The following is a 72,089-nucleotide window of genomic DNA, read 5'->3' on the forward strand; positions in this document are numbered from 1 at the left end:
CTAGGAGGGGAAACCTATCATCACATTGAATGAGTCAATGCTGTTGAGAAGGATAAATGGTGGAGTAGTAAAATATAAAAGATATTGGCCTGGTCTGGATATGAACCCGGCAAAGGGTTGGGAAGAATCTCTAAGGTATCACTAAACCGATACGACCGAAAGGTCATGGTACCACCTTTAGGCTCGAATATCAGTACACATGGCAAGAAAACAATGATTGGTCTCCTCCATGGTGTGGACCGTATTACCCTCTCGAGAAGCCAGTGCCATGCTTAGAACAAGCTTTCTGATATGATGTGTGGGACTGAAGAAGAGGAAGCATTAGCTGGGTTGAAGAATTTGTTCTTGGAGGATAAAGACATGGACTGCAATGCCATAATTGAGGAAGAGGAGGAGGAAGAAGGCCTGACTATTCAGACCGTAAAAAAGGGAGCTATTCTCAGGAACTGGACCGCCACATCATCCCGAGCCCGCCGAGTCCCTGGGTAGCTTGGCAGATTTTTACTTTTATAGCCATCCTAGGCATTTAAGATTTCCAGTAATTTTATTTTAAGATTTACTTGTTTCAAAATAAATGTTCGATTCATCGAGCCGTACTTGTCTGGATGATTTTTCGGTTTTAATAACATGCATTTGCTCTTTATTATTCATTACTATTTCTTACACTTTTTCTTTCTACAACATTATTATTACTTTTCCTGATGAACTGGTGATTGGGACATGTAATGAGGCAACACAACATAAAAATAGCGATTCAGATGAAGAGGATGAAATACCCGAGGAAATTGTCAGGGAGGTTGAAAACTTTGAGAATAAGCCTAAGTCCAATTTGGACAAAACCGAAGCAATAAATTTGGGGGACGCCGAGACTGTCAAGAAGACTCACATCACCATTCACTTGTCACCAACAGAGAAGGAAGAGTACATCTGTTTTCTAAAGGACTATGTGGACATTTTTGCATGGTCATGTGATGACATGACCGGCTTAAGCACGTCTATAGTGGCTCACAAATTGCCTACTAATCCCTTGTGTCTGCTAGTAAAGCAGAAAAACTGAAAGTTCAAACCAGATATGAGCATGAAAATCAAGGAGGAAGTTACCAAGTAGATCAAAGCCAAAGTTCTTAGGGTGGTTGAGTACCCAACTTGGTTATCTAACATCATGCCGGTTCCGAAGAAGGATGGGAAAGTCAGAGTATGTATTGGCTATCGGGATTTAAACAAAGCAAGTCCCAAGGACGACTTCCCACTACCAAATATACATATCCTGATCGATAATTGCGCCAAGCATGAACTCTAATCCTTTGTAGATTGCTTCGCGTATTATCACCAGATCTAGATGGATGAAGAAGATACAGAGAAAACAGCTTTCATTACACCTTGGGGGGTATATTGCTACAAGACGATGCCATTTGGTCTAAAGAATGCTGGGGCTACTTACATAAGAGCCATGACAACCATCTTCAATGATATGATACACAAGGAGATAGAGGTGTATGTAGACGACGTCATTATTAAATACAAGAGGGCCGCAGATTACATAACGGACTTAAGAAAGTTCTTTGACAGGCTAAGGAGGTCCAACTTGAAGCTGAACCCCACAAAATGTGCATTCAGGATTCCCGCAGGAAAGTTAATGGGATTCATTGTCATTTGTCGAGAGATCGAACTGGATCCATCCAAAGTCAAGGCTATTCAGGAGTTACCGCCACCTAGGAGCAAAAAGGATGTGATGAGCTTTCTAAGGCGTCTCAACTATATTAGTTGCTTCATAGCATAGTCCACAGTCATATGTGAACCCATCTTCAAGATGCTAAGGAAAAATGCCGAAACAAGCTGGACAGAGGATTGTTAGAGGGTATTCAACAAAATCAAAGAGTACTTGTCCACACCACCAGTTCTGGTCCCGCCAGAACCAGGATAGCCTTTGTTACTCTATCTATCTATTTTGGACGAAGCCTTCAGATGTGTTTTGGGGCAATATGACGAGACAGGGAAGAAGGAGCAAGCCATATATTACTTGAGTAAGAAGTTCACACCTTATGAAACATGGTACTCTCTGCTAGAATGCACTTGTTGTGCTTTGACCTGGACAACTCAGAAATTTAGGCATTACTTCTGTGCCTACACTACATACCTCATATCCAGGATGGATCCTCTAAAGTACATATTTCAGAAACCCATGCCGACTGGAAAATTAGCCAAGTGGAAGATATTGTTGAGTGAGTTTGACATCGTCTATATAACACAAAAGGCGGTCAAAGGATAAGCATTGTCAGATCATCTTGCTGAAAATCCGGTGGGAGGAGAATACGAACCCTTGAAAACGTATTTTCCTGACGAAGAAGTATCATTTGTAGGAGAAGACACTACCGAAGCATACGATGGTTGGAGAATGTTCTTTGACGGAGCTGCAAATTTCAAAGGAGTGGGCATTGGAGCATTTTTGGTGTTAGAAACGGGTCAACACTATCTGATATCTGCTAAACTCAGATTTTCCTGCACCAACAACATGGCAGAGTATGAAGCCTGCGTGCTAGGGCTCAATATGGCAATCGACATGAATATTCAGGAGCTGCTGGTGATCAGTGATTCAGATTTGCTTGTGCACCAGGTGCAAGGAGAGTGGGCCACCAAGAATTCCAAGATATTGCCATATCTGCACCATGTGCAGGAATTGAGAAAGAGGTTCACGAAGATAAAATTCCGACATGTGCGCAGAATTCAGAATGAGTTTGCCGATGCCTTGGCTACCTTGTCATCTATGATACAACATCCAAATAAGAATTATATTGATCCCATTCCGGTGAAGATCCATAATCAGCCGGCATATTGTGCTCATGTTGAATATAAAACAGATGGAAAGCCTTGGTTCCATGACATCAAGGAGTATTTGTCGATGAGAGAATATCCGGAGCATTCAAATCACACTCAGAAACGCACACTCTGGAGATTGTCTAATCACTTTTTCTATAGTGGAGGAAATGTTTATAGAAAAACTCCCGATTTGGGATTGCTAAGATGTGTTGACGCAAAAGAAGCTTCTAAACTGCTTGAGGATGTGCATGCCGGAACTTGTGGCCCATACATGAATAGTTTTGTCTTGGCTAAGAAGATACTCATGGCCGGCTATTTTTGGATGACCATGGAGACAGACTGCATCCAGTATGTCCGCAAATGCTTTCAATTCCAGGTGCATGCCGATATGATAAAAGTGCCTCCAAACGAGCTCAATGCAACAAGCTAACCTTGGCCATTCACCGCTTAGGTAATGGATGTTATTGGTCCAATTGAGCCCACTACTTGAAATGGACATAGGTTTATTCTAGTAGCCATTGATTACTTCACAAAATGGGTAGAGGCTGCATCTTACAAAGCTGTAACCAAGAAAGTCATCGCAGATTTTTTCAAAGATCGTATTGTTTGCCGGTTCGGAGTTCCCGAGTCCATTGTTACTGATAATGCTGCCAATCTCAATAGTGATTTGATGAAAGCCATGTGTGAAACTTTCAAAATCAAGCACAAAAATTCCACAACCTATATAACTCAGATGAATGGAGCCGTAGAAGCCGCCAACAAAAACATCAAGAAAATACTAAGGAAGATGGTAGATAACCACTAACAATGGCACGAGAAGCTACATTTTGCTTTATTAGGATGCTGCACTACGGTTTGCACATCAATTGGGGCAACTCCCTACATGTTGGTTTATGGTACCGAGGCTGTCATCTCAGCCGAGGTAGAGATTCCTTCTCTAAGAATCATACAGGAACCTAAACTCAGCGATGCAGAATGGATAAGGAGTCGCTATGAACAATTGGCCCTTATCGATGGAAAGAGGATGAACGCAGTGTGTCACGGTCAACTTTATCAGAACAGAATGTCCAGAGCTTTCAATAAAAGGGTCAAACCAAGGCAATTTGCACCAGGATAGTTAGTGCTGAAGAAGATCTTCCCATACCAAGATGAAGCCAAAGGGAAATTCTCTCCCAACTAGCAAGGTCCTTACATGGTTCACAGGGTGTTAACAGGAGGAGAACTCATACTTGCAGAAATGGACGGAGAAATTTGGCCAAAACGAATCAATTCAGACGCAGTCAAGAGATACTATGCTTAGACAATTTACATTTCCTCATCTGATGTAATTGAACTACGCTTGACCTGATTCCCATTTAAGAAGGGATACATAGGCAACCTAATGGGTTCGGTCATATCATAATAAAATTCCATTTCCCCCCAAGATCAGAAACTGTGGTAGAATTTTGAGGAGGACCCTCAAAATTTCGGAGCAAGTCTAGCCAAGCCAACATGTGTCAGACAATCATAAATTAGTTAAGAAGCTGGGGCAGAATTTTGAGAAGGATTCTCAAAATTCCGAAGAAGGTGCAACAAGGCCTATTATCCGCAAGCGGTCAAAAGATCATCTACCAAACCGGGGCAGAATTTTGAGGAGGACCCTCAAAATTCTTACACAAGAAAGCTGCAGTGTCTCTAAAATATGTTGCAGCCACTAGTTCATCTAAAAATCACTTGATATATCAAAATATTTCTAAAATGACTCTATTTTTATCAATAATTGCATATTTTTGAAAACTCTATTTCTGTGACAGTCAGGTGTTACCCAGGGAAACTCGAAAAGACCTCCAGAATGGAGCAAAGTAAGGCCAGCAGACGAAGGCATGAACTAACCTCCCCTCACAAAACTTACACTTTTTCTTTGAACGCAGGCACATCTGACATAGAGATAACATCCACAAATATATACATGTAACAAATTCGCTATCAATCAGGACATCAGACACCGAATATATCTCCAGCTAAGATATATAATACTCTTATTTGCTACTTGTTCTCTGCATGAGGCTAATTCTTGCCTCCACATTTGCATGAGGCTAATCCTTGCCTCCATATTTACATAAGGCTAATCCTTGCCTCCATATTTGCATGAGGCTAATTCTTGACTCCGTATTTGCATGAGGCTAATCCTTGCCTCCATATTTGCATGAGGCTAATCCTTGCCTCCCTATTTGCATGCGGCTAATCCCTGCCTCCATATCTGCATGAGGCTAATCCTTGCCTCCATATCTGCATGAGGCTAATCCCTACCTCCATATTTGCATGAGGCTAATCCCTGCCTCCATATTTGCATGAGGCTAATCCCTACCTCCATATCTACATGAGGCTAATCTCTGCCTCCATATCTGCATGAGGTTAATCCTTGCCTCCCTATTTGCATGAGGCTAATCCTTGCCTCAATATTTGCATGAGGCTAATCCCTGCCTCCATACCTGCATGAGGCTAATCCTTGCCTCCCTATTTGCATGAGGTTAATACTTGCCTCCCCATCTGCATGAGGCTAATCCTTGCCTCCATATTTGCGTGAAGCTAATCCCTGCCACCATACCTACATGAGGCTAATCCTTGCCTCCATACCTACATGAGGCTAATCCTTGCCTCCCTATTTGTATGAGGCTAATCCTTGCCTCCCCATCTGCATGGGACTAAGTACTGTCCCTTTTTGCACAAATATTTCTCTATTTCTAGTACTATCTATTTGCTTTTTAATCGGGCTAAGCTCTGCCCTCCATTTCACAAGACTAAGCCTTGTCTTGTTAATATCATATTATTGCATATCATGGACTGAAATATCACCAACCTATCCAAAGACATCATAGTCTAAAGGGCATCACCCTCATAGCCGGAAGACACCATGCCATGGCCTGAGGATCCCTCAAATTTGTATATCATTATTCAAAGGCATCATGGTTCGGAGGCACCATCTGCATGGCCCGAGAACAACATTTCATGGCCTGCAAATCCCTCACTAAACAATTCATGGCCCAGGACATCATGGTCCAAGGACGTCATCCTTAATCGTCCGAAGACAACCTTCATGGTCCAAAGGAAATCCGCATCATGTTTAAATTTTTGCGCAAATACATGTCAGCAACATCTTTTCATCTGCAGGTGACCAGAAAGCAACCGCTATCATAATAGGAGTGACCTCACTCCAGTTCCTTCAACTGTCTCAAACCTTAACCGCTCACCATAGCCGCTTTTGCATCCCGTGTCCGTTGACTTCATCGGTATATTTTGTCAATGAATCCAGGACTACACATGGCCTGATTCCTGTAAGACCAGGGATATGTAGGCAACTCAAGGCCAGAGTCTGGACTCTGTCTTTCAAAACATCCCGTCCGGTCAAAATTGGCTATCATTTCTTTACCCGAAAACTCTTTCATCCTTCCCGGGTAAAGAGGGGCAGCTGTTGATACCCAATTATTTCTCATATGTTTTAACATATATATATATATACTTTCAAAATAGCACATATGCAGTTATAAGCATGCATAAGCATTTTTATAATTTTTCTATAATTTTTAAATGCTCCAAATTGATTTATTTCTTCCCTTTTTAATTATAAAATTTTCAATAATTATCTTTCAAATTATTTTTGTGGTGATTTAGTCATCTAAATTCTTTATTTATTCCAAATTATTGTTTAAATATTTTAGTGCATTTTTTTAATTGCATTTACATTTTTAGGCTAAATTGCATATATTTGCAATAATAGCCCTACTAATGCATAATTATATTATTGATGCATAAAATGATCTTTTATATTTTTATAATTTTAAACAACTATTTTAAATCATTTTAGTACATGAAAATATTTTTGGAAATCATTTATTATTTTTTATAAATTATATCTATTAAAATTGGCTATTTAAAATCTAGCCCATTTTTATTTTCAATTTCAGCCCCAACCTAACCCAATTATCAACCCAATTTTAATTAAATTACCCAGCCCAAACCCCAGCTATCCTATCCGGGCCCCAAAACCTTTCAATCTCAGCCGTTGATCATAAAGATTAACTGCCACAAACGACCACTCCTAAAATAAACCCAAGAGACCCCCCAAACCCTATCATTTCATACTACCCGCTGCCCTGAAACCCCTCTCTGCTCTCAAACGCTCTCAAAATCTAACCTTAATAATCTCACTGAGCCTCATCCATGGCCTTCTCTGATGATTTCTCACCACATCTCAGGCCTCCAATGGCCTCCCTCACATTAATCTTGCCATCTCCAAGGCCCTCAAAGGACTAGGGCTAGTTGGCTTGCATCTATGGTTTCTCTCTCGCCTGTTTCAAGCCATTCTAGTGCAATTCTGAGTAAGATCATCCTATATTGACTATGATCTATGATTTTCTAAGCATGCTTCTTCACCTCTGTATGGTTCTCTTCGAAACCCTAATTTCTTTTCTAAACATCTAAGATCTGTACAGATCTAAGATGATTTGGGTTTATTTCATGTGAGATTTACAAAAACCTTAAGATTCTTTACAAGAATCGTATGACTTTCAAGAGATCTTCATTTTTTCCTAAACTAGGGTTTCCGAAATTTCTTTTTACAAATTGTTTGATGATGTTTTGTGTTTAATCTTTTGCTTCTCATATATTTTGACTGATTTTGTAAGTCTGCTACAACCTTATCCCGTTTGTACTGATAGCCCTAATTCTTTTTGATGTTCTTCGTCTGGTTTCTGAGTACTGGTATATCGACTGGTTCTTACTTTGGGTTCTTATGAATTCTTGTGACTTTCTTGCCCTAATATGCTTCTACTGAATTTCTTTGTTTGACCTTTCACTGATTCTATGTGCTTGTGTTCGTCCTGACTATTCATGTTACACCCGTAACATTCTCCTTGAATCAGTGTTGTTCTAACTATTTGTTTTGTTAAAGTTATCTGGAATCCTGACTCTTCATGTTCTACCTTATTTTATATGTTAAACATGCTGACTCTTTCATGACTTTCTCCTTGATTATTCTGAATTCCTTATTTCTTGGTTTGATTTGAATACTTTTCCTTAAACTTTCGATTCTTACCTCTCTACTCGATTTGATTGAATTGCTTGCCTTAATTAATTTTCCTTTGCCTTGTTTGTATTTTGTTGATTCTTACTAATTTGTTTCCTTAATTAAAACTTCTGTTCATTTACCCCTAATTATATACTCTATACTAAACCTTACTTGATTCTTTTCCTTAAATACTTAACATGCTTTTACCATTGATTTAAATTGTCCATGGGAAAGGCTTGCTGATTTACATGTGACTTCCCTGATTTGCTACTTAATTGATCTCTTAACTTATTTTTTAAGCTTTTGATTACTATATAAACTCCCTCTTATTTTAATTTTTGAACAACAAACACTAGTTCATCTACACTCTTATACTCTCAAAAGCTCTATACTCTCTCCTGTTCCTTGCAGTTCTTATTAGTCCAGGCGGCTGTAAGCCAAGGCTGGCTACTGGCATCATCTCTACTCTGTATTTTGTATACGCTCCTTAAGTGGTATGTTCTGATTCAATTCATATTCCAAACTATGTGTTTCCTTTGTTGCTGCAGTTCATCAATTTGTGATTTCCAGTTCTATGTGCTATTCTACTTAATATGCAATCAACATGCCTAGATTATTGTATCACAAAACATGTTTAAGCTCATAGCTATTATACTGTTTGGCATGCCAATCCTGCTTTAAATAATTGGTTCACTAGCATGTCCCAAGCTGCATTGTGTGCTTACGATTTCACCCAGTATGACCAAATCCTGCCTGTTCTGTATATGATTAGTATTTCTAAAACATTGAATATTTCATGAAGTGTTTGTCTAGTCTAGGTTGTTCTATTTCACTAATGGGATCCTACTTGTGTCTTAAACCTATGTGTTCTCAACTTAACTTTGCAACTACAATCTGTGTATTTGATTGCCATCACTAAGGTGCATTGTAGGTGTTCCCCTACCTCTTTCCCTTGTGTGAGGTCTGTTCTGAAACTGTGTGTTCTCTGACTTGCTGTCTGATTGTTGTAAAAATGCTCTTCATGTTTTCTCAAACTATTCCTACCCTAACTATTTTTGATTTTCATAAAATTCTTTCTATTACTAAGACCTTCTTTCTCTATTTACCAAACTCTTTCAAAGTCATTATGCACTCTCACATTACTCTTAGAATACTAGGTTCTTCCCCTCTGATATGTGTACTGCCTTGAGACCCTTTTGAGGTCTCTCTGAACTTTGGCATGTCAGAGATGGCTTTTCCACATAGCACCTAAACCAGTTATTGTTTGAGAAAAGGTCTAGGTGTAAGCACTGCCCGGGATACTTGAGGTCCTTAGGGAACTCTCACACACCTAGACATGATATTGTCTATGGAACTTTGGCATTTGAGGCTATTGGAGGCTTGGAAGTCATTTGGGCCTACTGCAGGCTCCCTATAGATTAACTACTGTTTATTTATGTATTTTTATTCATTGGTCTGTAATAATTATTGTAAACAACATTAGGGTGATTAGTGAAAAAAGGGTGGGTAGTTATATATATGTTGGGTAGCTTGGGTAGATACCATGCCTATAGGGTTGTGTTAATTCAAATGTGTTTACTATGTTTGCTTTACTCCCACAATATTAGAAACCATGCCTATAGGATCTAAATGGCTTTAATAATAGAGATCATGCCTATAAGTTCAAGAGTCAACTTTAATAACTAGATACCATGCCTATAGGGATTAAAATCAGCTCTAATAGAAATCATGCCTATAGAACTTAAAACCAGTTTAGTTAAATAAATTAGCTTAATTCGTGTTTGGTCATTCTGAATTGGTTCAATTAATCTGTCCGCTTCTCCAAATAAGTTTCCAAATAATTCCTTAAATTAGTACCGCTAGAAAGCATGTCTATAAGATCTCGAAGTTGTCCGTTTAAAATTGATCATTGTTTTACTGCATTCCTAATAGATATCATGCTTTTAGGACGTCATTGTTATGAGCTTAGGCAAGCCTATAGGGTGATTAAAATTCTGCAACTATAAAACTGTACTTTGTTATTTGAGACTGCTTAGATTTAACAGGTCTAAAATTTGTAGGCAAACTAATAGGTCTTTGCAACTTTGTCCTAATTCAATACTGTATAATCCCTGCTTACCTAGATATCATGTTCTAGGATTTTCTTTTAAATACCTGACTGTTGTTTGAAGATGTGCATTTACTTGTTATATTTGTGGAGGTGACTGTGAGCCTGTAATTTGTTCTCTTTAAATGCAGTCCTAATTGTTCTTGATTGACGCCTAGGCTTTTATCCTTTAAAACCTTAGGAAGTTCTAGAACTACCCTAATTAGAGGTCCTAAATACCTCTAGGGCCACAAGGAAAAGACGGTTATTGCACGCATATGACATTTTCAAGGTTACTAGAATGCTTTAGGCTACGACCAAGGGAGGGAATTGGGTAGCAAGGATATGATGACTATGCGCTAATGTCACGTGTAGCCCCTCATTGAGGAGTGTTTATCGGGCATTGTGTGGGGTGATCCTATAGGCAAATCAACCTAGGACCCCTCTTTCCCAATTCCTGATGTCTAAGCTTTACTTTTTCTCTATATATGCAACTTGTTTTCTCCTTTTGTCTCATTACTTGAGTCATACAATGTCCAAAACATGCCTTTATTTGCAAGTATGTGTTTAAACTATTTATTCGTTAAAAGGACTAATTTATATAAGTTCGGCCGGGACCCACCGTTGTGGACCGCGAGAGATGCCTAACACCTTCTCCTCAATGTTATTTCGAGCCCTTACCCTAAATCTCTGGTCATGCAAACTAGTCCAAGAGTTAATCGCTCTAAGTGCCCTAACGCACCATAATCCGTTAGGTGGCGACTCTTCAAAACCCAAATTCCCAAAAGGAAATGAGTTATTACCCCCATGAAGTCAGAACTCGGACTTCTCTCTCTCCCCGAAGGGAAAAAAGGGGCGCTATAGAATCACTTTGGAAACCACGTTCCATATCATTGACCAGGATACAACGTACAATGCCATCATAGGTCGACCTTGGATACACGCCATGAAAGCCATCCCCTCCAGCTTATATCAGGTCATCAAATTTCCCACCCTCTGGGGGTATTCAACAATCGAGGAGAGCAACGCACCGCCTGAGAATCCTACCGCATCGCCCAAGACTGTACATACACCTAATAACTGAAGGGTAAAGCCGATGAGGCATAGCAATTAACGAGGTAGGGGTCAGGTGGTGGTGAAGGGAAAAACATTATCAGAGACTCCGAAATCATAGAAGCCACAAGGTCTACCGTAGAGGATCTCGACCCCGTCCAACTCAATAATAACGACCAGAGCAAGAAAGCTTTCATCGGCCACAAGCTCCAAGAACCAGGTAAATTTCGTTAACTCTTAAAAAATAATGTAGAACTATTTGCTATTTCCCATCCAGATATGCCGGGTATCCCAAAGGAGATAGTAACACATAAGTTGAACGTTGACCCATTCTACCCCTCAGTGAGACAAATCAGGCGGAAATTAAATACCGCTATAAACCACGCAGTTCGCGAAGAGGTAGAGAAGTTTTTGGAAAATGGCTTCATCAGGGAGTCAAAATATCCTCAATGGGTCGCCAATGTGGTCATAGTGAAAAAGAAGAACGAGAAGTGGCGGATGTGCGTGGATTTCACGGACCTAAACAAAGCCTGCCCAAGAGATTCATTCCCATTTCCTCATATCAACCAACTCATTGATGCGATGGCCAGGCACGAGCTGCTCAGCTTCCTAGACTCATACTCAGGCTATAATCAGATCCTCATGGAAGAAGAAGACCAGGAGAAGACCACCTTCATCACTCATCATGTAATGTATTGCTATAGAGTGATGCCTTTCAGACTGAAAAACGCGGGGGTGACATACCAGAGGTTGGTCTCAAAAATATTCAAAGACCAGCTCAGTAAAACCATGGAAGTCTACATCAATGACATGTTGGTCAAATAAAAAAGGTAGGAGGATCACATCAACTACTTACAAGAGGCTTTCGATACACTCAGATGATATGGTATGAAATTGAACCTCGAGAAGTGTGCCTTTGGAGTAACCTCAGGAAAGTTCCTCGGCTTCTTAGTATCACAATGAGGCATCAAGGTCAATCTGACCAAATCAAAGCTATAGAAGAAATATCGGAGAACCTGACTAGTAAGAAACAATTATAAAAGTTGACCAGCCGCATAGCCGCCCTGTCGAGGTTCATCTCAAAATCCTCCGATAGGTGTCATAAATTTTTCAGCGTACTCAAGAAAGACAACAGACTCCAATAGAATTCCGAGTGCATCGAGGCCTTGAGGGAATTAAAGGCGTACCTATCTTCACCCCTACTACTCGCCAAGGCAGAACTTGGAGAATGCCTCCTCGTATACTTGGGCGTGTCTGATGTGGCCATAAGTGCGGTCCTGGTCCGAGAGAAGAAAGGTACCGCAATCCCCCATTTATTATATTAGCAAAACTCTGGTTAACGCCAAAACAAGGTACTCACACCTCGAGAAGCTAGCCCTGGCATTGGTCGTAGCTTCACGGAAGCTTAGACCCTATTTCTAGTGCCACCCCATCTCGGTGGTCATGACTTTTTCCCTAAGAACTATTTTGCACAAACCCAAACTGTTGGACAGATTGGCCAAATGAGCCATAGAATTAAGCGAACACAATATAACCTATCAAATGCGAATAGGGATAAAGTCGTAAGTGCTCGCCGACTTCGTCACTGACTTCAACACAAAAATAATGCCTGAATTCAAAAATGAAGCCGCCAGTACATCCCCCAAAATACACTACCTATGGTTGTTGTATACCGACGGTGCCTCTAACGCATCGGGGTCAGGACTGGAACTCGTGCTCGAGGTCCCGACTGGCGAAGTAATTTGCCAGTCCATAAAATTCCCAAACATGACTAACAATGAGCCCGGGTATGAGGCCATGATTGCAGGACTAAAGTTAGCACTCAAGTACGGATCAAAGCGAGTCGTCCTATGCTGCGACTCTCAGCTCGTCGTCAATCAAGTCACAGGGACTTTCCAAATCAAGGAACAAAGACTGCAAAAATATCAGGCCGAGATCTACAAACTGTTACCTGGGTTCGATGAATTCCAGCTCGACCAGATCCCTCGAGCCCAAAATATCAAAACAGACGGACTTGCCAAATTAGAAGCAACCACTAAAAGCATAACCGGAGGAAGGAACGTGGTCACTCTCCTTCACTCTTTGATCGATCAAATCGAGGTACGAACTATAAACCTAACTTGGGATTGGCGCAACCGTATTATCACATATTGTAGGATGGCATACTTCTAGATGATAAAAGAGAAGCGAAAAATCTTTGAATGCAGGCGGCTAGGTACAACGTCATCAACAACGACTTGTACAGGAGAACCTTTGGCCCCCCTAGAGAAATGCTTAGGCCCAAAATAGACACGGTGTGTTCTGGAAGAGGTCCACGAGGGTCACTACGGAACCCATACCGGCAATCGAGCCCTAGTAAGATGACTCATATGAGCAGGCTACTACTGGCCCATAATGAAGAAAGAGGCCACCGACTTCATGAAAAAATATGAACAATGCCAAAGATATGCCCCCATTATCCATCAAGCAGGCGAGCACCTCCACTCAGTCACCTCACCTTGGCCTTCATCAACTGCAGGATGGACATCGTCGGCCCTCTCCCTATAGGAAAAGGTAATGTACGATTTCTTTTAGTTTTAACTAACTATTTTTCAAAGTGGCTGGAAGTAGGTGTATTCTCCCAAATACGCAAGCAAGAAGTGATCACCTTCATATGGAGGAATATCGTATGCCTCCTTGGCATACCCAAAGAAATCAACTATGACAACAGACCCAAATTCACTGGAAAAAAAATCACCGAATTTTTCGAAAAATGGCACATCAAAAGAATACTCTCCATGCCATATCATCCTGTGGGCAATGGACATGCAGAGTCCTCCAACAAGTCAATATCGAATATCATGAAGAAAAAACTCGAGAACGCCAAGGGACTGTGGCCAGAATTGCTGTCGGAAGTGATATGGGCATACCGTACAATGCCAAAAGCAAGCATAGGAGAAACTCCATACTCTCTAGTCTATGGGACTGATGTAGTAATATCGGTCGAGGTCGGAGATCCAAGTCTGAGGTACTCACACAAGAGAAGATCGACTAACGATGAGAGTAGAAGACAAGACCTTGATGAGGTCATAGAATGAAGAGACATGGCTTACATAAGGATGATCGCTCAGAAACAACAGGCAGAGCGATACTACAACAAAAAAAGCAAAGGTCAGACCGATCAAAGTCGGGGACTATGTACTCAAAGCCAAAACACAGGCGAGCAAAGACCCACGAGAAAGAAAGCTAGGGACTAATTGGGACATCCCATACAAAATTACGGCGCAACAACCAAAGGGTTGTTCTTATTGGAAACGATGGAAGGAAAACTAATGCCAAATAACTGGAACATCGCTCACCTTAAGTACTTTAACTTCTTAGGGAAAATGTTCTCCGAGCTGTACTCTTTTTCCCTTACCTGAGTTTTGTTCCAATTGGGTTTTCTCAGGAAGGTGTTTAACGAGGCGACAAGGAGAACATTTAAAGTTAAAATATGTTGAAGGTGTAGACCGATATATTCATTCCTGACCTCTCATTACTTTTTCAGGTCGCCCAATGAAGGAACTAGATAGACTAGGACTGGAATGCCTTTCTGAAAAGCATGTAAATTTCTCCAAGATTATAGAAGCAAAACAAGCGTACAATGAAATCCTCTTACGTTCACTAAAACAACAATACAACTCACACTCGACCTTGTTCGAATTAATTAAGAGTCAACATTCGACCTCGATCGAATCGACTCACATTCGACATAGTTCAAATTAACTAAGAGTAACATTCAACCTCGCTCGAATCAACTCACATTCGACCTCACTCGAATTAATTAAGACGCCCACATTTGACTTAGTTCGAATTATTTGAGTGACATTTGACCTCACTTGAATTCAACTTACAGACGACCTAACTCGAACATAATTCACATAATAACCTCGTTCGAGTTAATTACGACAATATTCAACTTCGTGCGAAGTAATCAAAGACACTTGCTCACATTCAGCTAACGCCTACCAACACAATTCTTTTAATCAAGGAAATCAATTGAGGAAAATATTCGAGGAAAAAAAAGGAGAATCAGAAATAAACAACAAAAGTATCATTCCAAAAGGTATCTTACAAGGGCCAAACAGACGCCCACAAAAATAAAATAAAAAAAACATACACAAGATTACAAAAAAAATATACTACTCGGCAGCATCACCCTCGCCATCGTCTCCACCATCATTCTCGCCATCGGGGTATTCGTCATCATACCAAGCGCCTGGCTCGAGCCCGCCCAAGTCATCTTCACCATCACCTGTAACCACAAACGACCTGAGCTACACGCGCCTTATCATGAGCATCCTCAAACTCTACCTTAGAAATATTCCCTGCCGTTATCAAGCCCCTGAATATGTGTATTAGAGCCTCGACATGAATCCATTTCTCATACAAATCTCGTGGAACATCAGGATAAGTGGAAACACGGGATGAAGACGATTGAGCCAGTAGCTGCGCCTTTTCGGCCTTAAGGATGATGACATGCTCATTTAGTTCTGAAACCTCTTTCTCAAGACCACCAATCCGTTCGTCGAGTCTCGCCTCCCTGAGCGCAAGCATCTCCGCATCAATCGCCCGCTCAGATCTGAGGACACGGATGGAATCCTCTAATGTCGACACTTTCGCCAAAGTTGCTGTCCTGGCCTCCTTGACTCTATCCGACTCTGCCACTTTTTCGACCAACTCATCACTTAGGCTGTTGGCTCTGATCAAGCTCTGCTCAAGCTCGGCCTGCAGGGATGCCACCTGAGCTTGAAGGTCAACACACTCAACCACAACTTCTTTGCTCACCTCGAGCTCGTCCTCCTTGACTCTCAGTGCTCCCTCGAGCTCACTACATCTACCGATGACTGTTATGAGTTCATCATCCTTCTAATTCAGCTCATCCCTGAGAGATTTGAATTTACCATCCGTGCCAAGTAGGCAACACAAATCGCTATATTTGGTATGATAGTCTTTATACTTGGACTCCATCCTTTTGAAGAGAGCCCTCTTCTTCTCTTCTCGACGGGCATACTCAATCTCCAGAAAGAGGGTCTGATGAACAGGGAGAAAGCAGGAAGTAGTCAGTAATGACAAACAATGAAAAGAAAAGAAGAAAAAGGTACGAAAACACAAAAGGTCAAAACTTACCCTCAGAGCCATTCCAGAGATGCCTAACGATAGATTGGCATCCTTAAACGTCTGTGAGGTCCTATTCTCAGCGTCAGTGCAAAGAGGAACCAAAGAAAGGGACCATGCTCTCTGTGTTCGTTAGCAAGTTGTAGTCCAAGGGAATGACAATATTTTGAGTAGACCCCTCTGGTCTCACCTCTACCCGAGTAAACCCCTCATCTAACATCCGTACCTCTTTAGGGTCGATGTCAGAACCAGACTCGTCATTGCCCATGGCCACATTTCCCCCCTCTCTTCGGCAGATGAAGATACGCCGTCCCTCTCTAACGACGATGGATCACTCCCTGGAAGGACCTATGCTACCTCTGATCGCCCTCCTCCTTCCATGATGATCTCTAGCATGGGAGCAATCTCCATGACTGAAGGGGGCGCAAACTCTATGCCCAAAACTTCGCGCCCTCGGGTGCGTCTGTGGCCGGGATTGCCCCCGTTGGCTCTTCGTTCTCTGTTGCCATAATGCTAACCTCCACTCTGCCTTTTCAGCGAAACCACTTCCTCCTCGCCAATGGCAACTCATCCACTAAATGCAATATTGTAGAAGTCGGTGTCTCTACTGATACGGCAGCCACACGATGGCTAAGCCTACGTGGGGCCGGGGTCTGAGAAAAAGTAGCAGTCTGTACGGACTCGTCTACAGTCGCAGCGAGCAGAGACCCGATCGAGGCACCCGATTGATGAAAAGCGAGAGTAGGAGCCTTCGCTCTCCTCGGAGCCCTCCGACATAACAACAAAGGAAAACTACATAAGTGAAAAAGAAGACGATATTAAGATCGAAGTAACTAAAGATTAGAACTTGACTTACCGGTCGAATAAGTCTTGCATCCAAACTTCTTATTGAACGATGACCATTCACGGATTCCCACCGCGTGGGGCAAAATTTGGGCCACCCAGTCGCGAATATCGACGACCAACGTAGGAGAATGCTTCTCGGCTACACAAAAAGAAAGAAGAACGATCAAGTCACCAAAGAAAGAGTGTACATATAATTAGCAAAAACACTTAAGAGCAAAGTTCCACTCCTCATGAATCCACTAGGGTTCGCCACCACGTGCTCAGTTTTGATGAAAAACGTTGACCCAAAATCAACGATTCGTCTTATCGTCCATTTTTATCACTAGTCCCTTAGTCCTACGGTGGTGAAGATGTATCATCGTACCCCTATGGAAGCTTTGGGCAAAAAGATACAACAGATGGCGGATGGAAATCCCACGGCCGACCAGCTCTGCGAACTTTATCAACATGAGGAAGAGTTTGTAAATATAAGGGGAGAGATGGGTCGGACAGATGCCGTAGTAGCGGCAGAACTCCTCCGCCAACGGGGGAAGATGGATAGAATAGCCCACTTGGAACGAGTACGCATAAAATACGTAATACCCAGGACGATGAATCTAGATCACATCGTTCCCAGCTTGGACCAGATCGATGTGAGCGAGAATGTTGTACTTGGTCCTAAGCACGGAAAGATGGGCAGCTTCCAACTCGGATTTTACAGGCTCGGATTCATCCGCAGGTGACTTCGAAAAGTCTGACCCGAAAAAATTACGAGGAATAATTTCCTCCACAATAGGGAAGCTTTCATCCTCCACAACAATGGCTTCCTTTTCATTAGAGGGCATGACCACTAATAATGGAACTGGGTCTGAGGTCACCTTAGGGTTAGAAGATGCACTAGCCATCTTTTGTTGTGTATACGATGGAACTGAAGGTATATAAGAAGCGACAATGGTGGGAGTTGCTGAAAGTAGAAACATAGGAAGAATAAGGAGAGAAAAGGTGTAGGTTCAAAAGATAAGAAAATGTAAAGGTTTCTCCAAAGGGTTCCCTCCCTTTTACTTATAGAGAACAACGATGCTCGGATCGATACGAATAATCGTCAAAAGCAATAGAATCGAAATGATAGGGACACATGGAACGATGGAACGTATCAGGAAGATGCGTAATGATGACGCATGAGGCTGTGATGTTATTCTGAACCAGAGCCATTGAGTGCATCTCTCAAAGCGCCACATCACCATCTCGGCCACGACATCCTTACTTGACCTCCCCATCCAAATTTCTCAAAACTGCAACTAATGAAGTCCTCTCATTAAGATCAACTAAAAGACGACCTCGATAAGCGGAGGGACTAATTGTATGAGTCAAAATTCGACCGAGGAAATTTGGCACGAAAAGGTAACCAAGCGTGAGAATGTAACTCGTCATGGGCAGTTTGGCCGAGGTCGATCAGTAGCAGGGACAAAAATAATGGCTAGTATAGCTTTGGAACTTTCAAAGGGAATATTCCATTGGATATTCCTTCTAATGTACTTTTTAGAGTTCTTTGGGAATATCCCATATAAATAGTAGGAGAGATAAGACAAAAGACATATAATATTCTATTTGATAAGAACACTTTTGAAAAGTTTGCTCTCTAGATAAATACAAAGAACAACTTTCTGAGAGAGATTCGATTCTTATATTCAATCCATTGTCTTTTCACCAGATCCGAGAAAGTGTATAATATTTTCTCATATTCTTGTCATTCATCATTGTCAGAAGAAGAAATCATTCACCTCTTCCATTATTGGGTGAATATTCTTCCTTATTTACATTTAGTGCCATTATTATTACTTATTACTCACCTCTTATCATATTAAAAGTAGTAACATTTACTATGTATCACATTAAATTTACTTCAATATGGTCACACATTATCCATATGAATTAATTTTAGATCTAGGGATATTATCTTTAACTAGGATCAATCCCTTATCCCCTTACTTAGTTAGTTTAATAAAGAGTTTTATACTTTTTGGTCAAACAAAATTGTCACGAGTAATTCTTCCTTTTGTTCTTTTCCTACTTATAGCTTGTTTGGACAAACTTCTAAATCAACTTATTTTGTGGAGCGCTTTTAAAAAAAAATACATTTGTGGTTGACTCATTAATTTGAGAGCAACAATTAACGTTTGGTTTTCCCAAAATTGCTTTTTAAAAAATGCTTTTAGGAGAAGGTGCGTGTGGCTCCCATTGATGACAAGATGCGGGAAGCGAGACTCAGATGGTTCGGGCATGTTCAGAGAGCAATTGGTTGTGGAGGGAACGAGAAGAGGTAGAGGGCGGTCTAAGAAGTATTGGGGAGAGGTGATCAGGCAGGATATGGCGAGACTTCAGATTTTCGAGGGCATGATACTGGATAGGGAGATGTGGAGGTCGAGTATTAGGGTTGTAGGTTAGGAGGTAATTTGAGTCTTTCCTTACTTTGTACCATTGCGAGACCAGTTTGGTAAGGTTTTTGTCTAAGATAGTTAGTGGCAATGTTGTGTCTTACTAATTCACTTTTCAGCGCAGAACTATTTACTAGCTATCGCTTTTGCTTTGCATCTTTCTTTTGAATGTTATGTTGTTCCCGTTTTTCATATGATTTCTTTGTTGATACTAATATTGTATCCTTTTTGTCTTTTTGTTTTCTTGAGCCGAGGGTCTTTCAGAAACAGTCTCTCTACTCCTTCGGGGTAGGGGTAAGGTCTGCGTACACATTACCCTCCCCTGACCCCAGTAGTGGAATTTTACTGGGTTGTTGTTGTTGTTGTTCTATTCAAAAGTATTTTTTTCCTACTAAAAGCTTGACCAAACACCTCAACCTTGAAAAACAACATTTTTTTTAAAAAAACTTTTAGTTTTGGAGAACCTTGGCGAAACAACCTATTAGTCCTATGGAGGGTTTTTAAGTCTTTCTTACCAAGGTTCAAAGCATATTCTTTTGGACCATCTAAAATGCTTTATTTTTTTCCATCTATAATGTGGTGTTTTTTTTTGCTTTGTGGTTCCTTTTTCTCTTTTGTGATCGTTGGTTGCTCTTTAATTTGGAAATAGTCTTCTTTTGAATTGTCTCTTCTGGTCATAGTTTAATATGCCCAGACCATTGGCATAAATTTCCCACATATGACAATACTTGAGACAAGATGCATAGCGCAGAATTATCAACTGATTATACGGATCATATATATGGATAAAGTTACGGGTCAAATTGATCTATTGTAAGGTGTGGAACTGAAGTTGAGAAACAAATTCAGAAAGCTACGTGTAGAGAAAACACAACTACTCCCTCCTCCTGTCCCCTTTTATGTAGCATACTTAGTTTGTCCTAAAAGAAAATGACACCACGTTATATTTAGAAAAAAATTATTTTTAAATCTCTCATTTTATCTTAATGAAATGATTTATACCATAATGTTTATGGTTTATTTTAGACTATAAATTTTAAAAGTCTTTCTTTCTTAAATTTTGATCATTGTCAAACATTTTCATATAAAGGAAAAAATAAAAAATAGACAGATTTACAACTTGTAATTGAAAATAGCCATAATTTTAAAATTAATCGAAATTTAGTCACTTTTTTATGTAGCGATAAAATCTGAACAAAAACACTCTTAAAAATCCGGAATTATTCCAGCATAATATGCTCGAGTTCGAATTTTTTACATATGAGCTTCCGGCATAATGTGCTGGAATTTCATACTGTGATGGAGTTCCAACATAATATGCAGGAAGTTTATATGCAGAAGCTCTATAATCCCGCATATTATGCTGGAACTTTCCGTGTGCTAGAATTCCAACATAATATGCTGGAAGTTTATACGCAGAAGCTCCATAATCCCGCAACATATTATGCTGGAATTTTCTGTGTTTCAGCAGAATAGTGGCTATTTTTCAATAACATTACAAACTCTAGCTATTTTTCAATTACCCGTTCGAAAATTGGCTAACCCGTCACATCCATATAAAATGGGACGCAGGGAGTAAATATACATTTACAGCCTACAGGACTTTGCATCCCATCTTATTAGTGATGTTTAGTTAATTCTCTGTATACGTTTCGCCGAATTCACACCAAATATCACCAACAAGAACATAAAAAAATCTTGAATTGCATATAGAAACAAAACAAAGACAAATGACTAGCTAGCTATTAATATAGTTTGGATTTGTTATCTAAGCATGTAACAAAATGGGAGGAAGAAATTTTAGAATTCTGGTTCCAAGCATTCTCTGAATCCTCATGAAGCAATAGGCTTCAATACATACATCTTGCATGTAGCAGAAACTGGAACTATAGCAGCTAGAGTAGACTACAGCTGGAGCTGGCAAAATATCTGTCACTTAGCAGAAATTTATAAACCCAGGATAACTAGTGTTCTGGTGTGCTGGGAAATGCCTCAAGAGGATACATAGAAGATTAACACTGATGGTAGCTTTGTTGCCACTAGCGGCACGCAGGAATAGGGGAGATTGTTAGAAAGAGAAATGGGGACTTGATTATGGCTTTTGCCAAACCAGTACAATTCTCAACTAATATTCTTTGTGAACTGCAGGCCGCTATCTATAGAATTAATTGGTGCTACCAACAACAACCTCCACAACTCACGATAGAAATGGATTCACAGGTGGCCGTGGAGATGATCCAAGGATTGGTTAAACCACCATAGAAGTTTCGAAGAGCTGTGGAGGAGGTGCAAAAGAAGATGCTTGAAAGATGCTTCAACATATATAAAACACTGTTATAGGGAAGCTAATGGGGTAGCCGACTCTCTTGCAAAACTAGCAATAACATTGGACAATGAGAGAATCTTTCTCACACTGGAGGAATTACCAAAGAATTCAAGAAGGCCCCTGCGAATGGATAAATTACAGTTGGCCTCCTTCAGATTCAAAAAGGACAAACACTCAGGATGATATTATGATCCTCCCTAAACAACTCTCGAGGGGAGGCCAAATCTGTGAAGACAATTCTCCCCTCCCCCGACCTGTTATTAGTTATAGTATTGTCGTATGCAATTATGTAATTATAATGTATGAGTCCTTTTGGTGAAAAAAAATACATCTTGCATGCATGGGACATTACTGTTGTTGTCAAATTTCCTACAAATCTTGTCTCCAATGTCTTGTGATGCATCTCAAAATTACAACCATGTTATTTTGCCACCAAAAAAATTCCAAAAGAATCCTACAACATTTAGTAGGTGTTTGGACATAAAAATTGTAATTTTTTAAAAATATTAGTATTTGGAATTAAGTTGAAAAATGTTATTTGGAATTTAAAATTATGTTTGGACATGAATTTTACTTGAAAAAATATTGTAGTTTTGTGAGTGAGGAACAAGTTTTTTCTCAAAATTTTGAAAAGGTGGCAAAATCACTTCTTGGTTTTTGAAAAACTCATTTTCGAATTTTTTTCAAAAACTTGCAAAATTTCATATACAAACATATTTTTTAATGGTTAGTATAAATTAAAAGTCAGTGAATAATGGTTAGTATAAATTAAAAGTTCTGCCTTTGTGATTAACTTTGAAATCTTTTTGTAGACATCGAAATATTAATAGATCGAGTTAAATCCTAAATTCAAAATACTACAAGACCTCTTGAAATTCTAGGAGTCTTTCAGTGTTGCTTGAAGGCTACTCTACCAAAACCCTAGGTCACTCTTATAAAAAGGGTTACATAATCCTTTAAAAAATATCTCAAAAATGGATATTCCTATATTCGAGAAATATACGGCTTCAGCCCTCGAATCAACAAAATTATACTCACAATTAATTAGTAAAAATATTTTTCTCTTATTTTATGATTGCAATTTATTTTTCATATGGTGAATATTAGTTGCAAACACTTCTTTCCTTGAATTTTCCACAGGACAAAGTTAGGAATTTGTAAGTTTGTAATATAAACACATACCTCCCAAAAATCTCTTGCCTCTACAACACTGTTAGGAGGGATGCCAATATCTTCCTAGAGAGCTGTTATTTCTATTTTAGTAGAGCCGTGATTGAGAAGCAATAGAGCTACTCTATAGCGTGATAGAGGCCCTGCCCAAACCTCGAGATCGTTTTGCATTCTAACCTTTCTGCCCTAGATACCTAATTCATCTGTTTAAAGCAATGAAAATGAGTGTGTTAATACCCTTGAAAACTACTCAAAAGATCTGGTTTCACGTATATGTTGAAGACATAATTAAGTAAATAAAAGTGTGTTCTCTCTAACATATAACTTAAGTTTTTAGATGAGATGGTCACACACTTTAATATGGTATCAGAGCAGACAGAGGTTCTGAGTTTGAGTCTCACCACCATCCAATATCAAAAGGAATTTCCACGTGCTTGACTCATAAAAAAGAATCAAGCCCGCATGCGAGGGGGTGTGTTGAGGACATAATTAAGTAAATAAAAGTTTATTCTTTTTAAGAATTTAAACTTTTAGATGAGATGGTCGCACACTTCAACGGTATAAATCATAACTAATGACTAGTTGTTATTAACATAATACGTGGTTTACTACCTTGGTTCACAACTATGACCTCCTTGTTGGCAAGTATTTCTTTGGTATCATTTGATAAGTTTCTCACATCACAACCGGTGATAAGGGGAGCCTGGAATTAGCAACAAAGCTCAAAATGGATCATACATTCTGTCATGAGAAGCACAAATAGTTCTAAGGCTATATAATTTTGCCCTTTTTCTTAACCTTTGAAATAGCCCAGAGACTAAAGTGGACAATGTATTCATCCTTTGTCATTCCTCCATTTCCCACCTCAAGCATATCAGGATCTGTTTTCAAACATTGTAAGAATATGGGAGGTTAACAAAAAACTAAAAAGCATCATGTTTAATACTAACCATTCCAACCACCAGGTCGCGCAAGGTCTGCATAACCTTCATTCTGGTCTGCTCGCGAAATCATGCTGTCAAAAAAGGAAAGATGAAGATTTTCAATTTCAAGATCAAAAGATACATGAAAATCAATCAATTCGAAAAATAAATTTCTGTTTCCGGGCATTTTTTACTTCAGACTTGTTGACCTTAAGTGAATGAAAACGTTTGTTGTACTTCAGACTTTTTGGCCTTAAGTGCATCTGAAGTGCAATTTTTCATGTAATGCCCCGATCGGTCATTTAGAACATTTGCACTTCGCTCGGTAGTTTACGGGCATGAGTAGCTCCGTATGATGTATTATGACTTATGTGAATCGTCGGTTTTGGTTTTCAGGTTATTCGGAATCGATTTGGAAGAATGAATTTTATTGTTGAAACCTTAGGTTGGAAGAGTTGACCAAATTTGACTTTTTTGTGAATTTGCCTTAGGTTGGAAGGTTAGAAGGTTTCGGCATAAATTGACGAAAGTTGAAAATTTGAAGGTTTGAAAAGTTCACAAGTTTGACCGACAATTGACTTTGTGGTTATCGGATTCGGATTATGGTTTCGGGAATTGGAATAGCTTCGTTATGTCAGTTGGTACTTGTGTGCACAATTTGGGTTCATTCCGAGTTGATTTCATATGTTTCGGCATGAGTTTTGGAAGTTCAAAGTTCAAAGTTCATCCAAGTTCGAATTGAGGTGCGATTCGTCGTTTCGATGTTGTTATGTGTGATTTGAGGTCTCGAGTAGGTTCGTGTTATGTTATGGGACTTGTTGGTATATTCGGACGGAGTTTCGAGGGGCTCGGGTAAGTTTTAGGGTGATTTTGGACCATTTCTAAGCCATTTTTAGTTGCTGATTTTGGCTACAAAGGTGTACATTGCGATAGCATGGATTTGGTAGCGAAGAGTAAAATAGGAAAAATGGTGCTGTGAATCGCGACCGCGGATGATTTTCCGCGATCGCATAGAAGAAAATCTCTGTTGCACTGACCCGACTTTGGAAGCTTATAACTTGCAATCTATAATAAATTTGGAGCTGATCCAAAAATGAAATTTGTAGCCCTTTATATCTAATTTTTAGAAAATTAAATCATTTGTCATTTTGAGTTTTGCACAAAATGTTATGGATAATATACTACAGGCTGTCTGGGAAGAATAGAGAAGAGTTAAATGGAAGTTTGTTCATCACGATCGCGGGAAAATGGCCGCGATCGCATAGGGAAAAAATTGTCCTACAAAATTTTGTAATTGTGATCGCGAGATTTGTGACCATGATCATGAAGGGTACCCCTGGAACACTGTATAAAGTACTCTATTTCGAAGGTTTTAGATAATTTTGCATATTTGGAGCTATGGAGCTTGAATTGAGATAATTTTGAAGCGATTTTTACCATATGGATTGAGGTAAGTGTTTTCCACTAATTTTTGATTATATTTCATGAATCTATCTTCTTTTTTGGCATTTGATTGATGATTTCAAAAGAGAAATTGGGGGTTTTAACCTAAAGTTTTATAGAGCGAGTTTTTGAGTTTTGAACATCGATTCGGAGTCGGATTTGGGTGAAACCAGTATTGTTGGACTCGTTATTGAATGTATTGTCAGATTTTGTGACGTTTTGCTGGGTTTTGAGTTACGGGCCCAGGTTGGACTTTTTAGCCGATTGTGGGCTTTTGATTAAAGATTCTACCTTTATCAATTGTGTTTGCTTTTGGCATTATTTGATGTATTTGAGTTGCTTTTGGCTAGTTTCGAGCCGTTCAGAGGTCGGTACGTGCCGGATGACATTTCTGGAGCATCGTTTGGCTTGCTCAATGTTGGATTTGGCTTGTTCGAGGTAAGTAAAACTTCGAAACTTGGTGCTGAGGGTATGAAACCCTGAATTACGTGTTATGTGTTTGGTATTGAGGTGACGCGCATGCTAGGTGATGGGCGTGTGGGAGTGCACCATGTGAATTGTGGCTCCGTTATCCCTGTGGCACTGTGTAGTTACCTAATCTTATCTGTAACCATGAATCTCTACGTATTAGAGCTACGATTTGTGACCCATGTTAGAAATCATATCTAGGCTACATGCTTCTCCTATCGGGTCCTACTGAGGTCATTTATGGGCTGATTTTTCATGACATTGATAGCCCAAAAGACTGGAGAGATTGATGATGGAGTGAGGCCGAGGGCCTGATGGTGAGGATGTTTATGGGATCGGGCTGCACGTGGCAACATGTTTTACTAATTTATACCATGATTGAATTGTTATAGCGCTTTGGCTGAAGGAGACACTTCGGAGTCTATATACACCCAAGTGAGCATAGGTATCTACAGAGTGCGAGTGCCGAGTGCCAAATGATTGGGAGGACTGAGTGACTGTGAAGATTGAGTGGCTGTGAGAATTGAGTGACTGTGAGGACTGAGTGAATTGATATTCTGGGAGTAAATGCATATGATTTTATCACTGAGTTGCATCGTATTTGACATGCACATTTGACATACATGCATAGAGATTCATTTTTCTCATGCTGTACGGTATCACGTCATTCATGACTTCTCACACATATTGACATATAAGCATGAAGATGTATTTTCCTCATGCCATTTGAAAAATGAAGCACTTACCGTGGAAAGCTTTTGGAAAAAATTACAGTTTTCAAACTTACTCATATTTTTGGTAATTTCAGTAAAAAACTTGGGTTTTCATTGATATACTTGAAAAGCGAAACTATTTTCGGGAACTATGAATAAGCTGAGCTTTTTATCTCTTAGTTACTTCTTTTATTACTAGCTTTACGTTGTTATGAACTGTTGTTGGCTATTGGTGCTGGACCGACTTTTGTTCGGCCAACTCGTCACTACTTTCAACCTAAGGTTAGGTTTGTTACTTATTGAGTACATGAGGTCGGTTGTACTCATACTACACTTCTGCACCTTGCGTGCAGATGTTGGCTGCTGACGTTGCTATGATCGACATGAGCTGAATTTGAAGATGTACATGCGTTCCGGTTATAGCTGCCTCTTGTTCATGGTAGCTCTAGACTTATGAAAAATCTATTTATGTATTATTCGGACAGTTGATGTATTTTGTTTTACACCAGCGTTGGAAATTCTAATTTTAGAAGCTCATGATTTTTACTACCAGTCCTTGGAAAATATATAAGATTTAGATATTTTCTTTTACTTATTTGTCGTATTAAATTTTATTGGAACTGGATAGAAGTTAACTGGCTTACCTAGCGGGTTGGGTGAGGTGAAATCACGACTAGTTAGATTTTTGGGTCGTGACATTTCACTTCGGACTTATTGGCCTTAAATATAGCAAAATGTTTGTTGCACTTTAGATTTTTTGGCCTTAAGTGCATCTGAAGTGCAATTTTTCACTTTAGACTTATTGGCCTTAAGTGTAGCAAAATATTTGTTGCACTGCAGACCTTTTGGCCTTAAGTGCATCTGAAGTGCAGTTTTTCACTTCAGACTTATTGGCCTTAAGTGCATGAAACCATTAGTTATACTTCAGACCTATTTGGCCTTAAGTGCATCTGAAATATAAATTTTCACTTCAGGCTTATTGGCCTTAAGTGAATGAAAATGTTTGTTGCACTTTAGACTTTTTGGCCTTAAGTGCATCTGAAGTGCAATTTTTTACGTCAAACTTATTGGCCTTAAGTGTATCTGAAGTGCAATTTGTTGGTATTATTAATCTTGTTAATGCAAAGCCAAAGATTTCTTTGTGGTCCCTTTTCTTTCTTTACTTCTTTGTCTTTTGTGAGAGACAAAGTGTCCCTCATTAGTGGCGGAAAGTCTTTTCCTTCTCTTTATATTGAATTACTCTTTGTTGGACTTGTAAAGAGCTAGTAAAAGAGAGTGGTATCGCGCACATGAGAAGTTCATTCTGAAGGCAAAATGGGTCTATATGCTCCCCTTGCGCGTGAGATATGAGTGAGGCCTATTCCAAACATGGTTTTGCTAAAATTATTTCTTCATTTTTGAGTTTACTAGAATATGTCCAAATTCATTTTCTTTGAATTGAATTTTGTAACGTTCCATTTATTTCTTTGTAACTGCCATGCTTTAATTTCTGTAATAGTTGTGTTTAATTCTTGTAACAGCTGTGGTTAATTTTGTAACAACTCCATTTTAATTTCTGTAACAGCTACAGATTAATTTCTTCATCTGTAACTGTCCAATAGCTTTGCCTTAAAAAGGCAGTCTTCTTTGTGAATTGTATATCTGATACAAAAAACACCTTCACCTCTCTTTTCTTCAACCGAATTCTGGGTAATTGTTTAGTGCAAATTCCAAGCTTTCAGCCACGAGTGCACGTGTTTGGAGGTGCTGTGGAACCTTGGGGAGCGATCGGTCTTAATAATTTGTACCCAGTGGGGCGAAATCGCTTTTAAGACAGTGACTTGCCACGACACAATATTTTTTGATAAGTTGTTCTTCTTTCCTTCTTGTTCTTAGTCAATATTATCTACTAATTTTACTTACACAATTTTTTCACTTCAGACTTATTAGCCTTAAGTGCATGACACCATTAGCTGCATTTCAGACCTATTTGGCCTTAAGAGCATTTGAAGTATAATTTTTTCACTTCAGACATTTTTTTAACTTTAGACTTGATAAGTCTGATATTGATCGTAAAGTGAGTACACTTGCAATTTTTGCAAAGTGGGTATAAATTCAATTGTGACCCCAAAATCGGATATAGATGCAAAAGCCCCAATTTTCATGGACAAATATGATTTTCAAAAAAAGATTCTGAAAAAAAGGATAAAAAACCTACCGGTCCTTAATTTTTGCTTATCATTTTCGTTTTTCTTTATTACTTGTAATGCTGCTCAGCTGCTGCTGTTGATTTCTAATGCATAATCGAGAAAATATTACTCGAAAATTTAATATTTGACCTTCTAAATGCATAATTTACAATGGTTTGCAAGAAAATTTGAAAAGACTTTTTTTCGTTGAAGGCTAACGATGGATTTATGATTGAAATGTGTGATTTAAACCAAGTCATATACTTGTTTAGCTAGCTACGATTTAGCACGTTTAAAACTATAAATATAAAAGGTGTTACTATAAATGAAAAGAAAAATGTTTCACAATATATATATGTCTTTTCCTAAATAAAATTATATTCCATACTCCAAATTGATTTTGGCACAGTTGAATAAGTATTGAGTACCTCTTTACGATATATCATCATATCATATTCATCATATCATATATATATTATACTAAAAGTAAGAAGCTCCTACCTTCAAAGTTGAATTACAATAATATCCTTAAAAACGGAGTTACATTTTTGCCCTTGAAAAATAAAAGCTTTCAATCAAATAATATATGAATTATATTAGAATTTAGCGGCTTACGCTATAGTACTTTAATGCTTCATTAAATCAATTCAACAAATACAATTAGGTTTGAGGCCATTCTTATTCTTCTTTAATTAATCCCAGAAACGTTCTCCATGCTCCCAAAATTGAATGTCATCATGATTACCATTTTATGAGAATTGATTTGCTGGTTTTTTGTGCCCCCTTCAATCACTGTATTTAAAGCCACAATATCTTTATTAAATTAATTGGGGTTCAACTCTGCCCGTTTCCCCCAATAAAGGCATTGATTGTTGCTTGCTTCCGTTTATTTTCCCTAATAAAGTCATAGATAGCCGTTTACTTTTCTTAATCAAAGGAAAAGAGACAAATTCTTCTGCTTTTGAGTTTCTTCTGCTATCATTTTAAGAACGATTGAAATCATAAGCCAAATTAAACTATGGAGAATACCGAAAAATACGAGCAAGCAATTACACGTGAGCAGGTGTGTTCATTCCTTTATTTATTACTTGCAGTCATTTCTCTCTTTATACCATGGTAACACCTTTTTATGTTTTTTATTCATAGCAATGTAAATTTTCATAATGAAAGTACTAATTGTTTCTATCCTTCATATTCAATGTCAATAACTTCTTTTCACAGCCTTTTCACATTCTTCACCGCAGGTGCACAATAAGGTGTCTTTGTCTATACTCCCATCATCCTTGTTGTATTCATTATGCCAGAAATTTCTTTTTTTCGAGAAGAGTCTATTTTACTCACCAGTATTTGCAATAGGTATATCTGTTTCTATTAGTTTATGCTGCAAATATTGTCTTCTCTTCAGTCCTTTTGGTCATAGCTAGCAACAAACGTTTCTTGATTATGCGATTTCTTGAAAAGTTCTAAAGTTAAACATGGTATTAATAATGTAAAAAGTCATGTAGAAGGTGTGGAGCATGATAACTTGACATGGAGAATTTTTAAAACTGTACATGACCTTTATATTGCCATATTATACTCAACTAACATATGTTGCAATTGTAGACTTTACTTAAGTAGTTTTTGGGCCATAGCTAATTAAACATTGTAGTACTTGGGGCAGAATGTGTTTCTTGTGGATTATTTGATATTGTCACGGCAAATTTTATTATGTTCCATATTACCTTAAATCAGTTACTCCATTTAGAAAACACGCCAAACGTGAATATATGACATGATGGTGTGATTCCCTTGAATACATCTATTCTGCTTGTATCTCATGTGTGGATGCTAACCTGCTGACCCACCAGGAGCCTGATATTTTGTGTGCTCTTTAATGTTGCAGGTTCACCATCTTGGTGGTTGATTTTTGTCATATAGAATGTATAACTGCTCATGGATCTATTTAAGTTCAGTGTTCAGGTAATCTCTCGGGAGCTTCTCATATTGTATTTAAATTCGTCATATGCATTAAACCTTAATTTTGTACTATAATCCTTTTATCAGGTTTCTTGGTTATGATTGGTAATAATTTTACGCTTTCGTCATTACCTTTTAAACATTGTTAAGATATTCTTTGGTAAATACATGCATATGTTGATTGAGTATTTTGCAGCTACAATTATTCAGTATTTAATATTTCATATTTTTTTTAAGATGTGGTTTGCATTCTAATAAAAGTGAAAGCACTAAATGGAGAAGGACGAAGCAAAAGGAGAGAAGTAATATAGTTACAAACGAATTAAAGGCAAGTTACCAGTTATTAGACGCTCATGATTTGAACTTTACTACATGCAATATAAGTGGAATGTAACTCTAATGATACTCAATTTTAACTATATAGATATGATTGGAAAACTTGGACTTTATGGGGAGACTTGACTGGAGGGGAAAATTGTTAGAGAGTATTGAAAATTCAAAATTAATGGTAGCCTTCTGTGATGTTAAAAGCTCTACTTACTAAGGTGTAAATCACCTATATATTTCCATATTATTTTAGACAACATGAAGGTTGTTGATCCTTTTTAAATATGAACTTTGTTCTTTCGAGGACTCCTGTTAGTAGCGTGCTAATTATCCCAATATGTGAGAAGGCCAAAGATCTCAACAGATGGTAAATAGTAGATTTCACTTTTCACTTATTTCCTCCCCACATGTTAGATATATGGAACATTCTTTTAAAAGAAAGTTTAACAATACATGAATGACAATGTGAAGGAAAACAAGATAAACATAAGTTTAATGCTAAGTAAACTAATGCAAAGAGTTAGAGAAGTCAAAATCACTGATATATGGATGGCTCAATTGCCAACTTGAAGGTACATTTTCCTGCCAAAATCTAACACAATGTATCCTACATTTATATGTTTACAATCTAACAAAATGACCCTGCTAATTTACGTATAGAATATACATTGTACGTTCAATGCCAAAATTGCCGACATCAATAGTAACAATACCCAAGAGACCATTGCTTAATTAAAAAAATCCAATTGATAGTCATTAAAGAATATAAACGAAACGATACGGTCTACCAATGAGACAAGAGGTGTTGCTCTGATGGTAAGCAACCCCCACTTCTAACCGAGAGGTTGTGAGTTCGAGTCTCCCCAAGAGCAAGGTGGGAAGTTCTTGGAGGGAAGGATGCCGGGGGTCTATTTGGAAACAGTCTCTCTACCCTAGGGTAGGGGTAAGATCTGCGTACACACTACCCTCCCCAAACCCCACTAAGTGGGATTATATTGGGTTGTTGTTGTTGTTGTTGTTGTTGTTGTTGTAAGACACATAGACATATATATTATCTAGAACAAGCAGTTGAAGAGTCAATGATCTAATCACTGAATTGTGCTTTAGATATAGGTTAAAGTTTGGTGTTTCTGTTGTACAACAATATATAAGTATTACGTTGTTTTATGGTGCATTATACTTCTTTGGCTGCAACATCAAGGAATATGTTAACTCAACATCTTAAAAGGTAAAACTCCTACATTACTTAAAGGATCCTTCAGGTTGTACAAGTTCTCCATATGTTTTAGTCAATATTTAAACTAATGTATTTGGCTTTTTACTACTACAGAAAGAGGAATCTAAGTTGGTATTGAGTAATGGAGAAGAATTCAGTATCCTCGTGAAGATTGATGGAAAAATGGCAAAAGAAGATAGGAGCAACGATTTGGTGGTTGAGGAGATACTTGAAGTTTGAAAAGATGTTCCAACTGATGGAATTGACGTTGATGCACAGTTAATATTATCACTATCGTTTAAAAACTCTGTACTTCTACACAAGGGACACACGTGAGTTCAGAAACTAGTATATATATATATATATATAGACACACACTCATATACTTGCCAACAGCAGCTCTTTGCATTTTGTTTCATTATTAATACAAAGCTTAAATGACAAACATATAAATAAGAAAAGACTGACGAAACCACTGAAATTAAATTGAAATCTTAGAACCTACATGAAGGTTTATCTTCTAATAGAGTAGCATTATACCAGCAAGTACAACATATCCAGCAGTCACTACAATCACTGTCAGAAGTGCAAGAATTCCAACAAGTATTAAGTTGTGGGAATAACCTCCTCGTAATTCTTGAGAGGTCATGCTTAACATCGAGTGTAGCCATGAATTGTGTCTTTGAGATCCACGACATGTTGACTGAAATATTTCATCATCATAGTTATAAAATAAAATTATAAACGGTACATCATTATAAAACATGCATGTCGAAATGTCATGGATAAAGATGCATGCATATTCTTGCATACATATAAATATGTATATAGTCTCACATATGTACCTAAATACATAATTGAAAGCAAGCAGAATCAAAATTTAAAGATAGTAAAAATAGATACTAACCAGTGATTGCTATAAGAAGAACAATGAAAATAGAACAAAGCTTAAACAATGTCATGATTGAAAATTTGAAATTATACTTCTCTTTGCTTTCCGGTGGTCATAATTTATAGACCTCCACTTTAATTATGAACTAGCTGTCAAGCACGTGCTATAGTTGTTTCTTTTTAGTTTTTCTCCTTAATTTAATAAATTCTTTAATTTAGTTTTATGCTCAAGATCTGCTTCTGTTGACATCCCCATAAATAATCAGTCTATATTTTAAACTCTCATTGTATGGAACTTCTCCAAAAAATAACATACCGTGAATTGTGCTTCTTATTTTGTCCCCTATAAATTGATTACTTGATCTTGGATCCATTATTTTCGTAAGATGCATGTGATAAATGAATATGAACCGGATTGATAATATTTGTAATACAAGTTGGCAACTAAAATATTCTAGTAAGCAATCCATAGTCACCTTTTTGAAAGGAATAAAATAATAGTAAAATATATACATGAGAATTGTACTTACTGAGTACTTATTATCATCCATAGTTGCTCGAATCTCGAGGAATTCTTCAAACTAATGGTAAACTTTTAGTGAGCTAGGCATAATTTCCCTTCTATAAATCGTATTACTTTATGCGAGATACGTTGAGATAGGCAATAGGTGGAGCTCCCTTTTTAAAAACCGTATTACTTTACGCAAGATACATTACAGGATCATGTACTGATATATAGATCAAATTTGAAAGAAAATACGGGCCAAATTGATCTATTATAATATGTGGAACTGAAGTTGAGAATCAAAATCATAAAGCTATACTTAGAGAAAACACAACAACTAATATATAATGAAAGGAACTTTGCATTCCATCTAATTAATGATGTTTAATTCTACAAATTGTTGGGATATATACTATTAACCATGAGTTTGGTTTAGATATAGTATTTATTATGAAATAATTGTTTATTCAGTTTTAATAAAGTTTTAAATAGATCATATAATAGTCTGTGTCCTTTGCTTATATAGTAGATGATTTAGTGTATAGAGTTTAGCTTATACACGGAAGATTAAATCATCGGTTCTTATAAGTATAAAGTTTGAGTTCACAATCTAATGATGGAATTGGACAAACCATCAGGAATGATTGTAGCACAAGATTAAATATAATTAATCTTGATTATGGGAATGGTTTCATTCCAACTTCTTGTGCTAGTACATTTTGTATGTATTGAACGGACTAGGTAGAGATAAGTATTTTATACTGACTTAATAAAATAAACTCTCTAGCCATTAAATGTACTTATACTCTTAATCTTGATATAATTATTATTAGCTATGTATATTATTATTGTTTTGATTTATTAAAAGGCGAGATCCTTTCGTGGGTCAATATGCCTGGTAAATTGGATAATAATAATATACATTGGCGAAGTAATAGTTAGTTGATGTAATCCATGTCTCAGTTTAGAGATTGATGATATACCTTTATGAAAGCTTATAAGTTTTCATGTGTAAACCCGACCGGTGGATTTTGTATCCGACACATGAAATAAGTTAAGCGAAAGTCTAAAGGAAATAATCAATAAATTAAATCATCAGTAATTTAATTTAATTGATTCGTATCTGAATCTTAACATGGGGAGTTAAATAAGATTTAATGGATGAATTTCGAAATTGAATAAGGAGTGTAATTACGAATTTTTAGTGGAATAATTCGCAATTAATTATGGTGGATATTAATTTCGAAAATTACAAATTAATTCCATAATTGGAAGCCTTGTTAATTAAATTCTGTGGTCCCTACTGTGCCTAAATAATAGGAAATAAAGGAATCCTTTTTCTGGTGGAAAAGAAAACCTAACAGGTTTTGGAAAAGGGTCTTAACCCTTAAAACTTGTGCTATAAATACATAAGGTTTTCCACCTAGAGGGATGAGTACATGGTGGCTGAAATTTTCAGCCAAGTTTTCCTAGAAATTTCGCCCACACGAAATTGCTATTTTCGGGTATTATTTGGGTAACACAGTAGAAGACCGTGGAACGTTCGAGGATCATGATTGTGCGGGTGATGGAGATTCCATTGAGAAGTTATGGAACTGAAGGCTCACGTGGTAGAAGAGATATGTTCACGCTTCAAGAGGTAACCCGTGAAATCCCGTTTATGCTAGTTGTCTAAATTACATGTGATTTTGATACTGGGATTGATTCTGCTGCATATAATAATCCATCACAAATGACTAGTCTATCTTTGTATTAAAGCATAACAAATTTGGGAGGAAGAGAAATGAGTAGTGTGGTGCAAAGCATCCTTTGATTCCTCAAGCAGTAGGCTTCAATACATACATCTTGCATGCATGAGAGTTCACTGTTGCTGTCAAATTCCCTTCAAATCTTGTCTTCAATGTCTTGTGCTGCATCTCAAAATCACAACCATGTTATTTTGTACCAAAAAATATGCAAAAATAATCCCTCATTTAAAAAGATTGTCGTAGTTTGACTTGACACAAATTTCAATAAAGAAGAGAAGACTTTTGAGATATGTCGTCTTAAATAAGCCATAACATTTGTGTGACTATAAAACTTTTGAAACTTGTGGCCTTAATTAAACCTGTCATAGAACTCGTGTGGCTATAAATGCTTCTTATTAAAAAATATTGAAAGGTACCAATTTTTTTGAAACGGACTCATAAAGAAATAGTGCCAATCTTTTTGAAACAGAGGGAGTAGCAATCAATGAGTGAATAATGGTTATAAATTAAAGTTCTGCCTTTGTGATTAACTTTGAAATCTTTTATCCTGGAATCTTCCATAGGACAGAGTTAGGAATTTTTAAGTTTGTAAAATAAACACATACCTCCCAAAGATCTCTTGCTTCTACAAGACTGTTAGGAGGGATGCAAATATCTTCCCAGAGAACTGTCATTTCTATTTTAGTAGAGTCGCGGTTGAGAAGCACTAGAGCTACTCTATAGCCTGATAGAGGCCCTGCCCACACCTCGAGATCGCCTTGCATTCTAACCTTTTTGCCCTGGATACCTAATTTATCTGTTTAAAACAATGAAAATAAGTGTGTTAATACCCTTGAAAACTACTCAAAGGATCTGGTTTCACGTATATGTTGAAGACATAATTAAGTAAATAAAAGTTTGTTCTCTCTAACAGCTTAAGTTTTTAGATGAGATTGTCTTTGATGTCTGATATTAAGGTAGTCTAATTCCAAACCAACTGCAGTACCTAAGCTATCCTTTAACACATTACTCATTCCATAAATAAGGGGCCCTTACAAGAAGTCCCTAGACTAGGGAGATCAAAGGTCACACACTTCAATATGGCATCAGAACAAACAGAGGTCCTGAGTTCGAGTCTCACCACCACCTAATATGAAAAAGAATTTTCACGTGCTTGACTCATAAAAAAGAATCAATTAAGCCCACATGTGAGGGAGTGTGTTGAGGACATAAATCATAACTAATGACTAGTTGCTGTTAACATAATATGTGGTTTAGTACCTTGGTTCACATCAATGACCTCTTTGTTGGCAAGTATTTCTTTGGTATCATTTGATAAGTTTCTCACATCACAACCGATGATAAGGGGAGCCTGGAATTAGCAACAAAGCTAAAAATGGATCATACATTCTGTCGTGAGAAGCACAAATAGTCCTAATAAAAAGTGATATATAAATTTGCCTGTTTTTTTAACCTTTGAAATAGCCCAGAGGCTAAAGTGGACAATGTATTCATCCTTTGTCATCCCTCCATTTCCCACCTCAAGCATATCAGGATCTGTTTTGAAATAATTGTAAGAACATGGGATTTTAATAAAAACTAAAGAGCATCATGTTTAATACTGACCATTCCAACCACCAGGTCGCGCAAGGTCTGCATAAACTTCATTCTGGTCTGCTCGCAAAATCATGCTGTCAAACAAGGATAAATGAACAAGATTTTCAGATTCAAGATTACATGCAATTTATCACTTTATAAATGTTTTACCTTTCCCATTTATCCTGAATATCGATCGTGTTTCTCCAGCTGTTACCTACTTTACCACCCCACAACGCTGGATGCAAGTCGCCCCTATTTAAAATAAATAGGTACATACATAGTATCACTATAATAGTGTGAAATGAGAGCAAAGAAACCACAGAAGAAGAAAGCATAAGTGTAGTCCTTATTAGGGAAAAAGTTGTTGTTGTTGAATATGACAATATCCCACATCGGTTGGGAAGTAAACTTGGTGGAAATATTTTCCTATAAAAGGAGGCCTAATGTTTAGGATTTAAACACACCTCTCATTTGCCTTCTTATCTTCTTAAGGCATTTGTATCTTCTCTCTTTAGTATTATTTCACTTGTATTTTTAGAGTGGAATAAAATATTGGTTGTGTCCGAAGAGTAGGCAAAATTAGCCGAACCTCGTAAATTCTGGTATTCCTTTTATTATTGCTTTATTGTCTTATTTATTATTTGGTGGCTATTATAATTTTTTGGTATAGTAGTTGTGACTTATTCACACTATATACATTTGGCTTTCGCGACAATTGGTATCAGAGCCAATGTACTGTCTAAGTATGCTCTGTGGTTGCAGTCTGATCTTCCACATCAGAAAAGATTTATCTTGGTAACTGAGTCAAGGTTCTGTCTGAGTATGCTCTGTGGTTCCAGCTTAGTCTGACTTTCCACACCAGAAAAGAAATAATCTTGAATTGTGTCGTCAGCTATTAAATAATATTTGTGTCAAAGATGGGAGACAATAAACAAGAAGAATCTACATCAAGTGTCAACAATACGTCATCATTGGCATCTTCGCTTATGACAAGAATTTGTCAAATGCGAAATTTGCGGTAGAAATATTTGACGGGTCCGGACATTTTGGGATGTGGCAAGGCGAGGTTCTAGATGTCCTTTTCAATAAGGGCTAGATCTGGCCATTGAAGAAAAGAAACCAGATGTTATTGGAGAAGAAGATTGGAAGATTCTCAACCGTGTTGCTTGCGGTAGCATTCGATCCTACCTTGCTAGAGAGCAGAAATATCCATACACAAAGGAAATTTCTGCAAGTAAATTATGGAAAGCACTGGAGGATAAATTTTTGAAGAAAAACAGTCAAAATAAATTGTACATGAAGAAGAGACTGTTTCACTTCACCTATGTTCCTGGTACCACGATGAATGAACATATCACCAGTTTCAATAAGTTGGTCACAAATTTGCAAAATATGGATACAACTTATGATGATGGTGACTTGGCCTTGATGTTGTTGGCGTCACTTCCTGATGAGTACGAGCACCTTGAAACTACTCTACTTCATGGAAATGATGAAGTTTCTCTCAGAGAAGTTTGTTCGGCTTTGTACAGCTATGAACAAAGAAAGCGAGAAAAACAGAAGGGCGGAGAAGGAGAAGCACTATTTGTGAGGGGTCGTCCTCAAAATCAAACGAGGACAAAGAAGGGAAGATCCAAGTCAAGATCCAGACCCAACAAAGATGAATGTGCCTTTTGTCGAGAAAAAGGGGCACTGGAAGAAAGACTGTCCGAAGTTGAAGAATAAGGCCAAACATAACAATGGAAAGGCCATTATGGATTCAAATGTAGCTGATTGTGATGATTCAGACTTCTCATTAGTTACAACAGAGTCATCAACATTATGAGACATATGGTTGATGGACTCGGCTTGTAGCTATCATATGTGTCCCAACAGGGACTAGTTCATGGATTTTCAAGAAGGAAAATATGGAGTCATCCACACAGCGGACAATAGCCCTCTTACCTCATATGGAATTGGTTCAATACAATTAAGGAACCATGATGGAATGATCAGAACATTAACAGATGTTCGATATGTACCGGACTTCAAGAAGAATCTCATCTCTGTGGGAGCCCTAGAATCAAAAGGGTTCAAAATCATTGCAGAAAATGGAGTGATGAGAGTATGCTCCGGTGCACTAGTGGTAATGCTAATCGGGGAACAATAATATGTACCGCTATCGTGGCAGAACAATTATTGGGACAGCGACAGTGACATCCAGTGACGACAAAGAGGCAGAAGCAACCAAGCTATGACACATGCGCTTGGGACATGCTGGAGGAAAATCCTTGAAAACTCTATCAGATCAAGGATTTTTAAAAGAAGTAAAGGCTTGCAACTTGGAGTTTTGTGAGCATTGTGTCAAAAGGAAACAGACAAGGGTTAAATTTGGTACAACGATCCATAATACTAAAGGCATTTTGGATTATGTACACTCTGATGTTTGGGGTCCTTCCAAAACACCTTCATTGGGTGGGAAACACTATTTTGTAACATTTGTTGATGATTTTTCCCGAAGAGTGTGGGTGTATACAATGAAGAGAAAAGATGAAGTGTTGGGAATTTTTCTCAAATGGAAGACGATGGTGGAGAATCAAACAGGCAAGAGGATCAAGTGTATTCGCACAAACAATGGAGGTGAATACAAAAATGATCATTTCAATAAGGTCTGTGAAAATGACGGCATCGTCCGACACTTCACTGTCAGACATACACCACAACAGAATGGAGTAGCAGAACGTATGAACCAGACCTTGCTGGAGAAGGTACGGTGTATGTTGTCCAATGCTGGCTTGGGCAGAGAATTTTGGGCTGAGGCAGTTACATATGCATGCCACCTCATTAATCGCTTACCATCTGCTGCTGTTGATGGCAAGACACCATTTGAAAAATGGTACGGAAAGCCTGCTATAGATTATGACTCTTTGCACGTGTTTGGCTCAACTGCATATTATCATGTGACAGAATCAAAATTGGATCCAAGGGCAAAAAAGACTATTTTTATGGGAATTACTTCTGGAGTCAAATGATATCGCTTATGGTGTCCTATGACAAAGAAAGTAATATTCAGCAGGGATGTTACCTTTGATGAATCTGCTATGGTAAATAAGGTAACAGAAGATACCAAACAAAATGAAGGTGCTTCTAGGCAGGTGGAGTTTGAGGGAAAATTTATTTTTCCTACACAAGAAGCAGAGGAGGAAACAAATGAAGATTACCCTCTAGAAGGAGAGCCAGTAGAGGAGATTCCAACTCACGAACCTCAACAACAACTTGAATCAATAGCAACCAGCAGGCCAAAAAGAACAATAACGAAACCTGTTCGTCTCATAGAGACAGTTGCTTGTGCAACCTCAATTATAGTTGATGATGTTCCTACCACTTATAAAGACGCAGTCCAAAGTTCAGAAGAAGATAAGTGGAGGATTGCCATGAATGATGAAATACAGTCCCTTCATCAGAATCATACATGGAGATTGGCCAATCTCCCGAAGGGAAAGAAAGCAATTGGGTGCAAATGGGTATTTGCAAAGAAGGAAGGATTTCCTAACCACGTAGATATTCGCTACAAAGCAAGATTGGTGGCCAAAGGATATGCTCAAAAGGAGGGAATTGATTACAATGAAGTGTTTTCTCCAGTTGTAAAACATTCCTCCATTAGAATTATGTTGGCTTTGGTAGCACAATTGAATTTGGAACTAGTTCAGATGGATGTAAAAACTGCATTTTTACATGGAAACTTGGAGGAGGAAATCTACATGACTCAGCCAGAAGGATTCAAAGTTGCTGGAAAAGAAAATATGGTGTGCAAACTTGAAAAATCATTGTACGGATTGAAACAATCTTCTAGACAATGGTACAAGCGATTTGACGAGTTTATGTTGCGGCAAGGGTACAAGAGGAGCAAATACGATCATTGTGTGTATTTGCGCAAGCTTAAAGATGGTTCGTTTGTATATATTCTCTTATATGTTAATGATATGTTGATAGCTTCCAAGAATTCAGAAGAAATTGATAAGTTGAAGATTCAACTGAAGAAGGAGTTTGAGATGAAGGATCTGGGTGAGGCAAAAAAAAATTCTTGGCATGGAGATAATAAGAGATAGACGTTCAAAGAAACTCTGTTTATCTCAGAAAGAACATTTGAAAAGAGTACTACAACGTTTTGGCATAGATGAAAAGACTAAGCTAGTTAGTACTCCACTTGCTCCCCATTTTAAGCTAAGTACTACTATGTCGCCAAATGATGAAGCTGAACAGGAGTATATGTCAAGGGTACCATATGCAAATGTTGTTGGTAGCTTGATGTATGCAATAGTTTGTAGGAGACCTGACATTTCACAAGCTGTTGGAGTTATTAGCAGATATATGCATAATCCAGGAAAGGAGCATTGACAAGCTGTGAAGTGGATTCTACGGTATATTCACAATACTGTAGATGTTGGGTTAGTTTTTGAGCAGGAAGACAATCAGTCTGTAGTTGGATATTGTGACTCAGATTTTGCGGGTGATCTGGACAAACGAAGATCAACTACTGGTTATGTGTTTACTTTTGCAAAGGCACCAGTTAGTTGGAAGTCTACTTTACAGTCAACAGTTGCTTTGTCTACAACAGAGGCAGAATATATGGCTATTACAGAGGCTGTGAAGGAAGCAATTTGGCTTCAGGGATTGCTAAAGGAGCTTGGTGTTGAACAAAAAAGTATCACAATCTTTTGTGATAGTCAAAGTGCTATTCAATTGGCGAAGAACCAAGTTTATCATGCAAGGGCGAAACACATTGATGTTCGGTATCATTTCGTACGAGAAATTATAGAAGAAGGTGGAGTCACAGTGAAGAAAATTCATATTACGGAGAATTCTGCTGATATGCTGACAAAAGTGGTGACTGCGGTCAAGTTTCAACATTGTTTGGATTTGATCAACATTGTTGAACACTAAAGATTGAAGATGAAGACACAACCAAAATTTGTTATTGAGAGAGAATTGAAGATGTGGAATTTTGCCAAGGTGGAGATTTGTTGAATATGACAATATCCCACATCGGTTGGGAAGTAAACTTGGTGGGAATTTTTCCCTATAAAAGGAGGCCTAATGTTTAGGATTTAAACACACCTCTCATTTGCTTTCTTATCTTCTTAAGGCATTTGTATCTTCTCTCTTTAGTATTATTTCACTTGTATTTTCGGAGTGGAATAAAATATTAGTTGTGTCCGAAGAGTAGGCAAAATTAGCCGAACCTCGTAAATTCTGGTGTTCCTTTTATTGTTGCTTTATTGTCTTATTTATTATTTAGTGGCTGTCATAATATTTTGTTATAGTAGTTGTGACTTATTCACACTATATACATTTGGCTTCCGCAACAGTTGTCACCATTCACAAAGACTAAAGAAGATTGGCCGTCCAGCGTTCATTAGAGCTCTTGTCATTACAGGATATCTACACAAGAAAAGGATCACTCATCAAGAAAAGAACACACGATGGACGATTAATGGAATCTGTCACACATGATTTCGCGAGGTTGAACAGAAAAGCCAAATATTTACCGCGCAGTTGGCTTTGTTCCATCATGGTTGCAGTTATCATACTTCAAATAATCAATACCCTGAAGGAAAATGCTGTTACTTACAATTGTATTCGAATTTTTTTACAGTTAAAAAATATCAAGATTAATCTGGAAAATATTATTTACCCATGCTGCAAAAGTTTTTGCATCTTGTTCCTCATGACCAAGTGAACCAGGCATTTTTCTGCTGCAAGTATAATACCTGCAGAAACAAGTAAAATCTCTTAAAATGATGTCTTTCGTGATCAAATAAGATATCTTTTTAAAATGAATGTTATGTGCAAGTTTACCCTGCATCTGAGTAGATTCCTAGCTTAAGACCTTTACTGTGAACATAGTCAGCTACAGCTTTCATTCCAGAAGGAAATGTGGACTTTTTAGGTGCAAGATTTCCCTGGAATTTTAGATTTTATAAGTAAAGAAAACTAGTAAGGAAGATAACACATAAAATAATCTGAATTGCAGTACTAAACACAGTTTCCAGTTGAGACAAGGGTACCTGATCGTCGCGTTGAGGTTCAGCCCAACAATCATCTAAAAAAGAAAAATGTTACACATGGACATGGTTTAAGCATATATCAGTTTGTGTAATGGTGTAACCAAAGGTGGATCCAGAATTTAATGTTTTTGAGTTCCTACAATAATCTCGAGTAAATTTTCAATAGTAACTGGGTTCTCATTCACATATTTATAGATATTTAATGAATTTTTCGAACACATTTACACTGTTTGAACAAAAGCTACTGGATTCACGTGAATCGTAGGGTGGATCCGCCACCCTTAACTAAGGAAAGGTAGCTGCACGCAACTATTTTGGACTCGGAATGTATATGTAAATCCTGGATCCATCTTTAGTTGAGGACATACCTATATTAACATACTTATTGTTGGGATAAAAAAAAAATCTCGCCCAGGAATAATATCCACAGCAAATAATAATGACACAAGAGAGTAATAATGACACCAAATATTTTAGCGGGATAAAATACAATACCCGAGTGGAGCAATATTACCACTATAATATTACAACTCAGTAATGTCAAGAGACTATTACAACTTTGAAAGAAATAACACTCTTTATTTAAAACACCTCACTACAATATTACTACCACTCACTAGTTATCTCACAGACCACAATTTGTGGATTACTCTCACTGCTTTATGCTTCTCTCGTTATTTTGGTGTGTATCAAAAGAGAAATGGAGCCTGCTATTTATAGAAGATCAGAATGGTTTATTCACTGTAATTTGCAGTGCAAATTACCATCGGTCAAAACATGTGTTTGTGACTTTTGAAATTTGGCAACTTTTTCTAGCCGCCAAACTTGGAAAATCTTTCCAGCCACCCTATTTGACTTCTGCAACTTTTTCATCTTTTTTATGGGTCCTACAAATCTCTCCCTTAATTTTGATTTTTCTTCTTCATTCCAATTCTTGATTTCAATCTTTGAAAATCTTCAAACTTAAGAGGCTTTGTGAAGATATCTGCAACTTGATCATGAGACTTCACATATTTGAGCCCGACTTCCTTCTTGGCAATGCACTCTCTGATGAAATGATACCTTGTATCTATATGCTTGCTTCGATCATGATATACCGGATTCTTGGCGAGTGCCTGTGCAGATTTGTTATCAATACAAATCTCTGTAGCTTCCATTTGTGGCAAATTGAGCTCCTTTAATAATCTCCTTAGCCAAATAGCATAACAGGTACATGATGTTGCTGCTATATATTCGGTTTCACAAGTCGAGAGAGTAACAATTGACTGTTTCTTTGAACTCCAAGAATAACAGAATCACCCAAGAAAAATACAAAACCAGTTGTACTTTTTCTATCATCAATATCTCCCGCATAATCACTATCACAAAATCCCACAAGGTTGAAATCATTAGAAGAAGAATAAAATAACCCAAAACCGATCGTACCTTTTAGGTAACAAAGAATTCTTCTAGTGACCTTTAAGTGAGTAGAGGTAGGAGCCTCCATGAAGCGACTTACTACTCCAACTGCAAAAAGTATATCTGGTCTGGTACAAGTCAAGTACTTCAAAGTTCCCACAAGACTTTTGAAGAATGTGGGATCCACTTTTTCTCCTTCATCAAACTTGGACAATTTTGTCCCACTTTCCATCGGTGTGTTCACGGGGTTGCAATCGAGCATGTTGAATTTCTTCAATATCTCCTTTGTATAGCTTTCTTGAGAGATAAAAATTTCATCCTCCATCTGCTTCACTTCTAGGCCCAGGTAATATGACATGGGCCCTACGTCTGTCATCTCGAACTCACAGGACATATCTTTCTTGAAAGCTTCAAACAAATTTGGGTTATTACCCGTGAAAATAAGATCATCAACATAAAGACAAACAATTAAGATATCTCCATTAGTATGAACTTTAAGGTAAATAGCATATTCATGGAGACAACGAGTAAACCCATTGTCTTGAAAATACTTGTCGATGCAACTATTCCATGCTGTGGGGCTTGCTTTAATCCATATAAAGCTTTCTTCAACCGCAACACTTTATCTTCATGGTTTTTGACCACGAAGCCCAATGGTAGTTCAACATAGACTTCTTCTTCAAGATAGCCATTTAAGAAGGCTGACTTGACATCTAGTTGATGAATCTTCCACTTCATTTGCGCCGCCAAAGAGATCAGCAAACGAATAGTCTCCATGCGGGTAACAGGTGCATAGACTTCTTCATAGTCAATGCCTTGCCTTTGCTTGTAGCCTTTAGCCACAAGTCGTGCCTTGTATCTTTTCACATCTCCATCAGCATTCTTCTTTGTCTTGTATACCCATTTCACTCCAATTGCTCGATGACCCTTGGGAAGAGTTGTTAACTCCCAAGTGTTGTTCTTCTCTATTGACTCAATCTCCTCCTCCATGGCTTGTCTCCACCTTTTGTTTGTAACAGCTTCATCAAAGTTCATTGGTTCACTGTCAGCAAAGAGACAACATAAAAAATCAAAATTAGTAACTTCTTCTGTGTCCTCATAGAGCTCTTGAATGCTCCTTGTCTTTTGCGGCTGTTCATTTGAACCTTCTTAAGAAGAGGGAGATGCAACATTTGTTGGAGAAGAAGGTGGAGTTGTGTCCTGCACAGGTTCCACAGTCTCCGGTTCTTATTCATCACCAAAGTATAGAAGAAAATCATATGAAGTTTCTTCCTCAGCTTCCCAATTCCATGCCAGTTCTTCATCAAATTCAACATCACGACTTACCACCACCTTACCGCTGTTTGGGTTGTATAGCTTGTAGCCTTTTGAACTCATATCATAGCCAACAAACACATACTTGACACTTTGATCGTCAAGCTTTGCTCTCCCTTGATGTGGCACATGAGCATAGGCTATGCTCCCAAAGATTCTCAAGTGCTTCACACTTGGCTTTCTTCTACTCCATGCTTCTTGAGGAGTTTGATCTCTAACATTTCTTGTTGGAGACTTGTTATTCAAATAAACTGCACAAGAAACAGCTTCGGCCCAAAATTCCTTAGGCATACTTTTAGCTTTCAACATACATCTAGCCATATTAAGAATCGTTCGATTCTTTCTCTCTGCAACACTATTTTGTTGAGGTGAATAAGGTACTGTTAGAGGGAGACGAATTCCATGAAGTTGACAGACGTCATTAAATTCGTTTGAGGTGAATTCGCCTCCTCTATCGGACCTTAGAGCTTTAATTTCATAGCCACTTTCTTTCTCCACAAGTACTTTGAAATTTTTAAAAGCAGCAAAAGCTTCAGGTTTTTGGTTCAAGAAATAAACCCAAGTCTTTCTACTAAAGTCATCAATGAAAAGCAGAAAGTATTTTCTTTTACCAAAACAAGGTGGATTGATTGGTCCACACACATCAGTGTGGACAAGCTGGAGCGGCTTGGTTGATCTTGACATGGCCTCCTTTGAAAAACTCCTCCTTGCATGCTTTCCAAGAAGACAAGCTTCACACAATTGATTAGGATGATTAATTGATGGTATCCCATGCACCATGTTCTTTTCTCCCATTGATTTGAGCGCTTCAAAATTTAAGTGCCCAAATCGCATGTGCCAACACCATGATTCATCTTGCACATTAGCCTTCAAACACTTTGCATCAATTGTTTTAAGATTCAGAGAAAACAATCTATTCTTTGCCATATGCACTTTAGCAATTAGAATTCCACTTGAATCTCTAAGCCAAAGATGCATATTTTTCATGTGGATGTCATATTCCTTTTCAAGAAGTTGGCCCAAACTTAAAATATTACTTTTTAATTTTGGCACATAATAAACATCTTGAATTAACTTGTGACTACCATCTTTACAGGAGATCAGAATTGTACTTATCCCTTCGATTTGAACCTTTGAGGTATCTCCAAAGGACACATTACCTCTCACTGTTTTATTGATCTCCACAAACTTCTCTTTGCATCCACACATATGATTGCTTGCTCCATTGTCCAAATACCACGAGCTGCAATCATCTCTGTCTTCTTCCTTGAGTGCCATCAACAACGTTGACTCATTTTCTTCTTTCTTGTCGTCAACAAGGTTAGTCTTTTCTTCAACATGCTACAACATTCCCAAGAGTAATGGCCAAATTTATGACAATTATAACATTCAATTTTTGATTTGTCATACCTTTGTCCATTATTTTCTTGGTAGTATCCACGTCCTCTTCCTCCTCTTTGTCCACAACCACGACCTCTGAATGTTTGGTGGATTTTAACTTCATTGTTGAAGTTCTTACTATTACTTCTTCCTCTTCCATGACCTCCTTGACCTCGGCCTCGTCCTCGTCCGTTTCCTCGATAGCTTGTTTCACCTCCATAATCCTTGAAGGATGCCTGAGTTTTAAGAAGTTGATCCGATGGAACTTCTTGTCTCCTTTTGATCTTTTCTTCGTGGGCCTGTAAAGAACCTTCCAATTGCTCCACCATCATAGAGTCTAAATCTTTAGATTCCTCAATATCACACACCACAAAATTAAATTTAGGTGTTAAAGTGCGAAGGATCTTTTCTACCACACGGACATCTTCTATGTCCTCCCCGTATCTTCTTAGTTGATTTACAATAGACTTCACTTTTGAAAAATAATCCGAGATGCATTCGGATTCTTTCATTTTTAAAACTTCAAAATCAGCCCTTAGAGTTTGAAGTTTTACCTTTTTCACCTTGTCAACTCTTTGAAGAGAATTTTGTAAAATCTCCCAAGCTTCCTTTGAGGTGGTAGCATCTACCACCTTCTCAAACATGGCATCATCCAAACATTGGTGGATGAGCGTGAGGGCTTGTTGATCTTTCTTTCTTGTATTTGCCAAGACCTCTTTTTCATTTTGGGGCAGAACTTCCTCATTATCGGGTTTTGTATACCCTCTGTCTACGATTTTCCATACATCCTGAGAGCCAAGGATGACTTTCATACGTAGACACCATTTCTCATAATTATTTTTTGTCAGACGGGGTACTGAAAAGATAGCGGACCATTATTTGTCATGGCTCTGATACCATGTTGTTGGGATAAAAAAAAATCTCGCCCAGAATAATATCCACAACAAATAATAATAACACAAGAGAGTAACAATGACACCAAATATTTTAGCAGGATAAAATACAATACCCGAGTGGAGCAATATTACCACTATAATATTACAACTCAGTAGTGTCAAGAGACTACTACAACTTTGAAAGAAATAGCACTCTTTATTTAAAACACCTCACTACAATATTACTACCACTCACTAGTTATCTCACAGACCACAATCTGTGGATTACTCACTGCTTTATGTTTCTCTCGTTATTTTGGTGTGTATCAAAAGGGAAATGGAGCCTGCTATTTATAGAAGATCAGAATTGTTTATTCACTGTAATTTGTAGTGCAAATTACCATCGGTCAAAACATGTGTTTGTGACTTTTGAAATTTGGCAACTTTTTCTAGCCGCCCAACTTGAAAAATCTTTCCAGCCACCCTATTTGACTTCTGCAACTTTTTCATTTTTTTTCTTTGTTTCATTTTTTTTATGGGTCCTACACTTGTATCCTAAGTTTATCAAGACCAGTTGAAACCAAGGCATCAGCTGTCAAATAAAAGAAAGTTCAACATCAGGGTTAAATTAAGCAATGCAGGCAAATAACAAATAGTAAATAAATCACTTAGTATCAGTAGTTAACACTTACCGGTTTCTCTTATGACTTTCTCATCAATATTGCAGCCAAAATGGTTCCAACTACTCCAACTAAAATAAATATTTTGCTTTTGTTGGTTAAAATTGCCAAAAGGCAAAGAGATTAACTGACTATGTTAACTAATTGCAAGAAAGAGCCAAGACCCATGATTTAAGAAAGTGGATGCATAGTATCATGCAACCACAACTCTATTGTGACAATATATACAATGATTTAACTTATATTTATTGATAGTGTAAAATTTTTATATTACTGTAATTTAACATATGGTAAAGTTGTATGTCTTATCTTTCAAGTAACTAATTCAACTTATTTATTGATAGTGTAAAATTTTTATATTACTGTAATTTAACATATGGTAAAGTTGTATGTCTTATCTTTCAAGTAACTAATTCAACTTATTATGTGCAATTAATAGTAGTAATCTTTTAGAGTATGTAATGTATCGGGTTGTGCCTTATTTTTCAAGTAACTAATTCAATTTATTATGTGCAGTTAATCTTATCTTTTAGATATGTGATTTTTTTTTACATTGCCGGTGCATAGAAGTTAAACTCATACTAACTAAGCATAATATGTACACACGCAATTATTCTCTACTTTCTAATTGCACGTATACTTTACTTCTTCCCCTTTTCTGGTTGATTGTTACAGATTAATTAGAGTTAAATCCATCACAACAAAGAACAAACACAGAAACGAATCTAGGATTTTTCTATATATATATATGGCATTGCATCGATCCACTCCTACTTTGTGACATTGGCATCAAACTTTGTATATATATATATTTCAAAGTGAAAACAGTGAATGCGACCTCATCATATATAGTACATCCACCCGTGAAGTTTAAGATGAAAAGAAAAAAGTAAAAGATCAGAAAATAAGTAAATGGAAATAATCAAATTGACATAATTTACTAATGGAAAAAGTATGATTTACCCCATAGGAGGAGTCAAGCCGAGTCCATTAGACAGCAAATTTCGTCGTGTGTCAAGTGAATCCTCTTTCTCCTTTTGCTGCTTCCATTTGTTAGCTCCGGGCAACCGCAATCCGGCGGTTGGCCGGTAGCAGTAACCACCACATACGGCGGACATCAGTAGCCATAATGCAAGTAGTAACTTGGTCCCTAGTAATTTTATCTCCATCACTTTACTATTTTCTACTATGTACGTGGCTCGTACTATATTCTATTGTGGATTCTTATTGTGTTAAGACTGTTAGCGTAACGTGTATATATAATATATATACACGTTGTATACAAGTTATTGAATGCTGAGTAATGTTATCCATTATATTTAGATAATGATGGACAAGATTAACGTTGTTATATAGTATACCTTTTCGAACACTCTTCCTCTCTTTATTTATGCCAGAAAGTTACTGTGTCCTAATTGGATTTGAACTGTTGTATGCTGACTAAACATTATCCATTGGAAGATATAGTGATTGACAAGATTAACGTTGTTATTATACCCACTCCTTCCATTCCCTCTTTGTGCCCGGGAAGCTAGTAACTATATACATCAAATTGTAGCAATGATTTTGTTAGTATCACCTTATTTTGAAAAGTGTTTTTTTCAATTTTGTTGGTGAGAAGTAGATTATGTTTGACTAATAAATTTAAAAAGCAATTTTAAGCAGTAATTAGTGTTTGACCAAGCTCTTAAAAAATGAGTCAAGTATATTTTTCTCAAAAGTTTTTTTAAAAAATATGCTCTCGGAAAGAAACTACTTTTCTTGCTTCTAAAAAGCTGCTAGTCTGTGTACTCACAAGAGCACTTTTTTTCCTTCTAAAAATTTTCAAACACCTTAACTTTAGGAATAAACACTTTTACCAAAGCCCAAAAAAACCCTTTTGGCAAAAAAGAAGCCAAGTCTGACATTAAACCTATGCAGTGATATATATATATATATATATATATATATATATATATATATATATATATATATATATATATATATAAAAGATGATTCGTCTTAACTTCTTTGTGTGTTTACTTTTTTATCTTTTTGAATGCTTTCGGTAAAAATTGTACCTCCACTAGTATTAGACCTGCAGGAGTCCGACTCTTTCTTCCGGTTCTTACTTTAATTAAAAAGACACTGGTTTTATCAATCCCACTTTTAGGTGAATTTACTTCATTTACAAGAAAATTTGATGTATCATTAGTCTTTAGCCTCAAGCTTATTAAAGTAGATATATATTTTTTTTATTATTTAGGAATACAGATAATTACTTGTCTGTCTGGTTTTGGAAGATTCATTGCAGGAAGGAGGATGAGGTATTATATAAGCCTTTTGTAAAGAAGGAAAATTTTAGTGTTCTTCTGCTGAACTGAACTTGATATGAAATCCAAGAATTAATATTATATGGTAGCTTGAAACCTATCTGGTTAAAACTTTATTCTATGATACTTTTCTTACAGTTAATGTCATTATATTTTATTCTATGATACTTGTAGCTTTATTTTATTCTATGATATTTTTCTCAGATTGATGTTATCACACGTTAGTAATATAGGTAAACCCTACAATCACACAAAAGAAAATCTATATATAGTACTAAAATCTTTTCAGTTTCGACATCATTTTCTCATAGACTAATGTATTTTCCGTTTAAAAATTCATTCCTCTTCCACTATATTTCCAGCACCCCCTCTCTCATCATATCCTTCATCGTCAAGTAGAGAGGACAGCCCGGTGTACTAAGCTCCCGCTATGCGCAGGGTTCGAAGAAGGACCAAATCATAAGATCTATTATACTCAGTCTTATCTTGTATTTCTGCAAGAGGTAGCTTAAGTACACTCCAATCAGTCCATTTTGAATATATAAATAGTCAAACCAAAGAGGTAATTAACTTCTACATTATCATTCTGTCATTCTAGCACGAACTTAGTGTGCGAGACTGCCCTTTATTTGTCATTTTATGCCAAGCACAAGGTGTACTATTGCAATTTTAATCATTTCATATTTAAATGCCCCAAATCGGGTAGGATACGGTAACTTGGTCTTCTTAAATAATCTTGGATAATTCTCACCTCATAAGCTAGCTTTTAGGGTTGAATTTGACTCATATCCACTTTTTAAAATTATCACTCTATAGCATATTTAAGGCAGTTTCTCCTTTTTTTTTTCTCAAAGAAATGTTTTATTACTCCCTCAAGGAAATGTCTACGACTCCCTCAAATTGCCATTATTTTAGGATGATATAAAATGAACAGTGTACATAGATTATGAGACATGGATCTTATGTATTTTCAATTACTTAAAAAGTGCACCCTTCCTGATATTTTTAAAAAAAATATTCTGTAGAACAAATTAGTTTGTTCAATCTAAGAAATAGAATTTCTAACAGTTCATAAGAAGAAATAATACGAGATTTCATTTTTTATTTTGTTGTCTTTTCTTTTCAACTTTTATGCCATACCATTTTATACCGATATCTGTTGCATGTAGGAATTATAAAGTTCAAGAAAATAATTAAAGAGGGATGGCACACTCTATTGAGATTACCCCAATTGATCACCAAACTCCACTGCTTCGTCAAGCAACAAAAGATGAGGTCTCTCTCTTTCTCAACACAAACTTTCGTTTTATTTATTGTATTTTTGTACAAAAGGAAACAAGGTAACAAACATGAATAGTCACTCGTGTATCACTTGTTAATAATTATAATTTTTTAATATATATATATATATATATATATATATATATATATATATATATATTAAGTCATTAAAAGCATAAATAATAACGTCAAGTTTCTTTATTAAGATTCAGTTGTTTTATTAATTTTCCTTTTACTCTTTTGGTTTCCACTAATGATGTTTAAAACTTCATTACGATTCACTATTCGTTTTTGTATACCTTCCCTATAATTACTTGTTACTTCCTTGTTTACTTTTACTTGTTCACTATTTTAAAAATATATTTTACTTTTACTTGTTCATCTTTAACAATTAAGAAAAAGACAATTTTCTTTTCTGTTTTACCTTTATCATTAACTATTTATTCCCCAAGACTTTTTAAAATGCTATTAATATTATGGATAGAATTTTAAAATACATATTTCATTTACTTTTCTTAAAAGGAGTGCAAAATCAAAATGGACAACTAAAAATAAATGGAGGGAGTAGAATTTATAGAAAATAATAAGTATATATAAATATTACTACAATAGGATTTAAAAGAATTGGAATTCAGCGTGTTAGTTTCTCAAAACGAAAAAAAAAACTATGAACTCTTTTCCATTAATTACAGATAGAAGAAGGGAAGAAACTGGATGATATAATCGAGAACAAGGAAACAAATGGTCAAGATCAAGTCAATAAGCCTGCAAATAAAATCTTAGATGAAATATATGAGGATTTGGACATGAATTCGGCTATGAGATCCACCACCATATTCAAAGTAAGTGTGGGGTTACGTGGATCAAATCCAGATGCTTATAAGCCAAAGTTGATCTCTATTGGTCCTTACCACAAACACAATCCCGAACTTCGATCCATGGAAAAGTACAAACTATTGTATCTACAACGGTTCCTCCGTAGGAAAGAGGAGATTGATGTGGAAAGTTGCATTAGAGAATTGGAGGATGAAGCATTAAAGTGTTATGACGATATAGAGAACCTTGAACGTGATATTGTTGGTAATTTTTCAAAAATATTGTTACTTGATGGTTGTTTTCTAGTTGAACTCATTCGAGAGTGGTGTGGAATGTGTCCAGAAGGAGAAGGACCGATTATAGCCATAAATTGCATAATTAATCAAGTATGTCGAGATCTGCTGTTAGTAGAAAACCAACTTCCTTTCTTTGTCCTCGCTAAGCTTCATCACATGACTATGAATGAGGAAGATGAAATATCATTCACAAAAATGGTGAAGTGGTTCTTTTTACCTTTATTACCAAAGATGGCCCCTGCATCCTATTTTGAGAGTGAAGGTAATGATATTGCCGTAGAAATCAAACATTTACTTCAAGTTGTACACATGTCATGTCATCCTTCTGAGATTAAAAGTACTAGCCTAACCCATGAGAATCCTAGTTTGGAAATGGAACATTATTGCAATAAGAGCTTATGTTGTAATCCTTTGCAAATAATTAGGTCAAAAGATAAGCCAATAGATAAGGACCACGTAACGGGGCATAACGTCATGCCAAATGCAACAGAGCTTTCTGAAGCTGGAGTTAGCTTCGTAAAAGTCGGATATATTTATGATTACTTGGAGGAAGAAAACTGTGAAGATAACACAAGTTTATTTGATATCAAATTTGAGAATGGGTTAATGAAAATTCCTAGTTTTAGAGTCACCGATGAAACGGAGACTCTCCTGCGAAATCTGATAGCGTATGAGCAACAGTCGTCTCATGTACATGGTCCTAGATATTTCAGTGATTTTGCAATTTTCATGGATTATCTTATTGACTCGGAGAGAGATGTGAATTTGCTTCGCCATAAAGGAATCATCAGGAATAGGATAGGGGAGGACAAAGAAGTAGCTAGCCTTTTTAACAAGATTGGGAAAGGGGTCATCGTTTCATCTGAGGACTTCTATTACAAACAAGAATGCAGAAAATTAGTTCACCATTATAAACAACCATGGAACCTAATGAAGGCAAGTTTAAGGCGCAATTACTTTAATAGTCCGTGGGTAGGAGCTTCAACTGTGGCAGCTGTCATACTTCTCATACTCACAGCTATGCAGACTATTCTAACTTTTACCGGTGGTGTTTAAGTAGTCATTGTTCTAATTATATACATAATGGTTGTTTAAATGTCTCCACTGTAGTATTTCCTCACAACTCCGTGCATGTGTGTTGATGAGCTTATTGTATCAACTAGATGGCCCATGCCAGTGAGCACATGCATTTGCCCGACATAGTTTATGTTATTTTGGTACAACTATATACAAGATTAACCAAAAAAAGAGGAAATTCAACACCGGGAAGATATTTCTCATAGAAAATTGCATCTTTGTCCAATTGCATAAAGAAAAGAAAGGGAAATATAAAAATTCAAGCTTTTAGCAAAATTTCAAAAGATGGAAGCAGTTTTGTCAAGTACTTGAATATATGCAACATTCAAATTTCTGCATGGGCCATGCAAGTGCCTGCACGACTTTGCTTTCAATTCTAACATATTTTTTAATACTAAGTATTTCTGGCAATGTTAAGACATTTCATTGTTTAACATAGTTTGCTTGTCTCTTCAGTTGTTTTTTGCATTATGCTCACAAATAGAGGCAGGGGCAGATCTACGTGTAGTATTTCGGGTGCTCGAGCACCCATTAACTGACACTAACCTTACATGCTTATATATGAAATTTTTATAAATTATATATATGAAGTCAATAGCACCCCTTGCTCGAAACATTCGATGGGTGCTTTGGTTGGAAGCCTAATTTGAAGGTGCATAATTGGGCATGTACGCAGGTTCGTTTCCCAGGAGGCACAAATTTATAAGAGCTCACTCAAGTTTTTTCCTCCATTACAATTTTTTTTGTACTTTCTTTATATGCATTCCTTTTAATTTGCTGACTATTACTTGGTTTTAACTTAGAGATTTCCGTTTTTCTTACTCATTCTCGCTGGTTTTAACTTCGTTTGTCCGTGACTGGGTAGAGACATCTATCTTTGGCCTTGTTGATATAAAACCAACTGATCTTATGCATGCTATGTACAAATTATGGTAGAAAGTTAGAAAATGTGAGATAACATCAAAAAGAGGAAGACAATAGCTGATAAAGTCGTCAAGAAACTTAGCTACAAGATATATTTGTGCACTTGCTAAGTCTATGAAACTAGGTATTTCTCATGTCTAGCTAGCATAGCAATCTTGGATAAGGAAGGACTGCCAGAACAATTTGAGTTCACAATCTATCGTGTATACACCAAATGGTATAGAAATGCAATACTTTCGCGTGTCCTACGTTATAAAATAGCAAGAATATTAGCTATAGTTGTAATCTTTCCGTGGGCGAGTGACAAACAAACTTGAACATTCTGTCTTCTACGTGAAACAGCCAACACTGACAGGAAGTGGGTGGCTCTCCAGATTAGTAGCCAAAAAATATTGCATTTAACAGGTGTTCATACAAACATACTTCACAACTGGGGTCATGTCAAGATGACGATTAACTGCATATCTATATCTAATATAGCCTTTCCAAAAGGCATACACATTGGAGATAAGTCTCTTTTGTTAATGTTCTCTGACCAATAAAATATTTTAAGTGGCAACACAACAATGGCTCTTTGCGCTTAACAAGGTTTAACCACTAAGAATAACAACAGACAAACAAGTAGTCTAACCAGAGCTCTACATCACAGACTTTAAGTTTTCTAAGTTCACATTATTGTTTCTCCCTCCATCCGTGGCATATTTTTCTTTTTGGTCTGTCCCAAAAAATAATGTCATACTTCCTTATTTATTAACTTTAAACTTCTAATTCTATCGTTAACGAGATAATTTATAGACACACAAATGCCTATGGCTTGTTTCGGACCACAACTTTTAAAAGTCTTTCTTTCTTAAACTCTGTATTTAGGCAAATGCCACTATATAAATTTGGACAGAGGGAGCATTGATAATAGGATATAATTGCGTATTTTAGCCAATTATTACACTCTAATTTACTGCACTTTAATTGAGTTTGAGCTTTAATCGCTAGTGTTCTTCACTAATTGTGTATTTTACGCCTTGATTCCGAGCTATAGATATTATGGAATGAATTCAAGTGATTTGGAGCCTTGAAGTCTGAGTAAAATACCAAGAAATCAAGTCGGGATCGTGTTCGGGGATCAACGGATGATAGTTAAGAATGAAACGGAGAATCGAGCGGGCATACAATACATTGTCTAGTAAAATATACATAACGTTTCGCTCAGAACTCCGTTTGGGCTACACAATATATCGTTGGAAAGCTATTTGAAAGAGCTACAACTATCATGCTTTGCATTTTTGCGAATTCCCACTACCGCAGCGCATGGTGCGGCGCGCGCCTGTGGAAATTTCATGCAGCACGTCAGAATCAGCTCTCTGAACTTCCACACAAGCACACCGCATGGCGCGTCGCCCCATGCGGTGCGCTTGTATAAATTTTACAAAGCTAGAGTCCTATTTCGAAGGAAAGGGTGTTTCGTCTAGGCCCGACCCTACTTGGTATAAATACATATAAAAATGCTATTTTGATGACTTTTGACATATCTTAGACCTAGGGAAACTTTTTTGAAAGGGAGAAAACGATTGGAGCATTCTTTGGAGAAGGAAATCATCGAATTCTTCATTCCTTCATCATTGCTTTATAATTTGTTTATGCAAAATACTTAGAAAATTGTGCTACGAACATGAGTGGCTAAGCACTCTAGTTTCTAGGATTGTGGTTGACATGATTATTAACGTTTATTAAATACATCTCTATTAATTCGGATTATCATCTTGTGGTTGTTTCTATAATTTTAGTTTTAATTTGTGAATTGTTGTAACTACCAATTCACCCTACTATTTATGCTATGTTTGGGAAAGCCATGTTTAGATTGGAGTAGAAAAGCTTAAATCTGAACCCGTGGCTCGGGGGAAGATTTTGCGGTTAGGATAGGAATATACCTAACAGTCTTGCTTAATTAAATACCGTATTCGTTCATGATAGACTCAATACCATAAGAATATAGGATTGATATTGTCACGACCCGGATTTCCCACCCTCGGGAGTCGTGATGACGCATACTCATGAAAGCTAGGCAAGCCGAGTATTATAGATTTATTACCCTTCATTTTTCCTTAACCTTTTAACATTTACGAATTAACATGTGAACAACAGTGGCGTAATCATAATAAACAGAAATGCGGAAGACGAAATCTAATAGTTTAACCAAATACTAGCACAGAATCCAACATACAACTCTACCTAGAATTGGTGTCATAATGTCACGGACCATCTACGATTACTACAAACAACGGTCTGAATAAAATTACAAATCTGTCCCAGAAATACATAAGAATAGAATGGAAAAGATAGAAGGGGACGCCAAGGCCTGCAGTTGTCTGCAGGACTACTTCGGGTCTCTACTGGACTGAAGGCAGAAACCTCTCTACGGTCCAAAAGCTCCAGAGCCGGGATCTGCACACAGTGCAGAGTATCGTATCAACACAACCGATCCCATGTGCTGGTAAGTGTCGAGCCTGACCTCGGCGAAGTAGTGATGAGGATAAGATAAGACTACCAAATAAACCTGCGTAGTTATATCATATAAAGCAAATAATAATGACAGAAACTAGCAGTTAAAGATGAGAAGGGAAACATGCTCGGGGAAATATCATGCACAACCAAAAAATTCAGTAAAGAAACATACGGAACACCAAAATTCAACTATAAGCAAGAATAAGGGGAACAATAACAAGTGTACGGCATCACCCTTCATGCTTTTACTCTCGTTCTCACCATAAGAATCAATATATTTGGCACGACATCACCCTTTGTGCTTTTACCTCACATAATCATGGCATGACATTATCCTTTGTACATTATCACTCATATCATGGCACGACATTACCCTTCGTGCGTTAACACTCACTCACAAGTATCGCGCACGACATCACCCTTTGTGCTTTTACACTCTTCCTTACCCAAGCAACAATCACAAAGCAATTCGGGCAAGGGAATCAATAAAATCACAATAGAATCCCGGCAAGGGAACAATAGTATAATAGCAATATCCCGGCAAGGGAAAACAATATCCTAAGCAATAACATCCCGGCAAGGGAAATAATATCATAAACCTCTTCTCTTTTCCACAATTACTTCACAACTCAATTCTCAATTTGAGCCAATGCTTTACAATGTTCAATTATCAAGAATACTTCCATGAGCCTTGTTTAACATTTGAAATCATCATATTAGGCATGGACATTACATAACGGAGTCACAACAATCATAGTATAAGACTCACAGGCATGCTTGACACCAACGTATAGATACTCGTCACCACACCTATACGTCGTACTCAACAATTAACACACAACAAATAAGATCAAGACTCCTATTCCCTCAAGCTAAGGTTAGACCAAACACTTACCTCAATGCCACGAACACAATCAAGCCTCAACTACCGCTTACCTCTTGATTCCACCACCAAACCGTTTGTATCTAGCCACAATTTACTTAATAACGTTAATAATTGCTAAATAAACCAATTCCAATGCATAAAAATAGATTTCCCATTGTTTTTCCCAAAAGTCAAAAATTGACCCCCGACCTGCTTGGTCCAAACCGAAAATTAGGACCAAAACCTGATTACCCATTCACCCCCGAGCCCGGATATACAATTGGTTTTGGAATCCGGCCTCAATTTGAGATCTAACTCCCTAAATTTTGATATTCCTACATTCTTCCCGAAATTCCCAATTCCACCATGAAAACCCTAGATTCTAGGATGAAATCTTGTAAAAAGAAGTTAAGAAGTGAAAGAAATGAGTTAAAAATTCTTACTTGCGTTTTGGGAAGAAAGAGTGTTTTGAAAAATCGCGTCTTATGTTTTAGGGTTTTGAAAAATGAAAAATTGCTGAAAAGTCTTGTTTATATATACCCCTCTCAGACCATCACCGCTGACGGCAGAAAAATGTTCGCGGCCGCGAAGCTCCACTGCGGACCGCGAAATATCGAGCGCGGCCGCGGAGATTTGGCCTTGCCCATCGCTGACCGCGAAAACCCCACTGCAGCAGCGAAGACTCCACCGCGGTGGCGAGGAATCACCGCGGACCGTGAAGCTCTGTTCTGAGACCTACAACTTCTTTGAACCTGCAACAGTTATTTTCTAAGTCTAAATCACTCCGTGGCCTATCCAAAACTCACCCGAGCCCTCAGGGCTCCAAACTAATCATGCACGCAAGTCTAGAAACATCATACGGACTTGCTCGTACGATCAAATCATCAAAATAACATCAACAACCATGAATTAAACCTCAAATTCATAAATTTACTCAAGAACATCAAAATTTCTATTTTCTCAACTATAGGTCCGTTTTATACCAAATCAATTCCGATCTTTATCAAATTTCACAGATTCAACTTAATTATTATTTAAAACTTGTACCGGGCTCTGGAACCAAGATACGGGCCCAATACCATCAAGAAATTACATTCACTTCTAAAAGCCTTTATATTTTCCAGCCAACAATTTTCTTTAAAAATTCTTCTCGGTCTTGGGACCTCAGAATTCGATTCCGGGCATACGCTTAAGTCCCAAATTTTACTACGGACTCTAGGAGACTGTCAGATCACGGATCCGGGTACGTTTACTAAGAATGTTGATCGAAGTCAACTTTAATCAATTTTAAATGCCAATTTCCTTATTTTACTTAGATTTCACATAAAAGATTTTCGGAAATGCTCCCGGACTGCGCACACAAATTGAGGTGAGACAGAAAGAGGCTTTTAAGGTCTCGGAACACAAAATTTACTTTCGAAATGAGTGATGACCTTTTGGGAGGGTCATCATATTCTCCACATCTAAAACAGTCGTTCGTCCTCGAACAGACATAAAAAAAGTACCTGAGTCAGAGAAAAAATGGGGATATCGGGTCCGCATATCGGACTCGAACTCTGAGGTCGCTGCCTTAACAGGCTGACCTCTCCACTAAACACGAACCGAAGGAAAACTCTTCGATCTCAACTGACGAACCTGCCGGTCTAGAATAGCTACCGACTCCTCCTCATAGGACAGGTCCTTGTCCAACTGGACGGTGTTGAAGTCTAACACGTGGGATGGATTGTCGTAATACTTCCGAAGACACATGAAACACTGGATGCACGATTGATAAACTCAGTGGCAATGCAAGTCTGTAACCACCTCTCCCACTCGATCCAGAATCTCAAAAGGACCAATGAATCTAGGGTTTAGCTTGCCCTTCTTTCCAAATCTCATCACGCCCTTCATAGGTGACACCCGAAGCAACACCCGTTCGTCGACCATGAATGCCACATCATGAACCTTACGGTCGGCATAACTCTTTTGCCCGAACTGAGCTATACGAAGCCTATCCTTAATGATCTTAACCTCGTCCAGGGCATCGTATACTAGATCCGTACCCAACAACCGAGCCTCTCCCGGCCCAAATCACACAATCTGCGACCAACACCGCCTACCATATAAGCCTCGTAGGGAGCCATCTGGGCTAAAGGCAAGAACTGATCCCACGAGACTCCAAAGTCAATAACACAAGCTCAGAGCATATCCTATAAAATCTAAATAGTATGCTCGAACTGTCCGCCCGTCTGAGGATGAAATGCTGTGCTCAACTCGACCCATGTGACCAACTCACAATGAACTGCCCTCTAGAAATGTGAGGTAAACTGCGTACCTCAATCAGAAATGATAGACATGGGCACACCATGAAGACGAACAATCTCCCGGATATAGATCTCGGCTAACCTCTCAGAAGAATAGGAAACTGCAACAGGAATGAAATGTGTTGACTTGGTCAGCCTATCTACAATAACCCATACTGCGCCAAACTTCCTCCGAGTCCGTGGGAGTCCAACAACGAAGTCCATAGTGATACTCTCCCACTTTCACTCAGGAATCTCAATCTTCTAAAACAAACCACTAGGTCTTTGATGCTCGTACTTTACCTACTAACAATTCAAATACCAAGACACATATGCAACAATATCCTTCTTCATCCTCCTCTACCAATAATGCTGCCACAAGTACTGATACATCTTAGTGGCGCCCGGATGAATAGAGTACCAGGAACTATGGGCCTCCTCTAAAATCAACTCTCGAAGTCCATCCACATTAAGCACACAAACTCGACCCTGCATCCTCAAAACTCCATCATCTCCTAATGTAACTTGCTTGGCATCACCATGCAGCACTATGTCCCTAAAGACATACAAATGAGGATCATCATACTGCCGATCTCGGATACGCTCAAATAATGAAGAACGAGTGACTGTGCAAGCTAACACACGGATGAGCTCAGAAACATCCAACCTCACAAACTGATTGGCCAAAGCCTAAACATCCAAAGCAAGTGGCCTCTCACCGACCGAAATATACCCAAGACTGCCCATGTTGACTTACTTTCTACTCAAAGCATCAGCCACTACGTTGGCCTTCCCCAGATGATACAAGATGGTGATATCATAGTCTTTCAACAGCTCCAACCACCTCTTCTGCCTCAAATTTAGCTCCTTCTTCTTGAACAAGTACTGTAGACTCTTGTGATCCGTGAACACCTCATATGACACACCATATAAATAGTGCCTCCAAATTTTCAGCGCGTGAACAATGGCTGCTAACTCCAAATCATGAACTAGATAATTCTTCTCATGAATCTTCAACTGTCGCGAAGCATAAGCAATGACCTTGCCATCCTGCATCAATATCGAACCAAGTCCAATACAAGATGTGTCACAATAAACTGTATACGGCCCTAAACCTGTAGGCAATACCAACACCGGCGCCATAGTCAAAGCTGTCTTGAGCTTCTGAAAGCTCGCCCCACACTCATCCGACCACTTGAATTGGGCACCTTTCTAGGTCAACCTAGTCCTCAGGTCTACAATAGATGAAAACCCTTCCACAAACTGACGGTAATAGCCTGCCAAACTCAAGAAACTTCAGATCGCTGTAGCTGATGCGGGTCTAGGCCAGACCTTGACTGCCTCTATCTTCTTCGGATCCACCTGAATACCCTCTGCTGATATAACATGACCCAAGATTGCAACTGAACTCAACCAGGACTCACATTTCCAAAACTTAGCATATAAGTGACTATCTCTTAAGATCTGAAGAACCACTCTCAAATGCTACTCATGTTCCTCCCGGCTACGGGAATAGATCAAATATCATCAATGAAGACTATCACAAATGAATCCAAGTAAGGCTTGAACACTCAGTTCATCAAATCCATGAAAGCTGCTAGAGCATTTGTCAACATGAATGACATCACCAAGAAATCATAATGCTTATACCGAGTGCGAAAAGCTATTTTAGGGACATCGCATGCCCTAATTCACAACTGATGGTAGCTAAATCTCAAATCAATCTTCGGAAACACTTTGGCACCCTGAAGCTGATTAAACAAATCATCAATCCTCGGTAATGGATACTTGTTCTTGATTGTGACCTTGTTCAACTGCCGATAATCTATGCATATCCTCATCGATCCGTCCTTCTTAACAAACAATACCGACGTACCCCAAGGCGAGATATTAGGTCTAATGAAGCCTTTATCAAGCATGTCTTGCAATTGTTCTTTCAATTCTTTCAACTCTGATGGGGCCATACGATATGGCGAGATAGAAATGGGCTAAGTGCCCGGAGCCAAATCAATGCAAAAGTCAATATCTTTGTCGGGTGGCATGCTCGGTAGGACTAAAGGAAATACCTCAGGAAACTCACGAAAAACAAGCACAGAATCCATAGAAGGAACCTCGACACTAGAATCACGAACATACGCCAAATAGGCCAAACACCCCTTCTCAACCATATGCTGAGCCTTCATTTATGAGATAACCTTATGGGTAGAATGACCAGGAATCTCTCTCCACTCTAAACGAGGTAAGCAATGCAAGGCTAAGGTCACAGTCTTAGCATGACAGTCCAAGATAGCGTGGTAGGGTGATAACTAATCTATCCCCAATATGACATCAAAATCAACCATATCCAAAAGTAACAGATCTATTCGGTTCTCAAGACCCCTAATCACAACTATACATGCACGATGGACACGATCTACCACAATAGAATCACCCACCGGTGTAGACACATATATAGGAGCATTCAAGAAATCACTAGGCATGACCAAATATGGTGCAAAATAAGATGACACATAGGACTATGTAGATCCTGGATCAAATAGAACTGAAACATCTCTACTACAAACCAGAACAGTACCTATGATAACTACATCGGAGGCCTCAGCCTCAGGCCTAACTGGAAGAGCATAACATCGGGGATAGACCCCACCACTCTGAACTACATCTTTAGGACGGCCTCCTGCTGGCTGACCTCCACCTCTAGTAGGCTGACCTCCACCTCTAGCACCTCTACCCCCACCCCTAGCTGGCTGAGCAAGCGGTGGAATACTCGGTGCCTGAACCATGGCACGGGATCCCTGATGCTGAGAGCTGCTCGGTGCTCGAGGGCAAAATCTAGCAATATGCCTCGTATCGCCACAAGTATAACAAACCCTTGGCTTCTGAGACAACTAACCCTAACGACCTGAATACCCACCCTAAAAACTCTAGAATGGAAATGCACTGATTGGAGCTAGTGGTGCACTGTAGAGCAACTGATCAGAATACTGCATATTAGAACCACAACCACCTGGGGAACCGTGAGAAGCCTGAAGTGCTAAATAAAATGGCCTGGAAGGATGTCCCCTACCAAAAGAATCCCTGCCTCCAGACGAGGCACCACTGAACCTTCCCGAATGACGAGGCCTCTTGTCAGACCCCTGACTACTCCCCTGTGATAAAACCATCTCAGCCCTCCAGGCCACATTGGCCGCATCCTAAAAAGAAATCTCGCTCCCCGTCTCCTTAGCCATCTACAACTGAATAGGCTGAACGAGTCCTTTAATGAACCTCCTCACTCTCTCTCTCTCAGTGGGAAGTATAAGAAGAGCATGACGGGCTAAGTCAATAAATCTAGTCTCGTACTGAGTGACAGTCATAGAACCCTGCTAAAGACGCTCAAATTGCCTCCAATAGTTCTCCGTCTGAGTGATCGGAAGAAACTTCTCCAGAAATAGCTGAGAAAATTGATCCCAAGTCAAAGTCGGTGACCCAGATGGTCTAGCCAAACAATAATCCCTCTACCAAGTCTTGGCGGATCTAGACAAACAAAAAGTGGCAAAGTCGACCCCATTGGTCTCCTCTATCCCCATGTTATGTATAACCTCATGATAGTTGTCCAAATTATCCCGGGGATCTTCAGAAGATCTATCACCAAAAGTAGTAGTAAAAAGCTTGGTGAACCTGTCCAACCTCCACAAGGCATCATCAGACATAGCTGGCCTCTCACCGGTCTATGCCACAACACCCGGCTGAACTACCCCAACTGGTTGAGCTGCTGGAGTCTGGAACTGGGGAGCCACCTGCTCCGGAGTGTGAGTAGCAGGAGTCTAGGCTTCTCCTCCAGCCTGAGAGACGGCTGGTGCTACAGGAAGCAAGTTTGCCTAGGCGACACTCTCCATAAGGCTCACTAGACGGACCAGAGCATCCTAAAGTGTCAGGGTGGTAACGAACCCCTTTAGGACCTAAGCTGGTCCTGCTGGAACTGTTTGGGCTGGAACCTCATCGTCAAACTCAACCTGAGGTTCCGCCGCTAGTGCTGCTACTCGAGCTCTAGGCTGAGCTCTGCCTCTGCCTCGGGCCCTAGCATGGCCTCGGCCTCTGCCCCTTGCAGAAGCTGCTACTGGGGGCTCGGGCGGCTGGTCAGCAGATGAAGCGGTACATGTCCTTACCATCTATGAAAGAACAGAGTGGAACTTCAATTAGTATTAAGAAATCAAGTCGCACGACAGGATAGAATAGATGTGAAGTTTTTCCTAACTCTGTAGCCTCTGGGATAAATAAAGATATCTCCGTTTCGGTCCCTCAAACTCTACTAAGCTTGTCCGTGAATTGTGAGACCTAAGCAACCTAGAGCTCTGATACCAACTTGTCACGACCTGGATTTCCCACCCTTGGGAGTCGTGATGGCGCCTACTCATGAAAGCTAGGCAAGTCGAGTATTATAGATTTATTACCTTTTTTGTCCTTAACCTTTTGACATTTACGAATAAACATGTGATCAATAGTGGCGTAATCATAATAAACAGAAATGCGTAAGACGAAATCTAATAGTTTAATCAAATACTAGCACAAAATCCAACATACAACTCAACCCAAAATTGGTGTCACAATGTCACAGACCATCTATGATTACTACAAACAACGGTCTGAATGAAATTACAAATCTGTTTCTGAAATACATAAGAATAGAATGTAAAAGATAGAAGGGGACACCAAGGCCTGCGGACGTCTGCAGGACAACCTCGGGTCTCCAGTGGACTGAAGGCAACAACCTCTCTATGGTCCAAAAGCTCCAAAGCCGGTATCTGCACATATTACAGAGTGTAGTATCAGCACAACCGACCCCATGTACAAGTAAGGGTCTAGCCTAACCTCGACGAAGTAGTGACGAGGCTAAGACAAGACTATAATAAACCTGTGCAGTATATCATATACAACCAATAATAACGATAAAAACTAGCAGTTAAAGATGGGAATGGGAAACATGCTCGGGAAAATATCATGCACAACCAAAAAATTCAGTAAAGAAGCATACGGAACACCAAAATTCAACTATAAGCAAGAATAATGAGAACAATAACAAGTGCACGACATCACCCTTCGTGCTTTTATTCTCATTCTCACCATAAGAATCAATATATTCGGCGTGGCATCACCCTTCGTGCTTTTACCTCACATAATCATGGCACGACATTATCCTTCGTGCATTATCACTCATATCATGGCACGACATCACCCTTGGTGCTTTTACATTTACAATATCGGCACGGCATCACCCTTCGTGCATTAACACTCACTCACAAGTATCACGCACGACATCATTCTTCATGTTTTTACACTCTTCCTTACCCAAGTAACAATCACAAAGCAATTCGGGAAAGGGAATCAATAAAATCACAATAGAATCCCGGCAAGGGAACAATAGTATAACAATAATAGCCCGGCAGGGAAAAACAATATCCTAAGCAATAACATCCCGGCAATGGAAACAATATCATAAACCTCTTCTCTTTTCCACAATTACTTCACAACTCAATTCTCAACTTGAGCCAATGCTCTACAATGTTCAATTACCAACAATACTTCCATGAGCCTTGTTTAACGTTAGAAATCATCATATTAGGCATGGACAATACATAACGAAGTCACAACAATCATAGTATAAGACTCACGGGCATGCTTGACACCGACGTATAGATACTCGTCACCACACATATACGTCGTACTCAACAATTGACACACAACAAATAAGACCAATACTCCGATTCCCTCAAACTAAGGTTAGACCAAACACTTACCTCAATGCCATGAACACAATCAAGCCTCAACTACCGCTTTACCTCTTGATTCTACCACCAAACTATTTGTATCTAGCCACAATTTACTTAATAACATTAATAATTGCTAAATAAACCAATTCCAATGCATGAAAATAGATTTTCCATTATTTTCCCCCAAAAGCCAAAAATTGACCCCGGGCCTGCTTGGTCCAAACCCAAAATTCGGACCAAAATCCGTTTACCCATTCACCCCCGAGCCCTGATATACAATTGTTTTGGAATCCGTCCTCAATTTGAGGTCTAACTCCCCAAATTTCGATATTCCTAAGTTCTACCCAAAACTCCCAAATCCACCATGAAAACCCTAGATTCTAGGATGAAAGCTTGTAAAAAGAAGTTAAGGGGCTAAAGAAATGAGTTAAAAATCACTTACTTGCATTTTGGGAAGAAAGAGTGTTTTGAAAAATCACCTCTTATGTTTTAGGGTTTTGAAAAATGAAGAATGGCTGAAAAATCTTGTTTATATATACCCCTCTCAGACCCTCACCGTAGAAAAAGGTCTGTGGCTGCGAAGCTCCACCGCAGACCGCGAAATATCGAGCGCGGCTGCGGAGATTTGGACTTGCCCATCGATGACCGCAAAAACTCCCACCGCGGCAGCGAAGACTCCACCGGGGTCGCGAAGAATCACCGCGGACCCGAAGCTCAGTTCTGAGACCTGCAACTTCTCTGAACCTGTAACAGTTATTTTCTAAGTCTAAATTCACTCCGTGGCCTATCCAAAACTCACTCGAGTCCTCGGGGCTCCAAACTAATCATGCACACAAGTTTAGAAATATCATACGGACTTGCTCGTATGATCAAATCATCAAAATAACATTAACAACCATGAATTAAACCTCAAATTCATAAATTTACTCAAGAACATCAAAGTTTCTATTTTCTCAACTATTGGTCCGTTTTATACCAAATCAACTTCGATCTTTACAAAATTTCACATATTCAACTTAATTATTATTTTAAACTTGTACCAGACTTCAGAACCAAGATACGAGACCGATACCATCAAGAAATTACATCAATTCACTTCTAAAGGCCTTTATATTTTCAGCCAACAATTTTCTTTAAAAATTCTTTTCTCGGGCTTGGGACCACGAAATTTTATTCCAGGCATACGCCCAAGTCTCAGATTTTACTATGGACTCTAGAGACCGTCAGATCACGGGTCTGGGTCCATTTATCAAGAATGTTGACCGAAGTTAACTTTAATCAATTTTAAATGCCAATTTTCTTATTTTACTTAGATTTCACATAAAGGCTTTCCGGAAATGCACCTGAACTGTGCACGCAAATCGAGGTAAGACAGAAAGAGACTGTTAAGGCCTCGGAACACAGAATTTACTTTCGAAACGAGTGATGACCTTTTGGGTCATCATAGATATATTGTGGGCAGGCGAGTAGTAATGTGGGAACATTCTATTCATATAAACGATCTGGTTAATTAGCAACCATAGATAATCTGGATTAACGAGTGTGATTATTGAACTTAATAGGATTGATAAACCAACCACAACCCTGGAATCTTCATCTCCTCTGAATTAAAGTCTCATCATACCCATTTGCAGTCTTGTTGATTTAGTTGTTATTTGTTTAATTTCCGCAATAGTAAACTAATAGAAGAATATAACTCTTGATTATCTTGGACAATTAATTAATTTTAGTTTGCTTAATTAACGATAAATCTAAGTTTCTGTGGGTTCAACATCCGACTTTCGAATCACTTTATTACTTGACGATCTTGCGTGTGTGTTTGGTTCCAACAAGTATTGTTTTGAAATTTTCTATTCAAGGAAGAAAGATAACATGCTAGTAGATAGTCGTCATTAAAACTTCATGTTTTAATGTTTTCCTCTTAAAAAAATATTTGATTCCATATACCAACCCTCTGCCGTATGGAAGTTCTATTATTATTAGGATGTCCTTCGTATGTTGGAAGGCATACAATGATTACAAGCAGTCCGTACAGGAAGTTTAAAAAACACATCTTCCCTTTCAATTCTTTCGGTTGAGCTTGACCTGAAATGATTTGAACAATCAAGAGCCACCAATAGGAAAATTTTGGAAACGTATACCTATAGTTTGATGGGGTTTATTGGAAACAACATCTTTACCTCCACAAATTAGGGACAAGGTCTGCATACACACTTCCCTCTCCAAATCTCATTACGTGTGATTACAATGGGTATGTTGTTGTTTTTGCTGTATGTATACCGATAGTTTGAGGATTCCAAACTTGAGCAGCATTATTCTTTTGACATTGTAACGACCCGACCGGTCTTTTCATGAGTTTCTGCTTTGTTTCCCTATTTCTGATTCCTTATGTGTTGTTCAGCTTTATTTCATCGTATCATGTCTTTTGGTTTGGGTTTGGAGTAGTTGGAATGCTATGCGACACTTAGTCTCCTAAGTTGGCCTTTTAGTTAGAAAAGTCAACTGGAAGTTGACTTGTGTGAAAAAGATCTCAGAATTTGGTTTTTATGATTCGGATAGATTCGTTAGTTGATTTGGGACTTAGGAGCATGATCGGAATATATTTTAGAGGTCCGTGATAGATTTAGGCTTGAATTGGCGAAATTATAATTTTGGCGCTTTCCGGTTGGTAGTGGAAATTTTGACATAGAGGTCGGAATGGAATTTCAGAAATTGAAGTAGGTCCGTTGTGTCATTTGTGTCATGTGTGCAAAATTTCAGGTCATTCGGATAAGGTTTGATAGACTTTTTGATCGAGAGCGGAATTTGAAAGTTTTGGAAACCTTAGGCTTGAATCCGAGAGTGTTTTGATGATTCGATGTTGTTTTGAGTGTTCCGAAGGTTGGTATAAGTTTAAATAGTATTATGTGACTTGTCCGTACTTTTGGTTGAGGTCCCGGGGGCCTCGGGATGGATTCGGAAGTTTTTCGGAAGATTTGGCTTTGGAAATGAGCAGCTGAAGTTGCTGCCCCCGTCATAACCGCACCTGCGGATTGGGGACCGCAGATGCGTGACCGCAGAAGCGTTGGGGAAGCCGTAGAAGCGGCCAGTGGCTAGAAGATTAGAAGCCACATGTGCGATAGCTTGAGCGCACCTGCGAGACCATAGGTGTGGAAGGAGAGGCGCAGATGCCGTCCCTGGAACTTATTTTCCTATGCTATAGCGGTACCGGAGAGACCATAGGTGACCGCAGAAGCGGTACCAGAGCAGAAAGAGGACCGCAGGTGCGAAATCCCTGGGTCAAAAAGTATATAAAATTTCCTTCGCGAATTTTTTCTAAGTTCTCCCTTTTTAAAGAGGGGAAGTGAGCTAGGCAATGATTTTCAAGGGGAAATCGAGGATTATCAATTGGATTCGACGCGAGTTAAGGCCGAGTCGAGAGGCAAGGGTATAGCGGAGTAGTATTTCATCCGGTTTGAGGTAAGTAACCATTGTAAATTCTGGAACTGAGGGTACAAAACCCCGGTATTTCGTATTGTTTTGATAAATAAGGTGACACACATGCTAGGTGACGAGCGTGTGGGCGTACACCGGTAGGGATTGTGACTTTGTCCGTCCCGTAGCGACTATTAAGCAGCGCATTTGATTTGAAACCCTATGATATCCCGTATTTTAGAGATTGATACTATATTTTTGGGATGTACATCGTGTTTGGGAACTTGTGCTAACCTGTTTAGACCCTTAGGGATATTTTTACTATTTTCCTCACTCTGTTTGATTTGAAAGTATATCCTCAGTCATATTTTACCTGTTTAATTGTTTAAATCCGGTTCCATCATTCTATTTCTTAATACATGAAAACTGTTTGGGCTGAGTTTTCTCTGATTTTCTGTAATATGCCCGAGTGGCTGTAAGGTTAATGACTGAGAGAGGTTGAGGACTAAGAGAGGTGTAGGACCTAATAATGAGGATTATATATCTATTATGGATCGGACTGCACGCCGCAGCGATATTATATATATGGATTGGGCTGCACGCCGCAACGATATACATATGGATTAGGCTGCACACCACAGCGATATATATTGGATTGGGCTGCGCGCCGCAGCGATATGACGCTTGGGCTATAGGAGCCCCTCCGGAGTCTGCACACCCCCAGTGAGCGTAGTCGAATTGTACTAGATTTGAGAATTTTAGACACGAATTATTATTATTATTATTATTATTATTATTATTATTATTATTATTATTATTATTATTATGAGATATCTATTGAGCCGAAGTGCTGAGTGTGAGTACTAATTGACGAGAGATGAGTCACGAGTGACTGAGAGGCATGCCCGAGAGGCTATACTTATGAGTGATACCTTGCCCGAGGGTTTGTTTGTGACATTTTGCTGCTTCTCACTCTTCTTTTATACTAAGCCTCTTTTGAAAAATGTTGTATAGTGTTTTCAAAGGATTTTGAATTGAAACTGGAGTTTTACGAGATAACTGACTATTAAATTGCAGAATTTGACTTGATATTCCTGTTGAGATTTCTTATATGATTTTAAATGCTTGTCACTGCACTCAAACCTTATTTACTTTAGTTTCTTACTGAGTTGGCGTACTCACGTTACTCCCTGCACCTTGTGTGCAGATCCAGGTGCCCGAGCATCAGAATGAGAGCTTCCAGCACTATCAGAGTTTATCCAGATATCGCAAGGTAGCTTCACGGTGTTCGCAGTCCTGCTTTCCTCTTTCCTATCTTAGCATTTTGTTATTTTAGACTATTTTGTATTATTCAGACAGTGTTTTGGGTTGTATTTAAAGGCTCATGACTAGTGACACCGGATTCGGGTTGTGTTAGTGTATTTCATACTGTTTTCGCATAATTCTATTGATTTATATATATTACTTATGAATGCTTTGAGACTTAATCGGTTTTAGAAAATAATTTTATAAAAAAAATTTGATGTGGTAAGTGTTGGATTGGCTTGCCTAGTACTGTGATAGGCGCCATCACGATCGAGGTATTTGGGATCGTGACAGACATAACCTCAAACTATAGGTATACACGTTCCATCCCTCACTAATGATTACAAATATCATGAAATTTCTTCTCTGCATTTACCAAATCCGGCCAATTAGCTTAATCTTCCAGATTTACCAACCAAAAGCTTCCCAGAAACTATATTTCCGTTCCAACTTATGGTCTAGCATTAAAACAGCAAGTTCTATTAACTAGTTGGTGAAGGAACATACAACAGTATATTAAAGGCACTTACTTCACTCATTATTATTCAAAGTCAACATGAGAAAGAATATCGAAAACTTAGGTTCAGCTCCTTTTACTTTTCAGCATCTTCTTCACTGACCTAATATGTCATCTTATGAATTATGTAAAAAAAACAACATGGGGGGGGGGGGGCTGGGGGGGGGGCGACTTAACCGGCAAACTTTTAACATGTGATGACCTAATATGTCATCTTATGAAT

The 72,089-nt window shown here is 38.2% G+C and overlaps 2 protein-coding genes across 2 annotated transcripts; one reads left to right on the forward strand and one right to left on the reverse strand.

Moving 5' to 3' along the window:
- Nucleotides 1–34,733: 34,733 nt before the first annotated feature.
- Nucleotides 34,734–49,742, reverse strand: LOC107770900 (alpha-galactosidase 1-like). The gene is made up of 15 exons (XM_075233453.1): nt 49,492–49,742; nt 48,541–48,599; nt 48,397–48,440; nt 43,250–43,262; nt 42,882–42,916; nt 42,673–42,776; nt 42,509–42,584; nt 42,363–42,421; nt 42,190–42,255; nt 37,003–37,086; nt 36,862–36,926; nt 36,710–36,792; nt 36,517–36,607; nt 35,862–36,052; nt 34,734–35,418 (listed from the first exon to the last, which is right to left on the reverse strand). Exons 1-15 carry the CDS (start codon nt 49,695–49,697, stop codon nt 35,326–35,328), a joined length of 1,269 nt encoding a protein of 422 aa, XP_075089554.1. The 5' UTR covers nt 49,698–49,742; the 3' UTR covers nt 34,734–35,325.
- Nucleotides 49,743–51,133: 1,391 nt separating this feature from the next.
- On the forward strand, nt 51,134–54,499 carry LOC107820169 (UPF0481 protein At3g47200-like). Its single transcript, XM_075233454.1, has 3 exons — nt 51,134–51,402; nt 52,010–52,115; nt 52,814–54,499. The coding sequence occupies exons 2-3, from the start codon at nt 52,044–52,046 to the stop codon at nt 54,287–54,289; spliced, it is 1,548 nt and encodes a 515-aa protein (XP_075089555.1). The 5' UTR covers nt 51,134–51,402; nt 52,010–52,043; the 3' UTR covers nt 54,290–54,499.
- The last annotated feature ends 17,590 nt before the right edge of the window (nt 54,500–72,089 follow it).

This window comes from Nicotiana tabacum, chromosome 16, assembly GCF_000715075.1.
Source record: "Nicotiana tabacum cultivar K326 chromosome 16, ASM71507v2, whole genome shotgun sequence".
Taxonomy (NCBI): domain Eukaryota; kingdom Viridiplantae; phylum Streptophyta; class Magnoliopsida; order Solanales; family Solanaceae; genus Nicotiana; species Nicotiana tabacum.

Bases quoted from the DNA above. Each gene is read 5' to 3' on its own strand.
- LOC107770900 (XM_075233453.1), bottom strand. From the start codon at position 49,697: ATGGAGATAAAATTACTAGGGACCAAGTTACTACTTGCATTATGGCTA. The intron at 42,422-42,508 runs GTAAATAATATT...ATTTTCCTTCAG, and splicing joins CAAAAACTTTTGCAGCATGG to GGTATTGATTATTTGAAGTA. The intron at 36,053-36,516 runs GTACTAAACCAC...TGTTTTAAACAG, and splicing joins GGTCATTGATGTGAACCAAG to ATAAATTAGGTATCCAGGGC.
- LOC107820169 (XM_075233454.1), top strand. From the start codon at position 52,044: ATGGCACACTCTATTGAGATTACCCCAATTGATCACCAAACTCCACTG. The intron at 52,116-52,813 runs GTCTCTCTCTTT...CATTAATTACAG, and splicing joins GTCAAGCAACAAAAGATGAG to ATAGAAGAAGGGAAGAAACT.